General features: G+C 45.8%; 3 protein-coding genes across 5 annotated transcripts; 1 reads left to right on the top strand and 2 right to left on the bottom strand.

Moving 5' to 3' along the window:
* Positions 1-37017: 37017 nt before the first annotated feature.
* Positions 37018-44002, top strand: LOC123071940 (uncharacterized). Of its 3 annotated transcripts, none has more exons than XM_044495520.1 (5): positions 37018-38010; positions 38983-39093; positions 39307-39403; positions 40261-40488; positions 43867-44002. In XM_044495520.1, the coding sequence occupies exons 1-5, from the start codon at positions 37964-37966 to the stop codon at positions 43990-43992; spliced, it is 609 nt and encodes a 202-aa protein (XP_044351455.1). In that variant the 5' UTR covers positions 37018-37963; the 3' UTR covers positions 43993-44002. The 3 variants fall into 3 exon arrangements, with proteins under 3 accessions (XP_044351455.1, XP_044351453.1, XP_044351454.1); XM_044495518.1 differs by having other exon boundaries at positions 37019-38010; positions 38948-39093; XM_044495519.1 differs by lacking the exon at positions 43867-44002 and adding an exon at positions 40862-43265 and having other exon boundaries at positions 37020-38010; positions 38948-39093.
* A 4570-nt stretch (positions 44003-48572) lies between these two features.
* LOC123071938 (serine/threonine-protein kinase CTR1) lies at positions 48573-51880 on the bottom strand. The gene is made up of 10 exons (XM_044495516.1): positions 51644-51880; positions 51485-51553; positions 51052-51152; positions 50596-50674; positions 50005-50103; positions 49876-49944; positions 49726-49775; positions 49557-49638; positions 49084-49178; positions 48573-49006 (listed from the first exon to the last, which is right to left on the bottom strand). Exons 1-10 carry the CDS (start codon positions 51692-51694, stop codon positions 48868-48870), a joined length of 834 nt encoding a protein of 277 aa, XP_044351451.1. The 5' UTR covers positions 51695-51880; the 3' UTR covers positions 48573-48867.
* A 260-nt stretch (positions 51881-52140) lies between these two features.
* On the bottom strand, positions 52141-53421 carry LOC123071939 (uncharacterized). Its single transcript, XM_044495517.1, has 2 exons — positions 52871-53421; positions 52141-52371 (listed from the first exon to the last, which is right to left on the bottom strand). Exons 1-2 carry the CDS (start codon positions 53122-53124, stop codon positions 52206-52208), a joined length of 420 nt encoding a protein of 139 aa, XP_044351452.1. The 5' UTR covers positions 53125-53421; the 3' UTR covers positions 52141-52205.
* Between the last annotated feature and the right edge of the window lie 18668 nt (positions 53422-72089).

Here is a 72089-nt window from a genome sequence, read left to right as displayed (position 1 = left end):
AGCAGTATGAATATTATCACCCACAACTCTTTGTTTTCCACTTGTGCATATCATCTACGCATAGACCTGGCTCGAATGCCACTGTTTGGGAGTGTAGCAGGCAATTTAAAAAAAATCATGCGATCATGCAAGATCTATCTAGGAGATGCATAGAAATGAGAGAGGGAGAGTGTGTCCATGTACCCTCGTAGACCGAAAGCGGAAGCGTTAGCTAACGCGGTTGATGTAGTCGAACGTCTTCACGATCCAACCGATTCAAGTACCGAACGTACGGCACCTCCGTGTTCAGCACACGTTCAGATCGATGACGTCCCTCGAACTCTTGATCCAGTAGAGGGTCGAGGGAGAGTTCCGTCGGCACGACCGCGTGGTGACGGTGTTGATGATGTGATCCGCACAGGGCTTTGCCTAAGCACTACGACGCTATGACAGGAGGAGCAAACTGTTGAGGGGGGCACCGCACACGGCAAAGAGAACAATTGATATGTCTTTGGGGTGCCCCTTGCCCCCGTATATAAAGGAGGGGAGGAGGGGGCGGTCGGCCTAGAGGGGGCGCGCCAAGGGGGAGTCCTACTAGGACTCCCTAGTCCTAGTAGAATTCCCCTTTCCTTTTCTGGAGTGGGAAAGGGGGAAAGAAGTGCAGAGGGAGAAGGAAAAGGGGGGTCGCGCCCCCACCCCTTGTCTAATTCAGACTGGGCTTGGGGGGGGGAGGGGGCGCACGCCGCCTCCTGTCCGCTGCCTCCTCTCTCCACTAAGGCCCATGTAGGCCCATTAACTTTCTCGTGGGGTTCCTGTAACCTCCCGGTACTCCGAAAATGCCCGAACCTCTCCGAAACTTCTCCGGTGTCCGAACATAACCTTCCAATATATCGGTCTTTACTTCTCAACCATTTCGACACTCCTCGTCGTGTCCGTAATCTCATCCGGGACTCACGAACAAACGTCAGTCATCAAAAACAGATAACTCATAATACAAATCGTCATCGAACGTTAAGCGTGCGGACCCTACGGGTTCGAGAACTATGTAGACATGATCAAGACACATCTCCGATCAATCACCATTAGCGGAACCTGGATGCTCATATTGGCTCCTACATATTCTATGAACATCTTTATCGGTCAAACCGCACAACAACATACGTTGTTCCCTTTGTCATCAGTATGTTACTTTCCCGAGATTCGATCATCGGTATCATCATACCTAGTTCAATACTGTTACCTGAAAGTCTCTTTACTCGTTCCGTAATGCATCCCGTAACTAACTCATTAGTCATATTGCTTTCAAGGCTTATAGTGATGAGCATTACCGAGAGGGCCCAGAGATACATCTCCGATACACGGAGTGACGAATCCTATTCTTGATCTATGCCAACCCAACAAACGCCTTCGGAGACACCTGTAGAGAATCTTTATAATCACCCAGTGATACGTCTCTAACGTATATATAATTTTTTATTGTTTCATGCTATTATATTACCTATTTTGAATGTTTATGGGCTTTACTTTACACTTTTATATCATTTTAGGGACTAACCTACTAACCGGAGGCCCAGCCCGAATTGTTGTTTTTTTGCCTATTTCAGTATAATGAAGAAAAGGAATATCAGACAGAGTCCAAACGCGATGAAACCTTCGGGAACGATCTTTCTGGAACAAATGCAAACCAGGAGACTTGGAGTGGACATCAAGAAGCGGACGAGGCGGCCACGAGGGTGGCCGGCATGCCCAGTAAGGGTGGGCGCGCCCCCCAGCCTTGTGGGCCCCTCATGGATCCACCGACCTACTTCTTCCTCCTATATATATCTACGTACCCCGAAACCATCCAGGAGCACCAAGAAAACCTAATTCCACCGCCGCAACCTTCTGTATCCGCGAGATCCCATCTTGGAGCCTTCACCGGCGCTCCGCCAGAGGGGGAATCGACCATGGAGGGCCTCTCCATCACAAGGCCTCTCTGATGAGTTGTGAGTAGTTTACCACAGACCTTCGGGTCCATAGTTATTAGCTAGATGGCTTCTTCTCTCTCTTTGATTCTCCATACAAAGTTCTCCTTCCTCTTCTTGGAGATCTATTTGATGGAACTCTTTTCGCGGTGTGTTTTGTCGAGATCCGATGAATTGTGGGTTTATGATCAAGTTTATCTATGAGAAATATTTGAATCTCCTCTGAATTCTTTTATGTATGATTGGTTATCTTTGCAAGTCTCTTCGAATTATCAGTTTGGTTTGGCCTACTAGATTGATCTTTCTTGCCATGAGAGAAGTGCTTAGCTTTGGGTTCAATCTTGCGGTGCTCGATCCCAGTGACAGTAAGGGAAACGACACGTATTGTATTGTTGCATCGAGGATAAAAAGATGGGGTTTATATCGCATTGCATGAGTTTATCCCTCTACATCATGTCATCTTTCTTAATGTGTTACTCTGTTCTTCATGAACTTAATACTCTAGATGCAGGCAGGAGTCGGTCGATGTGTGGAGTAATAGTAGTAGATGCAGGCAGGAGTCGGTCTACTTGTTGCGGATGTGATGCCTATATACATGATCATGCCTAGATAATCTCATAACTATGCACTTTTCTATCAATTGCTCGACAGTAATTTGTTCACCCACCGTAATAATTATGCTATCTTGAGAGAAGCTACTAGTGAAACCTATGGCCCCGGGTCTATCTTTTATCATATAAGTTTTCCATCTACTTTTATTTGCATCTTTTACTTTCCAATCTATATTATAAAAATACCAAGAATATTTATCTTATCATATTATCTCTATCAGATCTCACTTTTGCAAGTTTCCGTGAAGGGATTGACAACCCCTTTATCGCGTTGGTTGCCAGGTTCTTGTTTGTTTGTGTAGGTGTGTGGGAATTTTGAGGAGCCTCCTACTTGATTGATACATTGGTTCTCAAAAACTAAGGGAAATACTTACGCTACTGTGCTGCATCACCCTTTCCTCTTTAAGGAAAACCAACACAAGCTCAAGACGTAGCAAGAAGGATTTCTGCCGCCGTTGCCGGGGAGGTCTTCGCTCAAGTCAAGACATACCAAGTACCCATCACAAACTCATCTCCGTCGCATTTACATTATTTTTCATTTGCCTCTCGTTTTCCTCTCCCCCACTTCACCCTTGCCATTTTATTCGCCCTCTCTTTGCCGTTCTCCTCTCTCTTTCGCTTGCCTTCTTGTGTGCTCGTGTGTTAGTTGTTTATTTCGTTGCCATGGCTGAGTCAAGAAGATCTAAGGGTGTTCTTCCAAGTTCTAGTACCTTGGATAGTCCCTCTGTCCTCCCTAAACTCCTTAATAACGATGCTTTAGAAAGACCTATCAGGGTTACCAATGAGAATTTAAATAATTTTGATGAAGAGGACTCCAGAATTTTTCATTATTTACTTGATGAGTCTTTAAAAGATGCTTGGGATAGGCTATTAAGGATTCGAGCTAGCTATGTGCCATAATATCAAATTGAGATTTACCTAAAAAGCTTCTATGTTGGGTTACCACCTTCGTTTAAGCAAGTTTTAGATTCTATTTTTGAAGAAGGTTTTCTTGAAGGGGATGCTATGGATACCTATGAAAAAATGAAAACTATATTTTGACACCCCATGAATGATAAGGTTGAATCCACCACTCTCTTATGCTTTTATCAAAACGAAATTATTAGAGATGAAAGCTAGCCTAGATGCAAATTTCCATAACGTGCTTAATCTTTCTTCATCCTTTAATGTCCATGTGTTTTACCAAAATAGAAGGATAAATGCTATAGATAAGAGATTTTATCTTTCCTTTCCGAATGCCAAAGATGGCACTACTTAGATCTATCCTTGTTTTTATGCCTAGCTAGAGGCGTTAAACGATAGCGCTTGTTGGTAGGCAACCCAATTTTATTTTTATTCCTTGCTTTTTGCTCCTGTTTAGTAATAAATAATTTATTTAGTCTCTGGTTAGATGTGTTTTTATGTTTAATTAGTGTTTGTGCCAAGTACAACCTATAGGATAACCTTGGGTAAAAGTTAATTTGATACTGCTAAAAAACAGAAATTTTGCATGCACGTGAAAAAATTCAATAAATCACAGAAACATGCTTTTGCGTTGATTCTTTTTGCTGTAGATCAATAGACAAATTGCCTAGGAATTCCTATTTTGGTAGGATTTTTAAAGTTCCAGAAGTATTCGAAAGTTACAGATTGCTACAGACTGTTCTGTTTTTGACAGATTCTGTTTTTCGTGTGTTGTTTGCTTATTTTGATGCATCTATGGCTAGTATCAGGGGTATGAACCATAGAGAAGTTAGAATACAGTAGGTTTAACACCAATATAAATAAATAATGAGTTCATTACAGTACCTCATGTGGTGGTTTTTCTTTCTTGCACTAACGGAGCTTATGAGATTCCCTGTTGAGTTTTGTGTTGTGAAGTTTTCAAGTTTTGGGTAAAGATTTGAAGGACTATGGAATAAGGAGTGGCAAAAGCCTAAGCTTGGGGATGCCCATGGCACCCCAAGGCAATATCCAAGGACAACCAAAAGTCTAAGCTTGGGGATGCCCCGGAAGGCATCCCCTCTTTCGTCTTTGTTTATCGGTAACTTTACTTGGAGCTATATTTTTATTTACCACATGATATGTGTTTTGCTTGGAGCGTCTTGTATGATATGAGTCTTTGCTTTTTATATTACCACAATCATACTTGCTGTACACACATTTTGGGAAAAACTCACATGATTTGGAATTTATTAGAATACTCTATGTGCTTCACTTATATCTTTTGAGCTAGATAATTTTTGCTCTAGTGCTTCACTTATATCCCTTAGAGCACGGCGGTGGCTTTATTTTGAAGAAATTGTTGATATCTCATGCTTCACTTATATTATTTTGGGAGTCTTTTAGAACAGCATGGTATTTTCTATGGTTATAAAATTGGTCCTAGAATGATGAGCATCCAAGTTGGGTATAATAAAAACTATCATAGAAAGTGAATTGGATGCTATGATCAATTTGATGCTTGATAATTGTTTTGAGATATGAGGATGGTGATATTAGAGTCATGCTAGTTGGGTAATTATGAATTTAAGGACTACTTGTGTTGAAGTTTGTGATTCCCATAGCATGCGCGTATGGTGAACCGCTTTGTGATGAAGTTGGAGCACGATTTATTTATTGATTGTCTTCCTTATGAGTGGCGGTCGGGGACGAGCGATGGTCTTTTCCTACCAATCTATCCCCCTAGGAGCATGCGCGTAGTGCTTGGTTTTTGATTACTTGTAGTTTTTTGCAATAAGTATATGACTTCTTTATGACTAATGTTGAGTCCATGGATTGTACGCACTCTCTCGCTTCAACCATTGCTAGCCTCTCTTGTGCCACGTAATTTTCACCGGTACCATACACCAACCATATATATTCCTCAAAACAGCCACCATACCTACCTATTATGGCATTTCCATAGCCATTTCGAGATATATTGCCATGCAACTTTCCACCGTTCCATTTATTATGACACGCATCATCATTGTCATATTGCTCTTGCATAATCATGTAGTTGACATCGTATTTGTAGCAAGGACACCCTCATGATTTTCATACATGTCACTCTTGGTTCATTGCATATCCCGGTACACCGCCGGAGGCATTCATATAGAGTCATATTTTGTTCTAAGTATCGAGTTGTAATCTTGAGTTGTAAGTAAATAAAAGTGTGATGATCTTCATTATTAGAGCATTGTCCCAAGTGAGGAAAGAATGATAAAGACTATGATTCCCCCACAAGTCGGGATGAGACTTCGGACTTTACAAAAAAAAGAGAAAGGCCATATAAAAAAAGGCCAAATAAAAAAAGGAGAGAAAAAGAGAGAAGGGACAATGCTACTATTCTTTTACCACACGTGTGCTTCAAAGTAGCACCATGATCTTCATAATAGAGAGTCTCCTATGTTGTCATTTTCATATACTAGTGGGAATTTTTCATTATAGAACTTGGCTTGTATATTCCAATGATGGGCTTCCTCAAAATGCCCTAGGTCTTCGTGAGCAAGCAAGTTGGATGCACACCCACTTAGTTTCTTTTGTTGAGCTTTCATACATTTATAGCTCTAGTGCATCCGTTGCATGGCAATCCCTACTCACTCACATTGATATCTATTAATGGGCATCTCCATAGCCCGTTGATACGCCTAGTCGATGTGAGACTATATTCCTCTTTTTTGTCTTCTCCACAACCACCATTCTATTCCACATATACTTCTATGTCCATGGCTCACGCTCATGTATTGCGTGAAAGTTGAAAAAGTTTGAGAATACTAAAGTATGAAACAATTGCTTGGCTTGTCATCGGGGTTGTGCATGATTAAATACTTTGTGTGATGAAGATAGAGCATAGCCAGACTATATGATATTGTAGGGATAACTTTCTTTAGCCATGATATTTTGAGAAGACATAATTACTTTTATTAGTATGCTTGAAGTATTATTGTTTATCATGTCAATATGAACTTTTATTTTGAATCATTGGATCTGAACATTCATGCCACAATAAAGAGAATTACATTGAGAGAATTATGCTACGTAGCATTGCACATCAAAAATTCTGTTTTTATCATTTACCTACTCGAGGACGAGCAGGAATTAAGCTTGGGGATGCTTGATATGTCTCCAACTTATCTATAATTTTTGATTGTTTCATGCTATTATATTACCTATTTTGGATGTTTATGGGCTTTATTTACACTTTTATATCATTTTTGGGACTAACCTACTAACCGGAGGCCCAGCCTGAATTGTTGTTTGTTTTGCCTATTTTAGTATATCGAAGAAAAGGAATATCAAACGGAGTCCAAACGCGATGAAACCTTCGGGAACGATCTTTCTGGAACAAATGCAAACCAGGAGACTTGGAGTGGACTTTAAGAAGCGGACGAGGCGGCCGCGAGGGTGGCCGGCGTGCCTAGTAAGGGTGGGCGCGCCCCCTGCCTTGTGGGCCCCTCGTGGCTCCACCGACCTAATTCTTCCTCCTATATATATCTACGTACCCCGAAACCATCCAGGAGCACCACAAAAAGCTAATTCCACCGCCGCAACCTTCTGTATCCGCGAGATCTCATCTTGGAGCCTTCGCCGGCGCTCCGCTAGAGGGGGAATCGACCATGGAGGGCCTCTCCATCACCACCAAGGCCTCTCTGATGAGTTGTGAGTAGTTTACCACAGACCTTCGGGTCCATCGTTATTAGCTAGATGGCTTCTTCTCTCTCTTTGATTCTCCATACAAAGTTCTCCTTCCTCTTCTTGGAGATCTATTCGATGTAACTCTTTTTGCAGTGTGTTTGTCGAGATCCGATGAATTGTGGGTTTATGATCAAGTTTATCTATGAGAAACATTTGAATCTGCTTTGAATTCTTTTATGTATGATTGGTTATCTTTGCAAGTCTCTTCGAATTACCAGTTTGGTTTGGCCTACTAGATTTATCTTTCTTGCCATGGGAGAAGTGCTTAGCTTTGGGTTCAATCTTGCGGTGCTCGATCCCAGTGAAAGTAAGGGAAACGACACGTATTGTATTGTTGCCATCGAGGATAAAAAGATGGGGTTTATATCATATTGCATGATTTTATCCCTCTACATCATGTCAGCTTTCTTAATGCGTTACTCTGTTCTTCATGAACTTAATACTCTAGATGCAGGCAGGAGTCGGTCGATGTGTGGAGTAGTAGTAGTAGATGCAAGCAGGAATCGGTCTACTTGTTGCAGACGTGATGCCTATATACATGATCATGCCTATATAATCTCATAACTATGCACTTTTCTATCAATTTCTCGACAGTAATTTGTTCACCCACCGTAATAATTATGCTGTCTTGAGAGAAGCCACTAGTGAAACCTATGGCCCTTGAGTCTATCTTTTATTATATAGGTTTTCCATCTACTTTTATTTGCTTCTTTTACTTTCCAATCTATATCATAAAAATACCAAAAATATTTATCTTATCATATTATCTCTATCAGATCTCACTTTCGCAAGTTTCCGTGAAGGGTTTGACAACCCCTTTATCGCGTTGGTTGCGAGGTTCTTGTTTGTTTGTGTAGGTGCGTGGGACTTTTGAGGAGCCTCCTACTGGATTGATACCTTGGTTCTCAAAAACTGAGGGAAATACTTACGCTATTGTGCTGCATCACCCTTTCCTCTTCAAAGAAACCAACGCAAGCTCAAGACGTACCACCCAGTTACGTTGTGACGTTTGATAGCACACAAGGTGTTCCTCCGGTATTCGGGAGTTGCATAATCTCATAGTCAGAGGAACATGTATAAGTCATGAAGAAAGCAATAGCAACAAAACTTAGCAATCATTATGCTAAGCTAATGGATGGGTCTTGTCCATCGCATCATTCTCTAATGATGTGATCCCGTTCATCAAATGACAACACATGTCTATGGTCAGGAAACATAACCATCTTTGATTAACGAGCTAGTCAAGTAGAGGCATACTAGGGACACTTTGTTTTGTCTATGTATTCACACATGTACTAAGTTTCCGGCTAATACAATTCTAGCATGAATAATAAACATTTATCATGATATAAGGAAATATAAATAACAACTTTAATATTGCCTCTAGGGCATATTTCCTTCACATTGGGCAAGACCCCGAGGTCGGCGTCGAACAAAAGGCATCAACCTTTTGGACTCGTGTCCATCATGAGTTCCACGAACACAAGAAGTTTCCGCCGTACCAAATGCAAAGCACACGCGGGTAGGTGTCCATTTCGAAGCGATGGAAGGTGATCCAACAAGAGTGCAACAAGTTTTGTGCCACCTTTGAGAGCATCAAGGCGCGCCCCGTGAGCGGCATGGGCATGCAAGACATGGTATGCATGCATGCACCCCTCTTTGTTTTCATTCAGTTTATGCTTGCAAGTCCATTTCCATATCCATTTGCCAATATGCTTGCATGCATTTCATTTGTAGGCATTCCAAGCTTTGGAGGCATTCAACGTCCAACACGATGGCAAGTCCTTCAACCTCTCCCATTGTTGGAGGGTCACCAAAGACGAGGAGACGTTCAAGGCGCAAATATGCCGCCCTCATGGCGCGTAGGGGGAAGAAAGCAGTGGAGAAGGTTGGGGAGGGCGAGAAGCCACGACCACGGGGGAAGACCAACTTCAAGAAGGAGGATAAGCGGTATGAGGCATCGAACGCCTTGATCACAACCGTGGAGGGCCTGATGACCAAGAAGGACTCAAGGGAGGAGAAGCGCCGGCAAAACAAGGAAGAGCGAATGAACGCCTTCATGGAGATCCAAAGGAGGAGGCTTGAGATGGAGGCGGAGAAGCAAACCAAGATGCTAGAGATTGAGGTTGCAAATGCCAAGACCAAGGCGAAAGAAGTGACACTCGCTAGCATGATGACGGACGTGGAGATAATGAAGGTGAACCTTAACACCGTGTCGCCGAGGAAGAGGTCGTGGTTTGAGAAGATGCAGGCCGACATGCTCAAGTTCGACGATGAGTGATCTATGGCGACGAGCGCCATCCTTTTTTTGTATGCCGGCAAGTGTGTTGACATGACCACGGCTGCGATGACGTGGTCGAACTCCCGCCTTTTTTGTGCGTTGGCATATATGCCGGCCGCTGGCAAGTGTGCCAGCATGAACTGTGTGATATTTTTTTAAGTTGGCATTGTATGCCGACTGCTGTCTATGGTGCCGGCATGAACTTTGGGCGACAACATTGGCATGATCTACGGCCGCGTGTCTTTTCCAAATTTGTACGCGGACATACTGCCGACTCAAATATTAAACACGACAGACGCCGAGCGGACGGCCAATCCAAACGAAAGAAAGACAAAAACACCATCCATTTGGATGGACGCGTTGGAGTTGCTCTTAAATCCATCCAGAAAGTACAGTTTTGGCAGATTTTTGAGTCGTACAGCCGAGACTGCGTGAGGAGAGAGAACCGAGGCTGTGTGACCAAAAGATCTAAGCACAAGCCAACGGTTTGCCCATGCGTGACATAATTAGTGGACGAGATGGATGAGCTGAGGTGCACTGCAGCTTTGCTGTACTCCTCGCTGTTCCGCTTGGCTGCGTACGTAGTTTTCCTCCCATTCTTCTCCTCTTCTCCTCTTCTGGTCGAAGTTTTCCTCCCATTCCCGGCCACGCTTTGTCCTCCTCCCTCTCTAGCCCTCCTTAAAATCAGCTAGCCACTCAGTTGCCGGCCATCTCTTTTTAAAGCGCTGGTTGCGATGTAGACGTGCGCACGTAGACAACACCTACTAAAAAAACCACCTAGTTCTGAAGACTACGCACGTAGACACTCATACCCACCCACCCACGGACCTTTTTACTGTTTTGACCCATTAATAAAAATTTAGCATGATTTGATCCTTTTTTGAAACTTTTTACGAATCTGACCCATTTTGAGACGCCAGCAAATGTGGCGTTTTGGTTACACCCGAGATGCCGCGGTCTCCAGCGTCTAGCCCTGGCCCACCTCATGCTACCAACGTAACAAAGGGTAGACGCCACAAACCTCGGCGTTTTGGTAGCATGCATGAACATATACATATAAGAAGAAGCAATGAAGTCGCCGTGCAGTGTCGCTTAAGCCTTTCTGTAGGTCCCAGCAGTGCCTAGTGCTTGTGCAATCCATGCGTATCACGTGCGTGATTTCCTGCCCCAGCCAACCATGTCTAGCACCATTGTGTACATATACATGCATATGTACATCTTGGTCCGACGGAAATCTTTTGGTAAGGCTCAAAACCAATGTGTAAAAGCATCTACAGTCGGATCTATCTTGTTCGGCCCCTAAACGCACAACTAGGGCTAAAACGTATCAGCCGGTGTCGGGCCCTCGAGATGCATGACCTCGGCCTAACCGAACGGCTGGTTGCGCAACTCCGGGTTGGCGGCGGAACCACTGCAATGGCGCCTCATCCCCACATCACCGGGCTTCGAGTTAAAGGTCAGTGCCAGAATGTGTCATGACCTAGAGGCGGAGGCGTGATGTGCTTGTTGTGCACTGCAGAAGGCACAACAGCCATCGCGGCTGAGGCTGAGGGTCATGGAGGCGGAAGCGCACGCCGGCTTGGATAGCAACGAAGAAGCCCCCCATGCCCTCATCCTCGAGAAGCGCCAGAGGAGAACTGCCCCCCCTCCTCCCCCCCAAAGAAGAGGAGGAGGCGGCCGATGGACCGGGCAGCTTCGACAGTGAGCATATCCGGCTCGATGTGTATTCTGTCTTCGATTGCTACTTTCGCAACAAAGATGACGAGGGAAAGGGCGGACATGGGTGAACTTCTTTCATGCTCTAGTGTTTGCTTCATGAGAGTGAATTGAATAGATTCAATTCACATTATAAGAGTAAAAATTCCGCAGGTCCTTTCCGCTCTATCAGATAATGGGGGGTAAGGACTCGCTAAGCTCCTACCTTTTCATGTTTACAATCTGGTCGTTGCTGACCCATACTACATAGTTCTAGGCTTCTAGCAACTATGAAAGCTACAAAAAATACTTCTAGAAAGTACAATTTCAATATTGCCCATACGTAATCCTTTATATAGACATTGAGGCGGACGGACACTAAGATGGAATAAGCCAGCTAATATACCCAATGTACCCTAGCAATATGATGCCAAGCTATTCCCCCCGGAACAAAAGGATCACACTGGATTTACAACTTGTACTTTTCTAGTTAGTCCATAAGGATCGAATACCCATATCTCAGGACCATAGAAACTAGTTACAGTCACTCACTCCCCGACCCCGACCTCTCTCCCCCGAGGCGGCGGCGCTGTGCCGCCCCGGGGGAGTCCCCATCCACACCGTCCTCAGCCCTCCCCCTCCATCGCCTCCCACTATTGTCGCCGTCGCTGATGACGCCGCGGGGCGAAGCCCCTGCGGTGAGGTGGTGCCTTCTCTTGCGTCGACGACGGCGGGTCTCTGTGGCATGGCGCAGCGGAGTCTCGGCGGTGGGCGTGTGATGATGGACGATCGCAGGATGGCGGCATTGTCTGGCGTCGTGGTGGCGTTCATGGCAGCTAGACCGTGCAAGGTACATGCAGCAGTACCTCACTCAAGATGGATTGGTGGCAGGCGGCTACGGCGGCCTCATACCCGGCAGGCGTCCTAGTTAAGGAGTGCGCCGGACTGGTGGGTGCCCCATACCCGGCAGGCGTCCTGGTTGGGACCTCGGGTCTTAGATGTTAGGTTTGGCTGCAGGGTCTGTTTGGTATTAGGCCCAGACTATCAGCACTCTACATTACCTGGATAGGAGTAGCGACAGATGTTGCCTGGACGGTGGCTTTAGTCTTACTGTTGTATGACTTTGTAAGGTCTTGTGTAAATAATTAATAAAGTGGTTGCATGCATAGTCCAGATGCAGAGGCCGGGGTCCTCCTCCATTTCTAAAAAAATTAATACAAACTAGTTACATGAAATGCCCCAAAGTCAAACCATGAAAAGCAAGATTGCGAATAAGAAAACACTAACATGTCAATTGTTGATAGTTCGATGGCATGTATGATGAACTAACCGTATAGTATGGTCAACATCGAGATGTATTACGTAGTTCAAGTTTATTTTGCATGAGATTGTATGGATTTAAGGATTTGTAAATGAGGCATCTGGTTGTGAACCTTGACATTTGAGGTATGGCCGGTCACTGTGCGCGTACGCGCTCGAATACGTCTGTGAGCGTTTAGGGACTGAATTACTACCTTGGTCCTGGTTTATTGGTCCTTGCGTACTTTGTGCTAAATTTTAACCATGTATTTAACTAACAAAATGTCACAAAAATTTATACCGTTGGATACGTATTTAAACATAGCTTTCAATGATATTAATTTTTGTCACATGCAACAACACTTTATTGGTTAAATTTAAGATCAAAGTTTGGCATAAAATATAAAAAGGACCAATAAATCGGAGGTAGGTCTGACTGTTGATGCTTTTACACATAGGTTTGAAGTCTCTCCGGAAGGTTTTTGTCGGATCAAGATGTAGATACACATGTATATGTATGCATACGAGTACATACACAACATGATGCTAGACGTTGGTTGGCTCGGACAGGAAAACACGGCCATCAAACGCATCGATTGCACTAGCATTAGACATGCTTTTTTTTTGTGGGATAGCACTAGGCGTTGCCGTGGCCTCCAGAAAGGCTCAGGGACACTGCATGGCGACTTCCTTGCTTTGATCTTCTCGTTCGTATGTGTGGCGTACAAGCATAAGCATGCATGCTATTTAAACTTTCGGAGCTAAACGCCAAGGTTTGTGGCATCTACCTATTGCTTTGTTGCAAGGTGGGCCAGGGCCAGACGTCGGAGCCTGCGGCGTCTTCAGTGTAACCAAAACGCCACGGTTGCTGGCGTTTTGAAATGGGTCAGATCTAAAAAAAGTTTTAAAATAGAGTCAAATCGTGCTAAACTTTCGTTAAATGGGTCAAAACAGTAAAAAAAGTCCCCACCCACCCACACACACGCACTGACGCACACAACGCCTACTACTGAAGACTACTTGGTCAAAATTGCATAGCTTTAAAATTGACCAAGTTGCTGCATGTGTCTATCGACGGAAGCATCGTCTTTCACTGAGACAATAAACACGCCGCAAACTCAAATCAACGTAATACATTTTTGCTAGTCGCTGCATTGTAAAGCTTTTAGAGCAATTTCAATGGGGCGACCCAAACGAACGGCGATTTTGTCTTTTTTGTCCGTTTGGATCGATCGTCCGTTCAGCGTCCGCCCTGTTTTAGATATGCGTCGGCAGCGCGTCCAACGTGCGCGATCCATTTGTGTCAGCGTGGCCGGCTGGCCAACTTATTTTCCATTGATGAATTTGCACAGTATGAATCAAATACATAGTTTGCACCGAATAAAATAGCATAGTTTTACAAGCCGAATAAAAATAAAAATGTCTCATATAGTTCTCACATAGTTTTGCAAACGAATAAAAGAAGATACATCAATTGGTTGCCAACATGAGCCCACATATGCTCAACCAAATCATTTTGCAGTTGCACGTGAGTTTCCCAATCACGCATGTCATGATGAAATTGGGTGAACTGTTCAAATGTTGCCGCTCCTCCATGCTCAGGCACAACATTCTTATCCTGAAACTGAAACCCTTGATCGTACAGACGTTTCAGGCGCTCGTCTTCTACGATGATATTGTGCATGATCAGACAAGCAGTCATCACCTCCCACAGTTTCTGCATGCTCCAGATATTAGCAGGATACCGAACGATGTCCCATCGAGATTGCAAAACACCAAAGGCACGCTCGACATCCTTCCTAGCACTTTCTTGCTCTTGGGCAAATCTTTTCCTCTTCTCTGCGACAGGGTTGGATATTGTCTTGACAATAGTGGCCCACTGAGGATAGATACCGTCACCCAGATAGTATCCTTTGTCGTAGTTGTGGCCGTTGGCAGTAAAGTTCACCGGTGGGTTTTTGCCTTCAGCAAGCCTAACAAATACCGGCGAGCGCTGAAGCACGTTGATATCATTGTGTGATCCGGCCATGCCAAAGAAAAAGTGCCAGATCCAGAGATCTTAAGACGACACAGCCTCTAGTATGACAGTGCAAGCCCTGACATGGCCCTTATACTGCCCTTGTCAAGTAGAAGGGCCGTTCTTCCACTCCCAGTACATGCAGTCTATGCTACCAAGCATCCCTGGGAAGCCCCTATTGGCATTCATCGCCAACAAACTGGCTGTAACTTCAGCAGTCGGCTCTCTCAATTACTTAGGGCCAAACACAGCAATAACAGCCTTGCAGAACTTATACAGGGACTCTAGACATGTAGAGTCGCTCATACGGACGTACTCGTCAATAAGATCACTAGGCACTCCGTATGCAAGCATTCGATGGCGGCAGTGCATTTCTGATAGGAGGAGAAACCAATCTTGCCAACGGCATCCTCTTTGCACTCAAAATAGTCATCATAGCTGACTACCCCCTCTCTAATACGGTTGAAAAGATGCCTACTCATACGGAAACGGCGACGGAATTTTTGATGTTTGAGCAACGGGTTTATTGTATCAAAGTAGTCCTTCCAAAGAAGGAAATGCCCGCTCTCTCGGTTGCGATTCAACGCCGGAAGGTGGCCCGGAATGGAGCTACGGAACAATGGCCACTGGCTGTTGAGGTGGTGATGGACCAACACGGCAGCCAATATCTCCTCCTCGTCATCGGACGACGAATCATCGGAGTCGCAAAGGAAATTGTGAAAAAAGAACTCGTCGTCGGAGTCCATTTTTTGTACCTTGGCAAAATGTCGAACAGCTTGCGGGCGTCGACGAAGGAGATGGCCGGTGAAGGGAGTCATGGCGCGCACGGGCCAGCTAGCTGCCATGTCGGCGTCCGACGAGTGGGCCGGCGTCCGACGAGCGTGCCGGTGAGGATCTGGCGGGGCGGCGAGGCGGCTTCTTGGTCGGGGCGACTGTGTGGTGGGGGCGCGGGGGTGGGAAGCAGTCGGCTCCCCGGCGGCAAGACGGCGGTGGCGGGCGACGTGGGAGTGGGCAGCGTTGCTGGGCGGATGTGGAGGCGCCGGCAGCTGGTAGAGTCGCCGGCAAAAATGGGCGGCGGTGGCGGCGATGAAGGAGGCGGGCGAGGGTTCCTGTTGGATGGGGAGGCCAATGTGCCACCGACCAGCAGGCCCGGGGGAGGAGAAGGCGAGTATGCGCACGTCTGTCGCGTGGCCGCGCCAACGCAAATCCGGCTCAAAAATGGGCCGGGAATTCGCCCTGCGGACGAAAAGCGGACGCACATCCGTTTGGGACGGCGCGTTGGGCCGCCTTTTGTGTCTGCACCGACCGAAACGGACGGCGGCGGACGAAATGGGTCGCCCTATTGAAGTTTCTCTTACAGATGAAAACAAGATCGATTTATTGAGATAATCGTGTCACAGACAACACATGAATTGTTAACTCGTCCCGCGGGCGTGGTTCCGCAAGAAAAAGGATACGTCCTTGGAGTTACCAGGTGGCTTCCCCCCTGCTCGGAGTCCGAATTTAGGAAACAAGCGGGGGCAAGGTCTAGTTTTTGCGACCCGTCTTTGTCTTGGATCCACGTCAGGCCTAACTCGTCGCCGAGCTCAGGCATTAGAGCACATAGCCGAGCCTTGATTTGAACAAGGCGACTGAAGACGATGATGGCGGCGGCGACAGGGTTGGCGATGACTAGTGGATGGATGGCGAACTCACCAGCGGATAAGCACAGAGCGCCAACACAAAGCCTTCATTTGACGAGTTCGGGACGGCTTTCTGCCCTACTTGAAGCCACCCGATTCAGAGACGAAAGAAGGAGGCTGACCTCACTGCCGAGCGTACTGTGAGGATCCTGCTGGAATTTATTCTATTTTTCAGGCCAACCCAATAGCCATTTCAGAAATTCCTAATAAATCCTATAGGCCCACTTAGCCCATTTGTACAAGGCAAAAGTGAAGGAAATATGCCCTAGAGGCAATAATAAAGTTATTATTTATTTCCTCATATCATGATAAATGTTTATTATTCATGCTAGAATTGTATTAACCGGAAACATGATACACGTGTGAATACATAGACAAACATAAAGTCACTAGTATGCCTCTACTTGACTAGCTCATTAATCAAAGATGGTTATGTTTCCTAACCATAGACATGTATTGTCATTTGATTAATGGGATCACATCATTAGGAGAATGATGTGATTGACATGACCCATTCCGTTAGCCTAGCACTTGATCGTTTAGTATGTTGCTATTGCTTTCTTCATGACTTATACAAAGTTCCTGCAACTATGAGATTGTGCAACTCACCGTTTACCGAAAGAACACTTTGTGTGCTACCAAACGTCACAACGTAACTGGGTGATTATAAAGGTGCTCTACAGGTGTTTCCGAAGGTACATGTTGGGTTGGCATAATTCGAGATTAGGTTTTGTCACTCCGATTGTCGGAGAGGTATCTCTGGGCCCTCTCGGTAATACTCATCACCTAAGCCTTGCAAGCATTGTAACTAATGAGTTAGTTATAAGATGATGTGTTACAGAACGAGTAAAGAGACTTGCCGGTAACGAGATTGAACTAGGTATTGGATACCGACGATCAAATCTCGGCAAGTAACATACCGATGACAAAGGGAACAACGTATGTTGTTATGCGGTTTGACCGATAAAGATCTTCGTAGAATATGTAGGAACCAATATGGGCATCCAGGTTCCGCTATTGGTTATTGACCGAGAATAGTTCTAGGTCATGTCTACATAGTTCTCGAACCCGTAGGGTCCGCACGCTTAATGTTACGATGACAGTTTAATTATGAGTTTACAAGTTTTGATGTACCGAAGTTTGTTCGGAGTCCCGGATGTGATCACGGACATGACGAGGAGTCTCGAAATGGTCGAGACATAAAGATTGATATATTGGACGACTATATTCGGACACCGGAAGTGTTCGGGTGGTTTCGGAGAAAACCGGAGTGCCGGAGGGGTACCGGAACCCCCCCCCCCCCGGAGAGTTAATGGGCCACATGGGCCTTGGTGGGAAGAGAAAGGGGCGGCCAGGAAGGGCCGCGCGCCCCCTCTCCCTCTGGTCCGAATTGGACTAGGAGGGGGGGCGGCGCCCCCCTCTTTCCTTCCCCTCCTCTCCCCCTTCCTTCCCCTCCTAGTAGGAGTAGGAAAGGAGGAGTCCTACTCCTACTAGGAGGAGGACTCCTCCTCCTGGCGCGCCCAACAAGGGCCGGCCGGCCTCCCCCCTCCCTCCTTTATATACGGGGGCAGGGGGCACCCCATAGACACAAGTTGATCTACGGATCGTTCCTTAGCCGCGTGCGGTGCCCCCATCCACCATATTCCACCTCGGTCATATCGTCGCGGAGTATAGGCGAAGCCCTACGCCGGTAGAGCATCATCATCGTCACCACGCCGTCGTGCTGACGGAACTCATCCCCGAAGCTTTGCTGGATCGGAGCCCGGGGATCGTCATCGAGCTGAACGTGTGCTGAACTCGGAGGTTTCGTACGTTCGGTACTTGGATCGGTCGGATCGTGAAGACGTACGACTACATCAACCGCGTTGTCATAACGCTTCCGCTTACGGTCTACGAGGGTACATGAACAACACTCTCCCCTCTCGTTGCTATATCATCACCATGATCTTGCGTGTGCGTAGGAAATTTTTTGAAATTACTACGTTCCCCAACAGTGGCATCCGAGCCTGGTTTTATGCGTTGATGTTATATGCACGAGTAGAAAACAAGTGAGTTGTGGGCGATACAAGTCATACTGCTTACCAGCATGTCATACTTTGGTTCGGCGGTATTGTGAGATGAAGCGGCCCGGACCGACATTACGCGTACGCTTACGCGAGACTGGTTTCACCGTTGCGAGCATTCGTGCTTAAAGGTGGCTGGCGGGTGTCTGTCTCTCTCACTTTAGCTGAATCGAGTGTGGCTACGCCCGGTCCTTGCGAAGGTTAAAACAGCACCAACTTGACAAACTATCGTTGTGGTTTTGATGCGTAGGTAAGAACGGTTCTTGCTAAGCCCGTAGCAGCCACGTAAAATTTGCAACAACAAAGTAGAGGACGTCTAACTTGTTTTTGCAGGGCATGTTGTGATGTGATATGGTCAAGACGTGATGCTATATTTTATTGTATGAGATGATCATGTTTTGTAACCGAAGTTATCGGCAACTGGCAGGAGCCATATGGTTGTCGCTTTATTGTATGAAATGCAAACGCCCTGTAATTGCTTTACTTTATCACTAAGCGGTAGCGATAGTCGTAGAAGCAATAGTTGGCGTAACGACAACGATGCTACGATGGAGATCAAGGTGTCGCGCCGGTGACGATGGTGATCATGACGGTGCTTCGAAGATGGAGATCACAAGCACAAGATGATGATGGCCATATCATATCACTTATATTGATTGCATGTGATGTTTATCCTTTATGCATCTTATCTTGCTTTGATTGACGGTAGCATTTTAAGATGATCTCTCACTAAAATTATCAAGAAGTGTTCTCCCTGAGTATGCACCGTTGCCAAAGTTCGTCGTGCCCAGACACCACGTGATGATCGGGTGTGATAAGCTCTACGTCCATCTACAACGGGTGCAAGCCAGTTTTGCACACGCAGAATACTCAGGTTAAACTTGACGAGCCTAGCATATGCAGATATGGCCTCGGAACACGGAGACCGAAAGGTCGAGCGTGAATCATATGGTAGATATGATCAACATAGTGATGTTCACCATTGAAAACTACTCCATCTCACGTGATGATCGGTTATGGTTTAGTTGATTTGGATCACGTGATCACTTAGATGACTAGAGAGATGTCTGTCTAAGTGGGAGTTCTTAAGTAATATGATTAATTGAACTTAAATTTATCATGAACTTAGTACCTGATAGTATTTTGCTTGTCTATGTTTGTTTGTAGATAGATGGCTCGTGCTGTTGTTCCGTTGAATTTTAATGCGTTCCTTGAGAAAGCAAAGTTGAAAGATGATGGTAGCAATTACACGGACTGGGTCCGTAACCTGAGGATTATCCTCATTGCTGCACAGAAAAGTTACGTCCTGGAAGCACCGCTGGGTGCCAGGCCTGCTGCTGATGCAACTGACGACGTTAAGAACGTCTGGCAGAGCAAAGCTGATGACTACTCTATAGTTCAGTGTGCCATGCTTTACGGCTTAGAACCGGGTCTTCAACGACGTTTTGAACGTCATGGAGCATATGAGATGTTCCAGGAGTTGAAGTTAATATTTCAAGCAAATGCCCGGATTGAGAGATATGAAGTCTCCAATAAGTTCTACAGCTGCAAGATGGAGGAGAATAGTTCTGTCAGTGAACATATACTCAAAATGTCTGGGTATAATAATCACTTGATTCAACTGGGAGTTAATCTTCCGGATGATAGCGTCATTGACAGAATTCTCCAATCACTGCCACCAAGCTACAAGAGCTTTGTGATGAACTATAATATGCAAGGGATGAACAAGACTATTCCCGAGCTCTTCGCAATGCTAAAAGCTGCGGAGGTAGAAATCAAGAAGGAGCATCAAGTGTTGATGGTCAACAAGACCACTAGTTTCAAGAAAAAGGGCAAAGGGAAGAAGAAGGGGAACTTCAAGAAGAACAGCAAGCAAGTTGCTGCTCAAGAGAAGAAACCCAAGTCTGGACCTAAGCCTGAAACTGAGTGCTTCTACTGCAAGCAGACTGGTCACTGGAAGCGGAACTGCCCCAAGTATTTGGCGGATAAGAAGGATGGCAAAGTGAACAAAGGTATATGTGATATACATGTTATTGATGTGTACCTAACTAGAGCTCGTAGTAGCACCTGGGTATTTGATACTGGTTCTGTTGCTAATATTTGCAACTCGAAACAGGGACTACGGAATAAGCGAGCACTGGCCAAGGACGAGGTGACGATGCGCGTGGGAAACGGTTCCAAAGTCGATGTGATCGCGGTCGGCACGCTACCTCTACATCTACCTTCGGGATTAGTTTTAGACCTGAATAATTGTTATTTGGTGCCAGCGTTGAGCATGAACATTATATCTGGATCTTGTTTGATGCGAGACGGTTATTCATTTAAATCAGAGAATAATGGTTGTTCTATTTATATGAGTAATATCTTTTATGGTCATGCACCCTTGAAGAGTGGTCTATTTTTATTAAATCTCGATAGTAGTGATACACATATTCATAGTGTTGAAACCAAAAGATGCAGAGTTAATAATGATAGTGCAACTTATTTGTGGCACTGCCGTTTGGGTCACATCGGTGTAAAGCGCATGAAGAAACTCCATACTGATGGACTTTTGGAATCACTTGATTATGAATCACTTGGTACTTGCGAACCGTGCCTTATGGGCAAGATGACTAAAACGCCGTTCTCCGGAACTATGAAGCGAGCAACTAATTTGTTGGAAATCATACATATTGATGTTTGTGGCCCAATGAATGTTGAGGCTCGCGGCGGGTATCGTTATTTTCTCACCTTCATAGATGATTTCAGCAGATATGGGTATATCTACTTGATGAAACACAAGTCTGAAACATTTGAAAAGTTCAAAGAATTTCAGAGTGAAGTGGAAAATCATCGGAACAAGAAAATAAAGTTTCTACGATCTGATCGTGGAGGAGAATATTTGAGTTATGAGTTTGGCCTACACTTGAAACAATGTGGAATAGTTTCGCAACTCACGCCACCTGGAACACCACAACGAAATGGTGTGTCTGAACGTCGTAATCGTACTTTACTTGATACGGTGCGATCTATGATGTCTCTTACTGATTTACCGCTATCATTTTGGGGTTATGCTTTAGAGGCGGCCGCATTCACGTTAAATAGGGCACCATCAAAATCCGTTGAAACGACGCCTTATGAACTGTGGTTTGGCAAGAAACCAAAGTTGTCGTTTCTTAAAGTTTGGGGCTGCGATGCTTATGTGAAGAAACTTCAACCAGATAAGCTCGAACCTAAATCGGAGAAATGTGTCTTCATAGGATACCCAAAAGAGACTATTGGGTACACCTTCTATCACAGATCCGAAGGCAAGACATTCGTTGCTAAGAATGGATCCTTTCTAGAGAAGGAGTTTCTCTCGAAAGAAGTGAGTGGGAGGAAAGTAGAACTTGATGAGATAACTGTATCTACTCCCTTATTGGAAAGTAGTTCATCACGAGAACCAGTTCCTGTGACAACTACACCAATTAGTGAGGAAGCTAATGATAATGATCATGAAACTTCAGATCAAGTTTCTACTGAACCTCGTAGGTCTACCAGAGTAAGATCCGCACCAGAGTGGTACGGTAATCCTATTCTGGAAGTCATGTTACTTGACCATGATGAACCTACGAACTATGAGGAAGCGATGATGAGCCCGGATTCCGCAAAATGGCTAGAAGCCATGAAATCTGAGATGGGATCCATGTATGAAAACAAAGTATGGACTTTGGTTGACTTGCCCGATGATCGGCAAGCCATTGAGAATAAATGGATCTTTAAGAAGAAGACTGACGCTGATGGTAATATAACTGTCTATAAAGCTCGACTTGTTGCAAAAGGTTTTCGACAAGTTCAAGGGGTTGACTACGATGAGACTTTCTCACCCGTAGCGATGCTTAAGTCCGTCCGAATCATGTTAGCTATTGCTGCATTTCATGATTATGAAATTTGGCAAATGGATGTCAAGACTGCATTCTTGAATGGATTTCTAGAAGAAGAGTTGTATATGATGCAGCCGGAAGGTTTTGTTGATCCAAAAGGTGCTGACAAAGTGTGCAAGCTCCAGCGTTCCATTTATGGACTGGTGCAAGCATCTCGGAGTTGGAATAAACGCTTTGATAGTGTGATCAAAGCATATGGTTTTATACAGACTTTTGGAGAAGCCTGTATTTACAAGAAAGTGAGTGGGAGCTCTGTAGCATTTCTAATTTTATATGTAGATGACATATTATTAATTGGAAATGATATAGAATTTCTGGATAGCATAAAAGGATACTTGAATAAAAGTTTTTCAATGAAAGACCTCGGTGAAGCTGCTTACATATTGGGCATCAAGATCTATAGAGATAGATCAAGACGCTTAATAGGACTTTCACAAAGCACATACCTTGACAAAATTTTGAAAAAGTTCAAAATGGATCAGGCAAAGAAAGGATTCTTGCCTGTGCTACAAGGTGTGAAGTTGAGTCAAACTCAATGCCCGACCACAGCAGAAGATAGAGAGAAAATGAAAAATGTTCCCTATGCTTCAGCCATAGGCTCTATCATGTATGCAATGCTGTGTACCAGACCTGACGTATGCTTAGCAATAAGCTTGGCAGGAAGGTACCAAAGTAATCCAGGAGTGGATCACTGGACAGCGGTCAAGAACATCCTGAAATACCTGAAAAGGACTAAGGATATGTTTCTCGTATATGGAGGTGACAAAGAGCTAGTCGTAAACGGTTACGTCGATGCAAGCTTTGACACTGATCCGGACGATTCTAAATCGCAAACCGGATACGTGTTTTTATTAAACGGTGGAGCTGTAAGTTGGTGCAGTTCTAAACAAAGCGTCGTAGCGGGATCTACATGTGAAGCGGAGTACATAGCTGCTTCGGAAGCAGCAAATGAAGGAGTCTGGATGAAGGAGTTCATTTCCGATCTAGGTGTCATACCTAGTGCATCGGGACCAATGAAGATCTTCTGTGACAATACTGGTGCAATTGCCTTGGCAAAGGAATCCAGATTTCACAAGAGGACCAAGCACATCAAGAGACGCTTCAATTCCATTCGGGACCAAGTCCAAGTGGGAGACATAGAGATTTGCAAGATACATACGGATCTGAATGTTGCAGACCCGTTGACTAAGCCTCTCTCACGAGCAAAACATGATCAGCACCAAGACTCCATGGGTGTTAGAATCATTACTATGTAATCTAGATTATTGACTCTAGTGCAAGTGGGAGACTGAAGGAAATATGCCCTAGAGGCAATAATAAAGTTATTATTTATTTCCTCATATCATGATAAATGTTTATTATTCATGCTAGAATTGTATTAACCGGAAACATGATACACGTGTGAATACATAGACAAACATAAAGTCACTAGTATGCCTCTACTTGACTAGCTCATTAATCAAAGATGGTTATGTTTCCTAACCATAGACATGTGTTGTCATTTGATTAATGGGATCACATCATTAGGAGAATGATGTGATTGACATGACCCATTCCGTTAGCCTAGCACTTGATCGTTTAGTATGTTGCTATTGCTTTCTTCATGACTTATACAAAGTTCCTGCAACTATGAGATTGTGCAACTCCCGTTTACCGGAAGAACACTTTGTGTGCTACCAAACGTCACAACGTAACTGGGTGATTATAAAGGTGCTCTACAGGTGTTTCCGAAGGTACATGTTGGGTTGGCATAATTCGAGATTAGGTTTTGTCACTCCGATTGTCGGAGAGGTATCTCTGGGCCCTCTCGGTAATACTCATCACCTAAGCCTTGCAAGCATTGTAACTAATGAGTTAGTTATAAGATGATGTGTTACAGAACGAGTAAAGAGACTTGCCGGTAACGAGATTGAACTAGGTATTGGATACCGACGATCAAATCTCGGGCAAGTAACATACCGATGACAAAGGGAACAACGTATGTTGTTATGCGGTTTGACCGATAAAGATCTTCGTAGAATATGTAGGAACCAATATGGGCATCCAGGTTCCGCTATTGGTTATTGACCGAGAATAGTTCTAGGTCATGTCTACATAGTTCTCGAACCCGTAGGGTCCGCACGCTTAACGTTACGATGACAGTTTTATTATGAGTTTACAAGTTTTGATGTACCGAAGTTTGTTCGGAGTCCCGGATGTGATCACGGACATGACGAGGAGTCTCGAAATGGTCGAGACATAAAGATTGATATATTGGACGACTATATTCGGACACCGGAAGTGTTCCGGGTGATTTCGGAGAAAACCGGAGTGCCGGAGGGTTACCGGAACCCCCCCCCCGGAGAGTTAATGGGCCACATGGGCCTTGGTGGGAAGAGAGAGGGGCGGCCAGGAAGGGCCGTGCACCCCCTCTCCCTCTGGTCCGAATTGGACTAGGAGGGGGGGCGGCGCCCCCCTCTTTCCTTCCCCTCCTCTCCCCCTTCCTTCCCCCCCTAGTAGGAGTAGGAAAGGAGGAGTCCTACTCCTACTAGGAGGAGGACTCCTCCTCCTGGCGCGCCCAACAAGGGCCGGCCGGCCTCCCCCTCCCTCCTTTATATACGGGGGCAGGGGGCACCCATAGACACACAAGTTGATCTACGGATCGTTCCTTAGCCGTGTGCGGTGCCCCCCTCCACCATATTCCACCTCGGTCATATCGTCGCGGAGTTTAGGCGAAGCCCTGCGCCGGTAGAGCATCATCATCGTCACCACGCCGTCGTGCTGACGGAACTCATCCCCGAAGCTTTGCTGGATTAGAGCCCGGGGATCGTCATCGAGCTGAACGTGTGCTGAACTCGGAGGTGCCGTACGTTCGGTACTTGGATCAGTCGGATCGTGAAGACGTACGACTACATCAACCGCGTTGTCATAACGCTTCCGCTTACGATCTACGAGGGTACGTGGACAACACTCTCCCCTCTCGTTGCTATATCATCACCATGATCTTGCGTGTGCGTAGGAATTTTTTTGAAATTACTACGTTCCCCAACAAAAAGGTGGAACCAAAGTTTAGTCCCACATAGCTAGTTTGCTGGGAGTTGGACCTCCTTATAAGGGAGGGGTGTTTCCCCACACGTGTAAGCATGAGAACAAGAGGGACATTCAAGCGCGCTCCTCCTCCGCCGCTCGCCTCGTCCCGACGTGTCGTCGGTTGCGGGAACGAGCCGATGTCTAAATTTTTGCCACGCACAACGGGTATACGAACGATCGCACGTGAGCTGAAACATTTTGCTGTAGTGGAGATTGAATCCGAACGGCGCACCTCTTCACGTGCTGCCTGTTCGCTTCGTCTCCCTCTATTGCTTCACCTCCCGTCGCAGCCTGTTCGCCTCTTTCTCCTGTGCCTATATAAGAGAGGTCGCTCCTCTCTAGAGAGACACACGAGAAAGACCATCTCCCTCTCGCCACCAAGTTCTTGAGCACTGCGTTGCTGCTACGTTCTTCCCCATCCCGGCTTGCGGCGTGCACCGCAGGTCGGGATAGTAGGCCTCCAAAACGCACCTGTTTGAGTCATGTACGGGAGAAGGGTGATAAGGTTTTTGGGGAGCGCTCTGCGCGACTACTGACCGGTTCATCACGGACACCGACGACCACTTCCCCAATGACGACTTCTTTCCCAACGTCGACAACCTCTTCGACGACATGGCTGGCGAGCATGTCGACCCCAAGTCTAGTGCTCATGTTGCTCCTGTTGTCCCGTACGTGTTCTTGCTCTTCCTGTTAGAGGTCCTGCCACAGTTCCTTGTTCTAGTGTTTGCCCTAGATATGTTTGGTTACAGTTCATATATGCATATGCTATTTACCTTCTGTCTGTCAGATTGCATGACTTGTTTTATTTCTGCTATATTAACTCATGCTTTATCTAGTATTTCTGGTAATAAAATCATTTGGTAAATTGCTCATATTTCCAACAATCCAAAAACCTTATTATAGGAGATTTACCCCGAGTGGTTTTGCTGCTTCCATGAGATATCTTATGTTTGAGGGTATCCACTATAAGAGGTGGCGCCTGAGAGCTGTCTTATGGTTTCAAATCATGAGTTGCTATGACGCCACTCTCGGCAACCTGAAGGAGAGTATGATGCTCAGCAGGAACAAGCTTTTCAGAAAATGAATACCTTGTTTAAGGCTGCTCTCTTGAGTGTTCTTGGTGAGAACATAGTTGATGCTTATGCATCGATTGATAATGAAAAAGATATGTGGGACGCACTCGAGGCCAAGTTTGGGGTCTCGGATGCTGGTATTGAGCTGTACATCATGGATCAATTCTATGATTACAGGATGACTGAAGAGTGCTTCGTGGTTGAGCAAGCTCATGAGATATAGCCATTTGCTAGAGAACTTGAGCACTTCAATTGTATGCTACCTGACAAGTTTGTTGCCGGCGGTATCATCACTAAGCTCTTCCTCCTTCATGGAGGAACTTTGCTACCTTACTGAAGCATAAGAGGCAGGAGTTTTCCCTTCCGAATCTCATCGGTACTCTTGATGTGCAAGAAAAGGCAAGAGCAAAGGGCACACGTGCTCGAGGCATTGAGGGAGTATCTAGTGCCAATCTGTTACAGAAGAAAAACTTCCAGTCCCACAAGTCACTGGGCTCCTAGTTGCCCTAATCGCTATGACAAGTGTCATCTTGGAAAAGGCGGCAAGACCACTAGTGTTGTCATTGGAGACACTGACATGAAGGATGCTGGGTATGGTATATTTCCCACTATTCTTTCAGTGTGTCATTTTCTTAATTGGTTGATTGACACAGGTGCTAATGTGCATGTATGCGGTGATATTTCCATGTTTTCGTCTTATCAGACCGCAAGGACTTCCACCGTGCTGATGGGCAACGATTCAAGTGCTTCTGTTCGTGGTGTTGCACGGTCAATCTGAAGTTTACTTCGGGGAAGATATTGTGGCTGAAGAACGTGCATTATATCCCCTCCGTCAATAAAAATCTTGTTAGCAGATCTCTTCTGTGTAGAGATGGCTACAAGCTTGTTTTTGAGTCAAATAAATTTGTAATATCCAAGTATGGAACATTTGTTGGCAAAGGCTATGAGTCAGAAGGCATGTTTCGTTTATTCTTGTCAGATGTTTGTAATAAATTTATCAATCACGTTTACAACAATAGTGAATCAAATGTGTGGCATTCATGTCTCTGTCATGTTAACTTTGGATGCATGTCGCGTCTAGCCAAATTGAACTTAATCCCTATTTCACCACTGTCAAGGAATCTAAGTGTCAAGTTTGTGTGCAAGCTAAGCAACCTCGTAAGTCTCACATGACTGCAGAAACGAGAAATCTTGCACCACTAGAGCTCATACATTCAGATCTATGTGAAATGAATGGTGTTTTGACAAAAGGTGGAACGAAATTTTTCATGACGTTAATTGATGACTCCACTAGATACTGCCATGTGTATCTTCTGAAATCTAAGGATGAGGATTTGAACTTTTTCAAGATCTATAAAGCTGAAGTGGAAGACCAACTTGATCGTAAAGTCAAGAGGCTTAGGACTGATCGTGGTTGAGAGTACTTCTCAAATGAATTTGATTCCTTTCGTGTGGAACATGGTATAATCCATGAGAGGACACCTCCGTATTCACCTCAATCAAATGGGTTAGCTGAAAGAAAGAACCGTACTCTAACTGATTTGCTTACGCCATGTTAGACACATCGGGTCTTTCCAAGGCATGGTGGGGGGAGGCGATATTGACTGCATGTCATGTCCTAAACCGAGTTCCCACAAATAACAAAGAGATAACTCCATTCGAGGAATGGAAGAAGAAAAGGTTAAAACTCTCTTATCTACGAACCCGGGGTTGTTTGGCGAAAGTCAATGTGCCAATTCCAAAGAAGCACAAGCTTGGACCAAAGACTGTGGATTGTGTTCTCCTAGGATATGCTTTTCATAGCATTGGTTATAGATTCTTGGTTGTAAAGTATGAGGTACCTGCCATGCATGTCGGTACGATCATGGAGTCGAATGATGCGACTTTCTTTGAAGATATCTTTCCCATGAAGGATATGGCTACTTCATCTAATCAGGAGATGCCTAGTTCATCAAATCAGGAACCATTTACGATTACTGAACCTGCCATTTCGATGGAACACTTTGAAAATCATGTGGAGGAGAACAATGAAGTTCCTACTAGGAGCAAGAGACAGAGGACTGCAAAGTCCTTTAATGATGATTTTCTTGTCTATCTAATAGATGACACCTCGAGTTCTATTTCTGAGGCCTATGCATCTGAAGATGCTGACTATTGGAAGGAAGCGGTCCGTAGTGAGATGGATTCCATCTTGGCAAATGAAACTTGGAAGATAACTGATCGTCCTTATGGGTGCAAACCTATAGGGTGCAAATGGGTATTCAAGAAGAAACTTAGGCCTGATGGTACTATTAAGAAGTACAAGGCACGGCTTGTGGCTAAGGGTTATACCCAAAAGGAAGGTGAAGACTTCTTTGATTACTCACCTGTGGCCCGACTGACCACTATTCGAGTTCTAGTTTCACTAGCTGCCTCACATGGTCTTCTCGTTCATCAAATGGATGTTAAGACTGCTTTCCTAAATGGAGAGTTGGACGAGGAAATTTATATGGAACAACCAGATGGGTTTGTAGTAGATTGTCAGGAAGGGAAAGTGTGCAAGTTGTTGAAGTCTTTGTATGGACTTAAGAAAGCACCCAAGCAGTGGCATGAGAAGTTTGAAAGAACTTTAACAACTACAGGCTTTGTTGTAAACGAAGCTGATAAATGTGTGTATTATCGCCATGGTGGGGGTGAGGGAGTTATCCTTTGCTTGTATGTTGATGACATACCGATTTTCGGAACAAATCTGAATGTTATTAAGGAGGTCAAGGATTTCCTATCTCGTTGTTTTGAGATGAAGGATTTAGGAGTGGCTGATGTCATTGTGAACATCAAGTTGTTGAGAGATGATGATGGTGGGATTACATCGCTTCAATCTCACTATTTGAAAAAGATCTTGAGTCGCTTTGGTTATAGTGACTGCAAGCCCTCTCCAACACCATATGATGTCAGTGTGCTTCTTCGAAAGAATCGAAGAATTGCTAGAGATCAATTGAAATATTCTCAGATTATCGGCTCGCTTCTGTACCTAGCCAGTGCTACAAGACCTGACATCTCTTTTGATTTTAGCAAACTGATTCGGGTTGTCTCAAAATCAGGAGATGTGCATTGGAAAGCTCTAGAGAGAGTATTGCGTTATTTGAAAGGCATTGCAAATTATGGAATTCACTACACTAGGCACCCAAAGGTGCTTGAAGGGTATAGTGACTCAAACTGGATCTCAGATGCTGATGAGATAAAGGCCACGAGCGGATATGTATTCACTCATGGAGGTGGCGCTATTTCTTGGAAGTCTTGCAAGTAGACCATCTTAACGAGGTCAACAATGGAAGAAGAACTCACAGTACTAGGTACAACTACGGTTGAAGCATATTGGCTTCGGCGGCTCTTGAATGACTTGCCGGTTGTTGAGAAACCTGTATCGGGTATCCTTATGAACTGCGACAATCAAACTATGATCACAAAAGTGAGCAGCTCAAAGGATAACATGAAGTCATCAAGACACATTCAGAGAAGGTTAAAGTCTGCCAGAAAAATGAAAAACTCCAGATTTATTGCATTGGATTACATCCAAACATCTAAAAATCTGGCAGATCCTTTAACTAAGGGTCGATCACGTAATGTGATAGGTAATGCATCGAAGGAGATGGGTATGAGACCCACAATATGAGTTGTTCATAGTGGTAACCTAGTCTATGTGATCGGAGATCCTGTGAATTAGATGTGGAAGACAAGCTGTTGGTCAACTGAGAGGAGAGTATCCTTACCATTAACAATATACGACTCCATGAAGATGCAATACTCTCCTAATCTGCATGGCAGGTTGATGTATATCTTAATGTGTTCTAAGTGGATCATTGAAGCAGATATGTTGTCCTGTAGAACATCTTTTGAAGAACGCACCTATATGAGTCTGATTGTTAAACGTCGCAATCTATGAGAGTAGGATGCTCTCTAGTAAACTCATGAAAGGTCTCAGAGTATGACGCATAAGCTCCACCTGCGGGAAGACCCACGGTAGCCAAGTATCGGTCAAGATTTTGTGTGAAGCTAGGTTCGCAGAAAACTTGCAGTTCAAAGCCTAGTCCACTCTTCGCTTACTAGTGTAGCATAGAGTTCTAGGTGGAAGTTCAACTTAACAGTCTTCACTGCAGTACCGGTATATAAAATAGTGTTTTGGAACTAAAGGCAAATTATATGTGCCTCTAGGATCTGATGCGGGATTGCTGGAATTTATTCTATTTCCGGGCCACTCAGCCCATTTGTTCAAGGTAAGAGGTAGAACCAAAGTTTAGTCCCACATTGCTAGTTTGGTGGGAGTTGGACCTCCTTATAAGGGAGGGTGTTTCCCCACATGTATGAGTATGAGAACAAGAGGGACATTCACGCGCACTCCTCCCCCGTCGCCCGCCCCGCCACGACGCGCCGCGGGTTGCAGCCGAGCCGATGTCTAAATTTTTGCCACGCATGACGGGTATACGAACGGTCACACGAGAGCTGAAACATTTTGCTGTAGTGGAGATTGAATCCGAACGGTGCACCTCTTCGCGTGTTGCCTGTTCGCTTCGTCTCCCTCTGTTGATTCACCTCCCGCCACAGCCTGTTCGCCTCTTTCTCCTGTGCCTATATAAGAGAGGTCGCTTCTCTCCAGAGAGACACACCAGAAATATCATCTCCCTCTCGCCACCAAGTTCCTGAGCACTGCACTGCTGCTACGTTCTTCCTCATCCCGGCTTGAGGCGTGCACCGCAGGTCGACACAGTAGGCCTTCGAAACCACACCTTTTTGAGTCCTGTACGGGAGAAGGGTGATAAGGTTTTTGGGGAGCGCTCTGCGCGACTACTGACCGGTTCATCACGGACACCGACGACCACTTCCCCAATGATGACTTCTTTCCCAACGTTGACAACCTCTTCGACGACATGGCTGACGATGATGCCGACCCCAAGTCCAATGCTCCTGTTGCTCCTGTTGTCGCGTACGCGTTCTTGCTCTTCCTGTTAGAGGTCCTGCCACAGTTCCTTGTTCTAGTGTTTGCCCTAGATATGTTTGGTTACAGTTCATATATGCAGATGCTATTTACCTTCTCTCTATCAGATCGCATGACTTGTTTTATTTCTGCTATATTAGTCATGCTTTATCTAGTATTTCTGTTAATAAAATTATTTGGTAAATTGCTCATATTTCCAACAGATCCGACACGGCTTTCTTGCCGACGAGCACGTATGAAAAAGTATCAATGGATTTTGATATGAGTATCTTAGCTCATAACCACTACAAAATTGACTCTAAAATGTTCAAAACTCTGTCGTGCCACACAAATCCGAAATCATGTTTTAAACCCCCAACGCACCATTCTTCTTTTATCCTTTATCTAACTCGCAGAATATTCGCTGCCGTCCTAGAAAATTTATTTTTCTAGTGAAGGTCAAAAGTGTCGCCTAAAATCAGGCCTCAAAGGTTCCGAGGGGGCGCTCTGGGAGGAAATCAGCTAATGACGATTTCTGTGTTCTCTATCTCTATCTCTACTACTAATAAACAATCAAATATAAACTTTTTTAAACACACCCCCACAAACGTACACGAACCCATTACCACCGCAGGATTAGGCCCACTAAACTTAATCCAACCGCTAGCCTTGATCTAATTCGTTTTGTGTGTGCATTTAGCAATTTACATTGACTGACCATACTCCACCAAGAGAAAAATATCAAAATTCACACCCACGTCGTCAACTCCCTACAATCATCTCTACTACTAATAAACAATCAAACATAAACTTCTTTATCTCTACTACTAATAAACAATCAAACATAAACTTCTTTAAACACACCCCCACAAACGTACACGAACCCATTATCACCGCAGGATTAGGCCCACTGAACTTCATCCAACCGCTAGCCTTGATCTAATTCGTTCTGTGTGTGCATTTAGCAATTTACGTTGACTGACCATACTCCACCAAGAGAAAAATATCAAAATTCACACCCACGTCGTCAACTCCCTACAATCACGCACGCAAAAATAGAAACCGCCATCGTTTGCATTTGTCATCTATTCATTTCAACCCCTGGAATCACGCACGCAGAAAAAAAAAACTACAATCACGCGGAAACGCCATTCAACACACCGAAACAACCTAGAGAGGAGTCTTCGATCTCGACCACCGCGGCCATGGATTTGTCCAGCTGGGACTGGGGCGCCGCCGGAGATGTACCACAGCGCACGACAGCTGCTGCTCTCGGCATGCGACGGCGTGGTCCGCATCGAGGCGACGACTGTGTTAGGGTTATCCATAAACGTTCGAGTGGCGACGGCGACTAATGTTCGACGATGATGGCAGGTGACGGTGGCAAGCTCCGGCGGGCCGGGCCGAGCAGCGTGTGCGGCATCGCGGAGAGGCATGCCTGTTATGGTGGTGGTCGAGGCGGCTAACAGTGGAGCTCGCGCTCTGCAGCCATGGCATCAGTGGCGGAGCTTGGGCTGAAATCTAGGGGGGGCAATGGGCTGGGGGGGCAAAACAATATGTATTTTGGGTTGATTTTGCTTGAGATATGGGCCAAATACTAAGGGGTATTTCAGAAAATTTTCATGGGCTGGGGGGGCAACGGCCCAAGTTGGCCCCTGAGAAGCTCCGCCACTGCATGGCATGGCCACGCCGGCAGCAGGGCATGGCCGTTTCTTACGTGACACGGCGGACAGCGGGTGTGACTCTGGGATGACGGCGACCAGGAGGCCGGGGCTCGGCGCATCACCCGCGCAAGCGCATGACCAAGGCGGTTGACACCTTGCGAGACCAGAGACCGGCCCTGGCGTACCAAACACAAGTTTCTGCGTCTCTTAAACCGTGTGTAAGATTCAAGACCCTGTTCATTTATTTGTTGAAATTTGGTGCGTCTGCGTGTTTTCGTTCTTGCCATGTTTCATGCCCCCAGTTCGTAGGGGATATGAATTCTTGGCTTGGCTATCGGATCGGCCGCAGTCGTAGGTTCTTCGAATGTGTTGGTTTGATGCGCGCGGACACTTGTGGCCTACAAATTCTTTCAGTTCATGGGGAGATGGATGGGATTTTCTAATTTGACCCAACAATGTGTTCTGTTAGTTCTTTGTACAATTGGATCAACTTGGTATCCTAAGAACATTCTCTTGTGCAGTACATTCTCAGTACATTACAGAGAACTAATAGAAACTGCCAATGTTCTGGTTATCCTTGCAAAGTATTTTTCTTGTTTCCGTACTCCATTTGTGCTTGAAAGTATGTACCTATTTTACAAGGAATGCTCTACCATTTTCTAGGTGGAGCTGGAAGAAGGGGAGCTAGATGACACAGATTCAGGGGAGAGCTTGGAGGATCACCGCCTGGTAGTGTACCTGCTATGAGTTTTTTACGCTCTTCAATCAACCATGAAGTGAATGCGCACTCTATAATGCAGTACATTCTCTTGTGCTCGGTTCAATTTCAGACGACCTGAGTGTACCCGACCTCCTAAATGGCCTATTACCATAGACTACACAAAATATTATTTTTGTTTTCAATTGACTATCACATGATATTTGGGAGTTAAATTCTCAAAAATTTCCATTGAGCTTGTTTACTGCCCCAGTCGTCCTGTGTTTGTTTATTTCTTCACTATATAGTTTCTTAGATGTTGTATTGAGCATTACATTGGGAAGTACTATATGTCGGCAGATGTTCAATGAATATCATTGTGAGTTGTAATCAATATTTTGCACCTTATGATTTCTGCTCTTTTAAAACATAAGTTCTCTTACCATGAAGACCTCAGTTTTTTCCCATGTGTGGAAACCATATTTTGCTTTATCAACATTACTATTCAAATCCATACTCAAGTTAAATATATGTTACATATCATCCATCATACCTTAATGCTACCTTTTGTGATTCTTATTCTTGTTCTTGAATTGGTTTGTGATTCTTATTCTAATTTCCAATCTTATTTTCTGCTCCAATATCTAACATTTTCCTTCTCACCATGTCCAGTATGAACATATTTGAAAAGAAGCGGTGCTCTGAGTTGTTGATACAGTATTGTTATTACTGCATGATAAAGAATAAGATATGTTCCCATTTACTTGTATTGTTCTTCCGTAATAACATAATCATTGTCGATTAGAATTCTTTGTGTTTTGCAATTTAAAGGTTTGTCTTGGAATATGAGGTTTCAGTATAGTAGCTGCTGAATGGACGTTAATATAGCTATAAATAATGAAGTACTGAATGAATTACCATATCCAAGTGCTCCATGAGTGAATAACAGAATGATACACTGACAAAATGAAAATGTTTAGTTTGGATTCCAAGCAAGAAAATAGCTGGTCCCTGTTATAAATCGTAAGTTCTCTACGGTTTCCATAATTTCGTGCTTATATGTGAATCTTGGGAAGTGTTCATCTTATAGTGTAATGTACGTCCATGTTATAGCATCTGCACTATCTCACTGAATCTGTTTCTTTGGGTAATACACATGACATTCAGGCTTGAGAGTTATAAGGAAGGGGAGTGAGTGATACACACTACTGTCTACTACACCCTTGAGAAGAACCATTTAAATCATTAGTTCCAATTTAGTGAATTGAGCTGCTTCAAAATTTTACATGATAAAGAGTATTCAGAATGTAAATGTGATTAGCATGGTGGTATTAATGTCATGTGGTGTGGATATGAACAACCAAAATAGATGTTCCTATGTACTCTGCAACAATGGTGAATGCAAATATACTAAACTGGTACCTTCACAATGTCACCATAGTACAAGTTACCTACTTATGAACTACTATGTCATAGGTTGATCTCCCATGTTGATTTGCTTTCTTTGATGGTTGTATGCTAGAACTCAATGTTGCAAAAAAAAAAATCTCCTAACAAAATATATATTTGGTTTCTGCAGAAAAATTCCTTGTGTATAGTGAAAGTGGATAAGTGATAAATATTCTTGCCTGAAGGTGCTTTGTCTCAACCTGGGCATCGTAGGCACATTGTTGATTTTTCCTTGAAGAATCTTTGTAAAATATATTATTTTCATTTTTCTTGTATAAGGATCGAGCATGGAGGTTTCAGTTTGACATGCGAGTGTTTATGGCATTCCAACTTTTGACATCACTTTATTTCTAGGACCCTGATAAGTGCCACACATGTGACACGAAGCAATTCCCCCCTGACTTTTTTGATGGCAAGTTTAGTTACCTGAGAATGACAACTTTGGTTGTGAAGCATGGCAACTTTCTGTTTGGATGGCAAGTTTCAGTTTTTTGAAGGTATGTCAATTTTAGTTATAAAAAACGTCAGGGTGGTGTTACTTTGTGCCACACGTGTGGCACTTATCATTTGATTGTGAAGATCTTCTTTTGACAGTTTTTGACATCACTGGCTTTTGACCCTTTTCACAACCAACTTTTGACACCACTATATATTGTTGCACCACTGTATAGCTTCTGCACATTCGTTCATATTTCGTGATATCCAACATGTAACAAATTTTATCCCAAAAAAATGAGTTAAGAGGATGATTATACGGACGATCCACTTAGCAACTATGTTTATTTAAATATAATCATCTATAACTAAGATGTACATAGAAGTTTACTCTTGTGGCCATACATGTGTTGCACGTGCACACTTACTAGTAGAAAATAATCTTAGGCGACGATTTTTGTCACAAATAATTGCAAATTTTATAGTAATCTGACGGTTGCCGTTATAATAGGTGAGCTACTGGGCTGAGCATGTTTCCGTGCTCGTTAGCATTAGTTTTTTCTTTTGAGTGGTAAACCAACTTTATTAATTTGGAGTACGATTTACAGGAATAACAAAAGGGTCATGAGGAGTTGGGGACTCCCCAGCCACAAATGGCGCCCATCTAAAGAAGAGTTGGGTTGGGCTGTAGGTTACGAATAGAATAGGTTTTATGTTTTCTTTTGTGTTTCCTTTCTTTTCATTTTCCCTTTTGAATTTAAATTTGATTCAGAATCAAATTTTCTCCAAAGGGAAAATTCCACAGATGTCCATTTAATAATCAGAGCTTAAGAAGATTGTATTCCAACCCAAATATTCAATAGCAATATTTTCATCTTAATTCTGGGATACTCTATTTATTCTCTAAAATTATTTAGGGTTCAATTAATTCCCAAAATTTTATCTAGAGTTTCAAATGATGTTTGTGTTTTAGGAAAATACTTTTCCAAGACAAAGCATTTAAAGAATGACACACATATTTTGTAGCTCAATTTGGGCTTTATGAGTAATCCCTAAAATAGTTTTAGGGGTATAAATAATTAAAAATATATTTTGAGCCACAGTAGCAACCAAATCAATCAATTGCTAGTCAAAGCTAGGTATTTATAACATGCTCCTTTAATGTATAGATTGTGAGGAGTGTACCGTTTGTAGTTGTGAGGAGTGTAGCTTCAGCACCAACTGCCAAGGCAAGTCGAATATTTAATCATGTCACCCTTATTTTGTTACGCATGAAGTATGCCATGATTAGGGTGTGAGCATAGGACTATGTTGTTAATAGGCTATGTTATGGAACCTAGTAGGATAGCCATATGTCTCAACCATGTCCTTGACGCCGACCATTGTAGTTACATTGCCTAGCCATGCTACAATTCTTTCCCTAATCTTTCCCTAATCTTTCCCTATCCCTATCCCTATATATACTAATAAAGCACGGAGTGCTTCTGCACGTACGTCGTGGCAATTTTACAGAAAGGCCCCTCCGTTTACAGGAAATCAACCCGCGCTCCCTGTTTAAGTGGCAACCAGAGAAAACGTTTCGGTTTTTCAAAAAGGACCCTCCATTTTGGTGTATTCAACCCGCAATCCTGGCTCTGAGAAAACATTGCAAAAAAGACTCGTGCATAACGAGCGACTGGGGGCGGCGGCTGCTCGATGCGGAACGACGCAGGCGTCTGGGGGCGGCGGCTGCTCGATGCGGATCGACGCCGGAGGCTGGAGCTTGCAGGGGCCGGATCCGTGTGCGGCAGAGGCTGGGGAGGCCGATTCGGAGGCGGGCAGCGAGGCAAGGGTCGCCGGTGATGATGAGGGAGGCCGATTCGGAGGCGGGCGGCGAGGTAGAGGTCGCCGGTGATGAGAGGGAGGCCGGAGCGTGGTTTCCCTGGCAGATCTATGGCATCCGCGGCTCCTGGGCAGAAAGAAGAATGGAGATGAGGGAGAGAAGAAGGAAGAAAGGAGGGGAGGTGCGGTGTCTGTTTCCCAGATCCGGCTCGCCCAGGCTCGAGTGCCGCGGCCGCCACCACCACCACCCGACCCCGAGCTCCTTCTCCCGTGCGGTTCCTCCCCGGCCTCCCTGCCGCCGCCCAACCTCCACCAGCCGCGCCTCCCACCACATCCCACCGGCAGCCCAGAAACGTCGCGCCGCCTGCCGCCCCTACCTAGTAGCACGACCCCGACTACTTCCACCACCCGTGTTGTTGCGCTCCTCCCGCGTATGGCCACCAGCGTTAGATCCAACCACCGCAGAGACCTGCATCGCCAACCACCGCCTACAGCGCTGGATCCGGTCGTCCCCGACCATCTACCACCTTCTTCTACCTTGAGCGGTAGGAGAGACCCCCCCCCTCTCTTTGTAGTTCGGCGCTGGAAGCCAGGCTCATGGACCACGCCGCCGTGACCGGATGGGCCGTTCTCCTCCTCCCTTCTTCCTCACATGCGAGCATGCGCAACTCACATGTCGCTCACTTCTCTGTTGAGGAGGTGAGCAGCTGCTCCACCGCCTTCCTCCGGCTATCACCTCCACGACACCCACCCACACGGTGGACCGCAGTGAATACCTCGGCCATCTCACGGTGAAAATCCCAGCTGGCGGGTGAAAATCCCAGCCGGCGCGGACTTGCAATTTGTTCCGTGTGTGTGCAATACTCCAAGTGCAGTGCATCGGCCACACTGCTTAGGCATCACGGGAGTTGCAGTTCGGTGCCCAATCCCATAAGGAGCAGTGGCAAAAGTTTGATTTGTGCAATTTAAGGTTCAGTTTTCAGTTCAGCTCCCTGTTTCACGGGATATGTGTAGTTCATTACTGCGTGCTAGCAGATTCAGTGTTATTGTGTGTGTGCAGTGCAGTTCATCGGTGGGGCAGTCTGGCTGGCGGCCATGTGTTGTTCTTGCTCCTACCTCGGATCCAATTCTCCATGACATCCATGTCTGCGACTGTGGTTTGGGCAGCACATGCAGCTGACAGCACGGTGTTGTTTCAGCTCGTTGGCATGCGACTCTGTACCATGGGCGTGCAGCTCACCAGTGTCAGGCTTGCAGTTCCTTGGCGTTGGCAACCAATAGTTGTTGGCATGCCTCTCTGGGCTCCTACCATAGACCTGGATATGTGGATAGATTTCATTTATTCAATGGTTCGTTGATGCACGAGTAAACTAGCAAAGCGGCATCCTGCTTATGTAGCTTTCCATCCATTGACTAGCCGGCTATCCATGCAACTGGTGATGACTGTGCAGCAGCCAAACTTAAATAAAAATCATACATCCGGCCTCTAATCCCTTGCAATTGATTATATATTTTAACAAACACGAGATGACGGAACATCATTTAATTTTAAGAGAATCAATAAATTATAGAAACTGAAGTGGCATATATATGACAGTCTGATCTGTAGGCTTTTTATGTTTTTTTCCAAAAGCAGAGAAGGAAAAAGAATCTCATCTCCAAAGTGTTCAGTGCAGAGAAGATGAACCATGCAAAAACTCAAGGTGGATCATGGTGGCTTCACTACTGGCGGAACGGCAGAGGGTTTGGCTGCTACCAGGGTGATTCAAAGGGAGTATATAGGTAGAGTTTTTGCGGCCTCTTGCATGAACATGATTAATGGTAGCTTATATTCCATGACATGATTTTACAGCTGTAATGATATGTTTCATGCGAGAGGACATAAATTTGCATCATATTTTTCTGTCCTGTTAGTTCCAAATTACAATGTTGAGTGGTCCAGTGAGTAGTGCTTCTATAAGCAAGGGAATGATAGAATGATGCACGATTCTGCAGGTTAGACGAGCCGCTGACAAAGACAGGCCTCTATTCTAAATTTTTACTTGCAAAGATGGACCATCAGCTACATAATATGTTGGCTAAACTCTCACAGGTCGCTAACAATTTTTATTTATTGTCATCTTGGTAATTGGCATTGGTGGTATTGTCTTTTGGTTCAACAGAATGTTGTTCAAGTGAAAATGCAGAGGAACATGTTGAACAAAAGATGTGGTATAAAAGGGAAAGGATAGCCTAAACAGTACAATGATGCAAGTTCAGATTTCATATGCTGTCTTCCCTGCCTCATGAATATGCTAGCATGGTTGTCTTCTAGATTATGCACATGTCTTTGTTTTCCATATACTATCGACGCATTGTGTAGTATGTACTAATTCTAGGGAGACTGATCTCATACTGTTCACTCTTCAGAATTAGTATTTATAAGTTTTTGTGTGGTTTTAGTACCTCAGTTAAGAAATAAACATTAGCCTTCTCTAAAGAGGTTTGCTGCCTTGCTTTTTATAATTCTATTAATTTATATTAATCTCCTTGCATAGAACTTCTGTTGCATTACTCCCCGATTGCTATTAGTGGCCCTGTCACAAGAGATTGTTGTAAATCCTCAATATGTGTTTGATGTAAAACAATGTCCAATCTACTACATGGTGTCTCAGTCTCAAGTTCATAATTTCTATATCATTTGAATTGTATACAACAAGATACAAAAGCAGTAGGTCTCCAGCTGGCACAAAAATGCAGACTTGATTTGTTTTAGTTCCTTAATACATCTACTACAACCTACAAGAGACCCTATCTAAGAAAACAAAATCAAGGACCAATGTACTTCTGACATTATTTCTCATTAATATCAAATTAGAATAACATTGATGGAACATATTCTTTTTCTCTCCTTGCTTGAGTTAATGGAGTACAGTATTGCATTTTGCTGAGATGTTCTGCTCAATGCAGGTTTGGAGTCGACCAAGGAAGTCACAGTTTAAGAGCTCGAGGAGGAGGGGCGTGTGGAGGTTCCCGCCGCCAGTGGCTGCACTGCTGGTCTTCGTCGCTTGCTCCTGTCAGATCCAGCATGACCTACCCTATCGGTTCTCCGTCGCTTCACTCTGCTTCATGTGCATATGTGCAGAGAAGATGACGACCCCGCCCCTGTTCTTCGCCAGCCACACTCTCCCTTATGCGGTAATAAATCTCAAGAAATGCCCTTTTCGTTTACATGAACATCAAACCTACTTTTTTGTTTGATGTTGGTGCATGTCCAGCCTGATATGTGTGTTTGGCTGCTGCTGTGCGATTGCTGGCTGTGTTGCTACTTGTGGCAATAGTTATTTTGTTTAAGTATGTGGGACGACAATGCTTCTGTCTTTTGGTGGAATCATTTTCCTTTTAATTTAATTACCTGAGAAAAAATTCTATATTTTCTTACTTCCCTTTCTTTGTTGTTTTCATGGCTGACTATTTGAAGTTATCTGTTCACTTAAGCAGTTCTTGCCTGCGGGCAAGTTTTTGTATGTTCATCTAATAATGGAAAAGATTCAAACCTTCAATTTTGTAGGAACGATTTTATTGCTCGAGTAAGATATGTATTTACCAAAGAACATGAGAAGGGCAAGTTTTTATACATTGGAACTTTCATTACCCCCAGTATTTTAGTCCTTTTCCTTGCATCTTGCTCCCAGGAATCCTTGAGTGTATAGGTTCTCTCCATTGAAACCGTTTAGGTAGAATATACTTATGGTGGTATAGTTGTTTTACCAGTATTATAATTCAGCTGTGCAAAATTTAATTGCGGCTGTAAGGATTCAGGTTTGTCTCACGGTAAACCTTATCAGTTAGACCTGGTAAAAGTTGAATACTGCATCCATTTATATTATATTCTGCTGAATAATATATCAAATTATTCGTCTCTTTTACGGCGGTTTGCTAACTTATTTTGCATAGCATTTCTAACAGCATCAAATGTGTTCTTCGATGAATCCTAAACAGATATAGACGTACATCTTTGATTAGGCCGCCTAATTAGTTTACTTTATCTAATAGATTGAAAGTTTTTTGGTTTCTATTTATGGTGAAACAAATGGGTTCCTCACAATTTAGTTGATGGTAAAGAGTTAGTGAAGCCGACATTCCAAATTACTTTACTAGATTAATCGTATTGCACTTACCTTTCATAGAATATGAATATTTACTTTGTTTTTCATATCACATCTTTAAGATATTTAGTTGAATCTGCTTCTATTGGCACCCAAAAGTTTATCAAACTATTTTACTTTTCCTTTATGCAGCATTGATTTACAAAAAATACTCAACCTTATTTCTGACGTTTACAAAATTATATTAAAAAATATTGCATAGTGGCACTGGAGCAGGTTATATTTCATTTTTTGCCCGGTGCAATGCACGGGCATTTGTACTAGTAATAATAAAGCACGGATTGACTCCGTGGGTTCACCGTCACAATACGCTTTCTTCTCGTGTCATAATACGCTTTTATGATTTGTATAGACAAAATTGTAATATAAACGAGGTGGTACTAATTTGGGGGTCGTCATCTACATTCCGTTCCGTCAACTGTCTACATATAGAAATAAAAGGCTGATTGGTCTACGACTATCGATGTTTTCCATCCAAACAGGCCGCCTCTAAATTCTCTACGCGGTAACCGTAGAAGTTGCTCGTGTAGGATATCTGCCGCCTCGCCCAGCTCTTGCTTGCCTCGGCTCGCAGGGACGGATCACAGTACGATGGCCGTTCCCTCGTACAACACCCGCGACGACGGCGCCGTGGACGGCTTGGCGCGCGATGACGGGGAGCCCTCCTATATGGCGACCTGGAGGAGCGCCCTGAGGCTGAGATCCTCCTCCCTGTCGGCGCCTCCGCGGCCGCGTGTCTATCGCGGGCTCGCCCCCTCCATGATCAAATCATGTGCACTCAATTACTATTGTCTCGCGCCGTCCGCGTCCCGGGCAACTCACGCGGCAGCACGATCCACTTCTTTTCGGCCCCTACCCCACCCGCCTTCCCAGGGCGCAGTGGTGGTCTTGCGTGGAGAGGGGAGTGGTGGCTGCAGTCTCGCTCAACAGCCGGAGGCACAGAGCACCAAGGCGTCGAGGAGGTGTGATGGCAGGCAAGGGGCTGGCCGCGTCCATGAGAAGGAGCAGGGAGGAGGTCAGGTGAACGGATCACGCTAGAACTGGTGCGACGGCTGCAACTCGAGATGACTTGGTGGTGCCCCTGCGTTGCGCGTGCAGGAGACGGCTTGAAGGGAGGGCAGAAAATGGGGAGGCAGCTGCCCGGTGATGGAGCAGGAGGAGTGCGGGCGAACTCTGTGCTCGACGCCATGGCTGCGGCTCGGGCGAGCTCGGGACTCGGGAGAAGGCAGGGGGACAAGGTCGGCGTCCATGGCGGACAGAGGAAACCAGCGTAGTCGAGGCTGAGAGTCAGAGTGGTGCGGTGGGTCTGCGAGGAACGCCTGCCAGCGGCGGGTCGCTGGTCAAGGCGTCGGATGGCGTCGGATGGCGTCTCAAGGTTGCTCCACGGTGCAGCCAATGGTGTCCTCCTGTGATGAGAGCGGGTCTGCGTTGCGTTTTTTTGCTTTTGTTGTTGAGAATCGGGTGCGTTGTGTGAGAAGAAGGGAACTTGCCCACATGATCGCCACTAATAGCCGGGTGGGCTTTTGTGTACGCCAAATGTGCCTTTGGCCTGATGGCAAGGTAAGGGACTTGGTTGATCTGTTGCTCACGGAATAAAAGGAAAAAAAAGCTTTTGAAGCCGTGGTAAAATTCTATGATAGTTTTGAGCTGCAATATTAGTTAGGTGAAGCCGTAGTAAAATTCTATGTTATTTTTGTTTGGTTGTTCCTATATATATTGATGATCAGGCCTACTCCACTTATTAATATTGGTTCGATAAATGTAACTGCAGCATATAAATAACAATGGATTGTAGTGCATTGTATAAACTCAGATTTTGTCATATCTGTTTTAGACTACATTGCTCATTTAACCCGATTTAATTTCTAACCATTGAAACAATTCTCAATTGTTTACTTTAAATGGTTCTGAAGCTGAGAAGCAGAAGTAGGTAGGAAGCATGTTCGGAATTTTTGCACCGAGATTCAGACAATAGCACAATTGAGATTGCAACCCATAATATGGATGTGTACTGTTTCCGGAAATATATAGGAGGCTACGAATAAATTAAACTCAAGGACGGGAATACATATCCTCTTCCCAAACTAGCGTCTCGAAGTACCTTTGATCTATATATTTTTTTCACCAGAGACCTTTTTCCCATGTTGATACCAGAAACATACTGGGTTGATTAGATCCGCTCAGTCCTATAATTTTGGCACATACATCCTATAAGTTTAACAGACACATCCTTTTGATTAACGTTTGATCTTGTCTGATGTCACAAAATTTCAGAATTTTATAATCATGTTTGATATTGTTTTTTTGTATTTTTTTAAACTCGGAAGTAGTACACGCAAGAGTAGAAAATCCACTCTACTGTCTCACCAGAAAAATCACAGTATTTCTTCTTTGAAACTGTCAACAGGGGGAAAGATTTCTCATGAGTAGTAACGAAGGCACCCATGCAATACCATGGATGGAAAGACCTAGCAGTTGGATGCTCCATGCTGCCACTAAGGTTAATTGCTTGTTGTTGGAGGGAATAATGTGAGAGTGAGAGAATTACAGTGAAAGATGAAGATATTTACTTAATTTGTCTCCATTGCCACGCATGAACTCTATCGACAGTGCATATACTAAGTGTAGAAGAGACGGGGGTGGCGTTCACCATCATCGCAAGTCCGTTAAATTAAGTCTGTGAAGGAGGAGGCCCACGAAGTGGAATGCTAGAGGGAGATGACTAAGCTCATCACCTTGAGATTGATCATGTTCTCCGTCTCCGTGAATAGGCGGCTCGCTGACCGACGGCGACGAAGAGGGCAAGTGGCAATATGGATGGCTCACTAGCGGCATCGATTTGTTTCTCCCGTTGCAACGCACGGGCCCTTTTGCTAGTAATAGTAAAGCATGGATTGAGTTTGTCAGATTCATCGTCACAATACGCTTTCTTCTCATGTCTAATACGCTTTTACGATTTGTATAGACAAAATCATAATATAAGTGAGATGGTACTAAAACGCAGGGTAATCGAGGTGGTTTTTTCTTTCCGCAAAGTCCAGGAGGTTTGTAGCCTTTTTTTCGCCTCACGGCCCACGCCCATACTGCCTGGAGGCAAAGAGAAAATCATCCTGCTCAGGATCGAAATCTCCAATTGCGAACCAGAGAAGATTCGACTTTATATTAGATAGTACCACCTCGCTATTTTACATCATATTTCATGGATATATATATATATATATATATATATATATATATATATATATATATATATATATATATATATATATATATGTGTGGGCAATCTGAAAGCAACAAGCCGCCTTAAGAATCAAGGAAGAAATTAACGAAAGAGAGAACCGGCTTGAGGGCATCTATCGACTAAATAGAAGGCATCTATCGACTAAATAGAACAGGTTTGGCACATCCAGCGTTGACAGCGGGGGGATCCGGACGAGCTTGCGACTGCCGGAGAGCGGAGAGGAAAAGAAGCCCCGACAACGGGTGGGTCGCCGCCAGCAGAGCGGAGAGCGGAGAGGGCCCTCACCGGAACCCGACGGCGGGGAAACTTGGGCTGCGCTCCTCCCCAGTGGAGGTCAGAGGCGGGGAAGCAAAAGGAAGGAGGAGCGGGGCCGGAGGCCATCGAGCGACGCGCCGCCGAACCTCCCGAGCACCGCGATGAGGGAGATGGGGTGCTGGTGCCGGAACGCCTGTGTTGTAGATAGGGATGAGAGAGGTGGAGCGACAGAATAGAACGAGGTGGAGGTGAAGACGAATGGATAATCGCGAGGCGTACCTGTCGGGGCTGATGTGGTGGCTGAGGCGGAGGTGAATGAACAATGCGAGCCGCAATCCTAACGCAAAGCAAAAAATTAGGCATAATCAGGTTCCACCTCCACGCGTAATGATTCCCGTGAGCGTTCAGCCCGTAATATTGATTTTTATTAGCCGGCAAAAAATTAGGCATAATCAGGTTCCACCTCCACGCGTAATGATTCCCGTGAGCATTCAGCCCGTAATATTGATTTTTATGAGCCGGTTGATTTTTGTAATCCTTTCCTATTAAACAAGAGAGGAAATGCACGATGCATCTTTCTTTTGAGCAAATGCACGATGCATCTTTTTCTTTTTTTTCCGGGGTGAACTGCATGTGAGCTATCACATTCAACTAACACCGGCAACTCCGTCCACTGCAAGGAGAGGGCGATGCCCTCCATCACCCCGGGGAGTTCAGCATGGAGGGGGTCCGGGCAAGACCACAACGTCCGACACGCAAAGATGATAGACCCTTCATGGTCCTGAAGTAACATCCTTGCACCGACAGTGTCGTTCTCCGAAGAAAAGGAGCCGTCGACGTTGAGCTTGGTCCAGCCGGGTGGAGGGCGGCTCCACTTGCCGACGGTCGTGAGGGCGGCCTCACATGCAATAACAGCTGCTCGCCCCCCTCCACCTGGACGGTCATCTTCCCCCTGTCCCAATCTCCTTGCGGGAACTGCTGAATGCCGAGCAAGGAGACAACGTAGTTGTGGAGGAACCGGCGAGAAAACTCCACCGGGGGCGCTGGCTTGTCATGAACTAGCTCGTTGCGCACGAACAAGCACCGCCAAAGCAGCATGAGCATTCGCAGGCGATCCAGTGTTAACAACAGACTCAATACCCGGGATGCGCCACACCTCCGACATAGATCGCCATAAGTGAACCGCCCTCGGGCACCTGCAAAAGACATGGAAAGTGCACGATGCATCTGTCTGTGCTAGAACGGTAGAAAGTATGGGAGAGACCATCAGGAGATGGCATCATTTTTTCTTGCGTTTGGACCAAGCCCAAGTAGTGAAAAAAAATTAGAACTGAAATATAATCTTAGAAATCAAACAATCTTCAGTAATAAAAAACTATATAATCAAAATCATTGAATTCAAATGTTTTGATAATTCTGTAAAATAATCTTTAAATGAATTACACTGTATGTTTCTTGCTAAGAGATTGTTTCATGCATCACTATTCTTCCATCTGATGGCAGTGCAAAGCTTAAATATTTGTCGATAAAGGATGTTGGGGTGGCCTCTTCACATCAACATTTCATGATCCAAAAAAAGGAACCTGTGGCAACACACACTCATATGCATCTTAAAGAGACAAGGGTAACCTTATCTCAACGTTTATCAGAGTTGGATATGAGTAGTGTGCAATGACACGTGATGACATGAAGCATGTTTTGTTATTTTTTCCGCCTGTTGCAATGCATGGGTTTATCATTTGATTTCATGATTCGTGTTCTGCTTATGTAGTGATTTAATTTTCCGCATTCATGTTGAATAGTGACATGTACAAGTTGTACGAGCACTCCTGCTATGGTTATTGGGTTAGGGCCGGATGGTTTTCTCCTACCGTTGAAATGCACGGGCATTTTTACTAGTATATATACATGCTCGGATCACATCAAACAAGAAGTTTTGTAGTTTACTTATGATGATTTAATACCAACTTAGAATGAATTATCTAGGTGGATTGCTACGATTAGTCATCGGAATGCAGATTTTTGTGTGGACCACCACCTAGGTTCATAGAGATTGTACGCATACCATGTCTAATAGCTTCCATGTGTAACCACGTATCATATGGGCTGTGTCTTAGCTAAGTAAGTTGTAGGTACCTGACCCGTACGACTGATGTAGGTGTTCGATAGGTGAATGGGTCATACTAGTGGGTCAAGGTATTACTTCCCAAAGGCTTCGTCTCAATCTTCTCCCGGTTACTATACTTTGAGTTTAATTGCAAATAGGACTGACTGGGTCATGCAGGGTAAAGTATACAAACCTCTCGAGAGTGTTTATGATTAGCCATGTCCACAGTTGTGGACAACCTTGAGAATCTTGGTCGGGACTGTCTAAAAGATCTCATCATCTAATTTTCTTAACTGAAACTTGATGGGTTGAACATGGAAATAGGACCTCTATTGGAAGCAACCAATGTGTTTAGGGATCTCCACTATGTGTGACACTGCTTCTAGGACCTCCGTTGGTTTTGAAGTAGTATGTCCAGAGTCTCTACCGGGGTGCACCAGTACGTTCTATGTATGCTATTAGAGTAGTCCACCCAATACAAAGTCGGGATAAAACCTTAATTGCTTTTCTACAAAGTGTACCAAACCTCCCCTTACCCTCAAATGCATGTAGGTGAGATAGGGTTGTTATATATTCATGTAACACTTGCCAATACATTCAATATGTTGACCTTTATGGCTGCAACATATCATGTTGCGGGTGGATCCGATGATGAGTAAGTGTAACGTCGGGTTGTAAGTCTCCACTCGACATCGTTCGCATATGGCGGAAACTCCTTGGTGTTTTAATTGTTTTAGGTTGTATCGCTACTTTAGTTGAGTTGTCTTGGGCTAGTAGTATGTACTAAATTATGTGTTCTAGATGTTGGGCTGTAATGATTTAATACATATTTGTGTTTGATATTTTATAAGTACCGAGTATGTTGGCAAATCGATCTAGGGGCTGGCATGGTAAGCACAGAGACTTAGGCCTTATTGGGTTGGTCCCTACATCGGGCTTCCAATAATCCGTGGCATCCTGAACCACGTTCCACATAAATTATGCCACAATGCCTGCAACAAGACATGGTCACAATCTTCGTCGTGGCCGCGCCACACACATTTCCCATCTCCCGGTCTATGACACTTGCAAACTTGATCCCCACTAGGGATACTGTCCCAGGCTACTTACCAAAAGAAGATTCTTATTTTCGCTAGAATTCTAGCCTTCCAAATTAGTAACTTGATTTTTTTGAAGATTTCTTTACAGAGAGATCCGGTCGAGAATTAGTCGAGCAGCTGTAGCTTCCAACAAGCGATGTCCGGTAATGTATAAATTCCTAGGCTTCAAGGGTGCCCAAGGATCTTCGAAACAACGAGGCCCATCTGCCCCCAATCCAGTTCCCAACAACTTTTGCCTCTGAATAATCCACGCTGGCAAAGAGCCCACACATCCTACCAAAAGGTCGTGGTGTATCCATTGTGAACCTCAAATCTCGTTTCTAGAAGAAGCAAATTTTGCACTTTCCCGACGGCCTTGGCAAACTGGGATCAATGCAAGCTATACCTTCTTTCAAAATTTAAACCATGCATGAATAAAATGCTAATACTATGGATGACACGCATTCCACATGTATAATGAGCTGTTGGACCAATCATATCTGTTCTGAACATTCGGGCTAGCCCTGAAACTACCGGAAGTCTATGTCATGTCGCCAGCGTCCTCTAGCCTCCTTTCAATGTTGCAATTTGAGAAGATATGCACCAACCTCTCTGGCATTCCCTCTTGGAAGCAACATGGAAAACATCCTCGAACCTTCCCGAGCTCACCTCGGATAAATCATCCCCAGGGCTGCAGGCATAATCCATCACTATTAAAACACGAAGCTAGCTTTCTTTGACGCTCATATTTCCAGCAACTTTCCCAGCCTCTTTCCGCTTGGTTTGCGCCTGAACGTTGTACTGCTTTTGCAGCTCCCGGAGCCTCTCAAGGAGTTCTTGGAACGAAGGGCGGTGTTGTGGATCACTGCTTACAAAAAGGGATACTCATTTCATTGGATCGGGAATAGGTTGTTTAGTACTAACGTGCAGACTGGTATGTACCTGTCCCAACAGCTCTGGATCATCGATGCCCACTGAGGATCCACATCCCTTGGAATTTCCAGTCTGTGATCCATAAAGCCTACGGCTCCGATGACCTGCAACATAGGGGCTTGTGTTATTACGTTAAAGAAAAGCTAAAAAGAAACTGAGTTTTCTTAAACTGCAACGTTTGTGTAATTTCGCTTCTTGGAAAAGATTCACCATTCACCAGTAAGCTAGCAATTTTCAAGAATTCTTTTTGGCTCTAAGACGCCATAAAAAGGGGTCAACAGAAAAATCATCTCCATATCTATCACGGGCCACACTGAAAGGAGAATGGATGAACTATGAAGCAAAGAAACATTAAAGTTTGTTACTATGACTTGCTGTATCTAAGTAGATTAAGTTGCGGAATTTGGCTGCCAATTTGCCACCAAATGTTGATAAAAATAAATCAGATTAACAGCTAATCAATATGCATAGCAAAAATGTACCTGCATTGTATTGTGAGTATCCCAGGGAATCTTCTGAGTAACAAGCTCCCACAGGACAACTCCATAACTGAATACATCAGACCTATACTTAATAAAGAGGAAGAAATGGTTAATAATCCGTAGGTAACAGAAACATTGGTTGTTCAAGAATTTCCAACGTTGAGCTTACTTTTCATTTGAAGGTTCACTTCGTAGCACCTCTGGAGCCATCCACTGCGGCTGGATTTGGAAACCAAGTTATCATGTACTAGGTTAAAGTTTATGACAATTTTGTCAGTCTGGAGAATCCATGTCAAAAGTTAAGTTTGTTTATACTTACTGTTCCCTTTCCAGTTTTTGTTGTCAGAAATGTTTCGAGTTTCAGACGTGAAAGACCAAAGTCTGCAACCTAATAGAACCAAGTGAGATGAGACAACATGAAGTATGCGGACCAAAGTCTCGTGCTTACCTTTACAGTCCAATTCTTATCAACCAGCAGGTTTGGCGATTTCAAATCACGGTGCACAACAGTGGGAATGGAATTGTGAAGATAGTTCATGCCCCTTGCCTGCAACAATATTAATTTTTCTTCTAAGAATCCACATGGAAAAATGTGTACTCGACAAAGAAAATATCAAGTAACTTCCATCTCAATGGTTTAAGAGAGTTAAGGTAACAATATTGCACATCATAATCACATGAATCATGATTGAATTTTTCTGATATAATCTTCAGTTATGATCGTACTAACATAACATGTGATACAGCACAAGATACTATATTAGATGGCAGGTACATGATATCACCTATTTTCTGTATCATTCTTCCATACACTGAAGCTACAAATATGGCTTAGCTTACATGCAGTTCAACTTCTCTTTTAGCCAATTGCAAAAAAGTAATCTGTATCTATTCAAAACATCTATTGAGATCTTTAAGTGAAGAATGTTTATCCAGTTCTTCTGCTACAACATGTTCATTTCTCAAAAAGTTCCATGTAGTATATTTGGCTGGATATCTCCTGATTCCTTAACCAGCTGTTAAAAGAAAATGCACTCACAATGTCTATAGCCATGTTAACTCTCCGTCTTGGATCCAGCTTGCCAATGTTAGTTCGGAGCAACCGGAACAAACTCCCGCTGCATTATGGGACTCGGGAGTGTTATACATTATAGGTAAAACAAAACGACCTCTAGTGAGATTCTAAATTCTACACAACTACAAAAGAATGCCAAAACTATATTTCCAATAGCAAAAATGGTTGAAAACCTACAGAAAATAAAAACAATTTCACCTAAAACAAAATCAATGCATGGTATGTCAGAAGTGCTTTTAGTACCAACCGAAAAGAACAGGGGGGTATTAGCACTCCCAACTTTTTCAACAAGAGGGAAGTATAAAAGACGGGTGGTTGCTTACAGAACCATGTGTGCCAGCCGTTGAGCTACCCATCAATCCTTAGAAATGTTCTTACTAGTATCGATGAGAAACACATGTAGGAAAATATACAGCATACCGTGGGAGAAATTCAGTAACAATACAAAGTCGTTGCTGCGACAGAACTGCACCCATGAAAAGTATGATATTGGGATGTCGTAGTTTCTTCATCAATGATACCTACACATTTGAAGGATGCAAATATAGTCATGGCCACAAAATATGGAAAAAGGATCACGGGATTTAGAAAGTTGTCGCTGTAGTGCTAATTGACCCACAAAAAAATCAACAAAAGTGAAGATCTGTCAACACCAGATCTTTTCTTCATATTTATCCACATGGTTATATTAACATAGGATAGCGAAAATGGTAACTGTAGGTTCCGTCATTCGTAATCTTGCACTTAGTTTCTGTAGTGGGGTGTCTATCTCAATAATACAATAGATATCATGTAGTTGCATTGCAATTATACCCAAATTCTAGAACAATTGTATGTAGATATAGATGTCCACCTCTTGTCTGAAGGTATTTATCATTTCTTCTGAATATTCCTGCTTGGAGAATACTTTAGCTGCCACGTCCTACAGGAACATGAATAGATACTGAAAAATTATGGTTAAGATGTAAAACTCCATTCATAATCATGGAACAGAAATGATATACCAACTTACCGAGCCATGCCACAGAGCATGATACACTGTTCCACAACAACCTGTATGCATCGAACATAAAAATAGCACAAACGAGTCCGTTTGTTACAAAAAAAGGACAATACCAGCATATAACAGTCTAAGAATAGGGATATCATTGCTAATTCTGTGTGATTATCTACATGGACTTTCAGGAGTAAACAAGTACATGCATAACAATACGAACAAAAATGCCATCAGTGTAGTGGAAGTGTATCACTTGCAACTTAGAATATCAGAATAGACATTCATGCCACCAGGACTACTGTAAAATCATGAAACTCACTGAACTATTATGATTATTGAAAATTAGAAGAAAAATAACTGATCTGGATTATGCCAACGGTAAGAGGAGAATTAGAAGAATACAGAAGCTTTTATTAAGAAGCATGAAGAGTGAGGAATTTTACTGACAAATAACTGATTTGGACTATGCCTACGAGCTATTAAGATGCATGCATAGTGTGAATTACTGACAAAGAACAAACAGCTCAAGTAGTTCTTAAATATTTTCTGGATGACAATTTTTGCTGCATCGTGTGAATTACTGACAAAGAACAAACTTCCCTCTCCAACACTTCCCCTTAAATATTTTCTGGATGACAATTTTTGCTGCATCGTAGTCAGCGGGATGAACGATTAATTCAACGGCATTCTGGCCAATTGCTTCTGATGCAGAATAGCCAAACATATGCTCAGAATACCGGCTCCTAGATTACAGAACAAAAAGGAAGAATTTGGTAAAACATGCATACGAAGAAACGAGCAGAGTCAATTGTGAATAGGAATGCCTACTACATAAGAATTGGATCTATAGTAATTACATGCATCAGATATGCTATGTATTTTAATTAAAAAAAAGGTGAAATGCACTTTGCACTAGGTGAAAGCACGTATGCACGATGAGTTGATCACAAGAAGCAACCAAATAAAAAAACATCAGCTTACTTCCAAAGCCATGTATCAATGCAAAAAACATCGCAGTGTGATCACTGGAACAAGCTAGAGACACGCCAGGACCAGTTCAATACAAGGGGGAACGGGCGTACTCAGTAGCCAAGATTGCATATCTGAACTCGAATCTATGCACAACACGCGCCAACTAAAGAGTAGAAGAAAACCTATGAACAGCGCTAGTCCAGCATTTCGTCGAGCACCTGGTGAGCAATGAGCACACACAGCCGAAACAAGATAGGCAGGGGACCTCACCAGTACAGGAACCTCCCGTCGGGGGCAATGACGTGCACGGCCTGCCCCAGAGACTGCAGTATCCAGTGGCAGTGCCTGTCGGGCAACCTGCCGCGGGCGGCGACCTGCCACGACGATGACAGCCGCGCGCGGCGACGGGCCGTGGACTGTGCGCCGCGGGGACGGTCCGGCATGAGCCTGCCTACCTCCCGCTTGAGCTCGGCCTGCCCCTCCTCCAGCACCCTTAGCTTCTTCAGCAGCTCGTCCGCTTCCATGGCCGGCGCCGATGCCACTGTCGGATGGAACGGCAGTGGCCCGCCATTTTACTCCGAGATGTCGGCATGTCGCCGATTAAACAAGTCGATCGGGAGGGAAGATCTGGCCAAACGGCTTTGCTATGCCTGACATAATCAGTGGGCAAAGCGCAGCTCTGCTGTACACCTCTCCTCACTGTTCCGCTTTGCTGAGATTCTCCTCTTCTGTTCCAAGTTTTCCTCCCATTCCCGGCCATGCTTTCGCGCGCTTTCTCCTCCTCCTCTCTCTCTCTCTACGCGTCCTTCAAATCAGCTAGCTTCCGGCCGGCGCCAGGACTCATTTCTGTTGCCACTTGCCAGCCATCTCTTTTTTAAAACACTGATTACGATGTAGACGTACGCGCGTACACTCACACCACCACAAACACGACGTCCATGAAAGACCCACTCAAAATTACAAAGCTTGAAGATTAACGAAGTGACCCCATATATATCGCTATCACTAAAATATCGCCGTCCAATGAAATAATGATCCCATTACTGAGACAGCAAAAAAAAATTGATCGGGTTGGCTGGCATACCACCATCCTCTAACCATCAAATAACTGAATTTTTTTGCTCTCGCTCGAACCTATTTGGCTTGATGGAAAAAAAATGAATCAACAATCTAAATGGAAACAATTTACATTTGTCGTCCAATCTTATTGCAAGAATTCTAATGATAGAAACAATTATGAGTATGCAATTGTCCATCATCATTCGGTGGACATGTCCAAACCACAACGAAGATTTTACAGCTTTTCGGTGAGGCGACTCCGCGTGAATTGCACTAAAGGCAAGATTGAGCTAATTCTATGTGAGCACAGATCTTCGAAAACTTGCAATCACGCCTTCCTTGCCAATTGCAGAGCTTCCCCTTCTGTTGGCTTTGATATGGGAGGAACGACAACGGTGCAGTGGCAGCTCGTTCTAGCAGCGGTCGTGGCCGTTCGATGGTTCAGAGAGCTTGATGTAACATAAATTATGTTTTGGATGTTTTGTATTTTTGGTGAACCTTTACAAAAGATTTTAGTTCTATTCACACAAAAATAGAACTTATGCTAAGCAGACATTGTGAGAGGAGGAGAGAAGCGGAAAAGAGAATAGACATTGTTTGTTATATGAATGAACACGCATGTAGCAGTGGGGAGGGCGTTTTGGCTTCCTGGTGCATTTGCTCCCGCATGAGTAGTAAAATTAGAAAAATAGTAATAAGAAATACAAAATTCTTAAGAAAAAAATTAGATGTTCTTGTTAGTGTCGTAAGCATGCTTCACAAATTTCATCTGAAACTAGTAGCAGCGTTTCGTTGATGAAAAAACAAATTTGGTTGTAACATTTGGGGGTGACATTTGGTGTTCGTTTTTTTTTTGTGTGTGTAGGCCAAATGCTTACTCTTTTTACCTAAAAATCTACAAGTAGCATTTGGATGTGACTATGAACGCATCAAATTTTTGTTGGGACTTTTTTGACATTTCAAAAATCATTTCGCGCAAGAGCACATGCACGCGGGAGCCGAATTGGATTTCCGCATGTAGTATATCTATTGTAAGGAATATTAATTATAGTATTTTTAGTTTGCAAATAAATATATTTTTACAGATAGTATTCTAAAAAATATTATGTAAAAATGAAAGGATGGTAAGAAATTTCCAAAAAAAAAGGAGAACTTAATTAAAAATGTTTGTTTAGGTTTCCCATCCTCATGGCCTTTCCATCTTTCTAGTGTAATTTAGAATTGGATTCAAAAGAATGTTGTCATCTTCGACTTCTAGTTCCTCGAACTTATAACATTTTTTATTAGTGTATATGTATATGCCACAGACATGATCGGCCAAGCCAACCAAGGATTTCTCCAAAACCCAACTCTCACCACCAAGCCCAGCCACCATCAGCCCGGTGAAACAAGGTCATCGACACTACACCCAGCGGGATGTGAACCAAAAATGGAAAGAGGAGCGGACCTTCAGATCTAACGTTGCGCTAGACCAACGGCTGATCCAGACCCCATGTAGCATGGGCGTGGAATATCCTATTTGACGCTCTTTGCGTCAAATTGTCGGCGCTTCGCACAGGCGAGCAACCGAGCAGTGACGCAAAGAGCCGGCCCAGTTTTTGCGCGTCCAACCGTCACTAGCCAGCCGGTTTTGGAAACCTTCTAGAAGGTTCCCTGAACCAGTTTTTTTCTTTTACTAGTTTTTCTGTTTTTTTTCTGTTTCTTTTTTTTCATTTTCTGTTTCTTTTTTCTTTTTAAGGTTATTTTATCCTTTTTAAACTAAGTTCATGTTCGAAAATTGTTCATAAATTTAGAAAAATGTTCTCGCCTTTAAAAAATGTTCAAATTTAAAAAAAATGTTTTTTGAAAAAATGCCGCCACCTCTTCCTCTCCTTCTCTTGGAGCGTGTGGACCTCGACGGAGTTACCACCATCGCGTCATCGATCTGGCTGCTGCCTCACTTGTGGCACGATCTGATCTGGGAGAGATGGTGAGGGGTGGGGGCGGTGGAGGTAGGGGAGAGGGAAAGGATGATCCGGTGCAGGACTACCATGCTGTAGACTCGAGGCGCCCAACCCCGACTACCTCGACGCCCCCGCCTCCTTAAGGACGACCTACACCACCTTCCTGCTGCCTAGAAGCGAGGAGACCGCCACCTCTCAGTGACTTCCCATGCTCCCGCAAAAATTCCTCTTCAGATAGTGGAGCGGCATCTCTCCCATAGTCTTCAACATCCGGTTGGTGCCTGCTCCTTTGGTAATCTGACGTTCCCTCTTGCATTATATTGATCTCAAAAGCTCATGTGTTGTAACATAATTATTGGATTAGTGATGCATACCATTATGATTATTTCAGTGTCCTTACAGATCCGTTCTCTTTTTCATGAAGTGCCTGGAGGCTTTGGCCACATGACAACTTTCATTTGAAATATAGAAGATATAAATCAGTGATGTTGATGGCATACCACTCATCTCTCGGCACTGTACGGACAAACTTTGAGATCTTTATTGCCATCCCAACAGATGAAGACCTAGATTACATATTAAAAGTTCATCAGTGTTCTGTCGTTTAAGATCATGTGTGGGTATATCATTGACAACCAATGATTTCTTTATGCTTGAAAAATACTTCATCGCTGCACTATGATGGTAAGATATGTTTTGTTTTCCTCTAAGGAAACTTCATAGTTCCAACACTGTTTTATTTTTGCAGCATTGTAGAGTTCTTTTGAATGTATAGGATTCCAAATCATATTCAGATTTTTCATTCACAATGCTTTCTTAATTCCCATTATCTTGGCCTTCATGGTAATCATTGCCACCTAAATCTAGCAAATAATCACCGGTTATGTATGGTTCAATATTTACGCATCACCAGTTGTAAAGGGTTCAGTATATCAGTTCATAGAACTTTGTTGCTATATTCATATGTACATTTCTATCAAATGTACATGATTTAATTTTTGTTGGTGGTGTATACTCATTGGATTATTCCATTTTTTTTGTCAATTTGATTGTGGGAATGACCCAAATTTGCCAAAGGAGTAGTGAAGTGGGTGCTGAAATCTTCATCTTTCGGTTGCTTTAAAAATGATTTGGCACCTCCAAGTAATGTTCCCTTATTGTGAGTAACATGGGGAAAGTCTTCATACTGTAGAGAACCACGACATTGAGGGTGTACTCCTTTGCGATTAGGCCATCCCAAATCTAGGTGCCATCAGCTTTGTGACCATATTTATTACTCTCACTTACAATTTTGTTGCCTTTCACTTGTGGTCTGGCAAGGGATCTTTTATGTACCGTCTCAAGGCAGTATTTTTTTTCTAATTGTATAATTTATATATGCTGAGCATAAATGCAAAAAATAAAAAGTGGCTATGTTCTTGCCCTGTTATGCTACTTGATGCATCTGTCTGTTTTCCTCCCATGTCATGATGTCATGTCACCGATCTTTTTGTTTCGAATAGTAATATATCTATTGCTATTTTGTATAACTACTAGCTTCCTTATTGACATCTATTGTTACTAATCCAGTACGGCTCCTGATTCCATGCCGTGCCTATTAAAAGTTCAGGGATCTTTAATTCCATTTCAATTTTCTTTGGAAATCTTCTGCCAGCTCAAGTGCTCATGTCAAGGAATATAGCTGTATTTTACTTGGATTTTTCATTTACCTTGCAATGCTAATGGAGAAAAGGCAACCAAATTATTGGAGGGATAGCGATTGTTAAAGAATAGATAAACAAACTATTTGCCATGGAAATTACTATTCGGAGACCTTGTGCATTTGGAAAGTATGTAAGGATCAAGTCTTTGATAATGTACTTCCAAACTTTGCTTGGTGCTCAATTCCTGTTGTTAGCACCTACACATAGAACTATACTGGACAGTGTAAAGAAAATTGCTCTTTCCCCTTGAACTCATAACATTATTCCATGTGACTGAAGGAGTAATCTGATCATCAAAATCATCAATGTTTATTTATGACCATACATTCCCGCAGCAACGTGCGGGGAATCATCTAGTTGAATATGTGTAAGAGAGACAGTATTGATTGGCAGCAAGTTGCTGGTGATTTTCTTAATCAGAAGGGGTTCGACAATACTCTTCATATTAAGGTGCGTGCATGCCATCACATTTATATTTTGTGTATTCTGGTCTGCCTGTTATGTTTGGGTACCTCTAGAAATTTGCAAATAGTGCAAGTGACTAACTGTATTTAGTGACAACATGCTTGGATATGTTTTCACAACTGCCATACTTTTTGCAAGTTGCAATATTGAGTTAACTGCCGATTTATAGGAATCCAACATTTATTATTGATCAATGCTCATTGTTCTTCTATCTTAAACTCTTGCCTCTTACACTTTGTGATTATTGATAGTAGCATTATGTTTATTATCTAGGAAAACAGGCCATATATTATGATATTATTGTGTAGTACAATTGTACATAGGCGAATCATTTTATGGCACACTGCAGAAATGTAACTCTATAATCATTACGAATTGCATAAACTGCCACATCTTATAGCCCAACCATTGGCAACTGGTAATAATTGTAGTTCCACCACCTTATTGATCTTTGTATGCTGTATCATCCAGAAATTACTTGAATCAGAAAGTCAAACTGTTTTTCCGTCATTAACACAAGTACACCATGGTAATGAGTTTTTGGAGCTATCTTTTATTGAAATTAATCACTAGACATTACCCCCCAAATCGGAATAGAATGTTGGGGCATCTTAGCAAGGGGAAGTCCTGTCCGTTTACTTCTGTACCCGGTATACACTTATGGTTATAACCCCTGTTGATCTTTGAACAATACAGGTTTTCATGGAGCATGAAACCGAGAATCTTTTGGAGGTGCTGGATGCTTGTTAACACTAGGTCAGGGTATTCTACAAGCTTAACAAACTGAACTATCAATTCTTCAAGAGCTCTTTTACAGTACCCTTAAATCAACACGGACCGTCCATTTTCTTTAATCCAACGGATGTTGCTTATTGGTACTCTAGCGCGAGTGTTAGGGAGTACTAGTACAAAGTGTTAAGGAGTAACTCCAGTTCAAGGGTAAAAACGTAACACCAGATACATAAAAAAGAAAACGTAACAGAAGATGACAAATAACGTGCGCCTAATATTCTTTTTTTTAGGGTAAGTGCACCTAATATTCAGATCGAACAATTACCTTAAAGGATCTGATTTCTGTGAGGAATACACCGGGTTTTTTTTGCGAATAGGAATAAAAGATTTGACTGGATATTGTTTCTACGTGCTCGAATGGCTGCTCGTATGCATTCAATGCACAAGAACTACATGCATCTGCCGGCGTTGTATTCTTTTTTGCAAGTTCGTCGTCTTCAATCTACGAAGGTCTTATTTACACTCAAGTATCTATACCGGAATTTTGTTCTAATTAAGGCCCAATCTCAGTGATCGAAGATATGCACACATGGAGAAAGGGATCGAGACCGATGATGAGATATCAAATGCACATGTTCGACGTTACACAGGTGGAATTGCCTGATAAATCAGCAGCGCTACGAGCGAAGTGGAAAAACCATCGGCGGTGTGGCGGCCGAGCATTAGGAAGATAGTTAGCCCTGCGGAGAGGATGATTGTTGCGTTGAAGGGAGGGCAGATCAGGAGTTGAGACGGATACGCGGAAGATCCCTTGACGGCGTTCCAAGGGGAGAGCCGCGTGATTGCGACGCCGGCGGCGTTAATAGATTGGATCAAAGGATTTTTTTTTCATCCTCAACGAAATAGACTGGAAGATTTATTAGTAAGAAGATCTTTTTGGGGGAAATTTTATAGCAACACAGAAGGTCCATAATACCCCTTAGAATCGATGGTTGGATTTAATTGGTACTCCCTGTTCTATTTTGGAGTACGAGGGTACTGTAAAAAAGCTCTTCAATGAAGGCATTTCCTCCAGCATCGCTCCATGCAGTGGCGACTGTCCTGCAAGGTATAAGCCGTGACAACTGTTCCCTCCTGAACGTATAGGCTATAGATTCCATTTAGTAGAACAGATGGATTTTTTTCCAACTTGCTTGTGTCAATGGCAGGACGCTGCCAGAGCGTTGTATCTGTGTGAATTAACACACAGAGATCAGGTTTTGGCGCAACTGGGTGTATATTATCTGCTTCACTGTAATGTAAGCCCGTAGGCCGGGAGATCGCTGTTATCGTTTTCCCCACTGAAAATTCATGTACATCTCAGGGAAGAACAGAGTGGTAACCCTCTTGGCCGCAGGTGTCTCTGCTGTTCTTAACTTTTAACCTTGAACGCGCCTATTTGCTATCCTGCTCATGTCGTATTAGCAGTGTACTTCTGACTGGTCATAGTCATACTTGCTATACAAAGTTTCTAAGAATTTTTTTGTCTTTGTAAAATTGATGCAGCCATATTCCAAGGAACACTTGCACAACAATTGGGTGCTGATCCTTTCAATTCCATTCAGTTCCCCCCCCCCCCCCCCCCCCCCCCCCCAATTTGACAATTTGTTAGCAACAGACATGGCCTGAATTTGTTTGTACTTTTCAGAAGTCTTTCTTCCATGTGGTAAAATGGGATAGTGTGGAGATGGCAATAAAATTGGAAAAGCAAAGCAAGCCCTGGTTCTGGAACTTGTTTTTTTTTTTCAATTTTAGCAACATAGTTCTTGTAAATTAAAGAAAGATCAGGCTCTTAAGACCCTTGTCCTAGACTAGGCGGGCGCTAGGTTTCCCCCCCTCCCCTCCCGCCGCCACCGGCCGGCGGCCTCGCGCCCCGCCTCCGCCCCTCTTCCGCCCTCCCCTTCCTCCGTCCAGGCCGCCTCGCGCCACCTCCCCGGGAGGTGGCCGGGGCGGAGCTCGCGCTCCCCCCGCAGGTCCCCTCCTCCCCCGTTTCCTCCCGCCGCCGTCGGCGGGCGCCCCCGGCGCTGGCCCGGGTGGTGCCGGCGGCGGCGGGCCTTCCCGTCCCCCCGCGCGCGTGCTCCCTTCCCGGGGCAGGGAGGCGGCGGCGGTGCAGCCCGGCTTGGCTGCGGTCCGGCGGCCCTGCGGCGGCGGCCGGCGGCAGGCGTGGTGGCGGCATCGCTCCTTGGCGGCGGGGCGGCGTGGTGGTGCTGGGTGGCCGTCGGCGCGCCCTCGGCCCAGATCTGAGCCCGACAGGACCATCTGGGCCCTAGCGGGTCGGCCGCCCGGCGTGGTCTCGCTGTCTGCGGCGCGGTGAGGAGGAGGAGCGGCTCCGTCATGGGGCGTCGGCACCGACGGCGTGCCGGCAGCAGCGCGAAGGCGGGAGCTTTACGGGCCCACGAGGGCTCGGCCGGGCCTGTGGGCCTACAGGCCTGGTGTGCTCCTGCTATTGCGTCTGGACGGCTACCGTCGCTGACGGTGGAGGTGGGGCCCTCCCGCGTGCCGATGGTGCTGATGCCCTAGTCCTGGCTCTGATTCTTCGCCGCGTTGTCCTCACGTCGAGGTGCCGTGGTGAGACGGCATGGAGGCCTCATGACCGCGTTGGCGCAGGGTGGTGGTTGGTTTCATGGCTGGTTCCGGAGCGCCCGAGGTGCGGATTGGGATCGAGGGAAACCCCTGTCGGCGTAACGACTCCGGCGCGGTGGCGCCCGTGGGTGCCACCTGACCTTCCGGGAAGGCGTCGGGGGCTACCCTTCCTCTCGCCTCGTCGTGTACCGGGGGAAACCCTTGGCAGCAACGTCTTCATCGTCGCGATCCTTCTTGGAGGTGTTGATTGGTGCCGGCACTTCGGAGTCTTGGAGCCTAGTGGAAGAGCCCGGTGGGCGCAACGATCGCGAGGCTTCTTCGTTTTTGTTGATCCGCTGTTGTCGGCATTTGTTTCTTTTGCTCTTTCTCTGTCGTTTCTTTTGGGCGTGACTGTGCTGCTTTCGCCCCAGCACCTATCCCTGTACGGTTTGGTTGGTTGCTTTGTATACAAAGCGGAGGGAAACCCTTTTTTGGTAAATTAAAGAAAATCAAAACCAGTTTTGTGGTGCCATGCAATTCCAAGAAACTAAAATTACTTCAACCATCGAAGAATACCAAAGGAAGGATTACATTAATTTTGGTAAATCAAAACAAAGCATATTAATTAAACACCACATGAAACACAAAACGTCATTACTAGTAGAACATACTATAGAAAACATTAACCAACCATAGTAGATCACTACCACCCCGAGAGATGTCAATTCTGAGGATGCCTTTCAATGGTCTTGCGAACCGTCGGGCTCTTACACGGCCAGGTCCACTTACGAGAGGCTATGCCAGGGGCTGGTGAGATCGAGCACAGCCACATGCATCTGGCGAAGCTGGGCGACCCTCAAGTGCAAAATCTTTGCATGGTTGGCTGTGCAATATCGTATTTGGGCATCGGACCGAAGAGCTCGACATGGGCTACAGGATGCACCTTCGGCATGCTATACGTGTATGCAGGAAGAAGATAATGTGGATCATATCTTGGCACAATGTGTCTATGCGAGGGAAGTCTGGCACCAATGCTTCCTTACCATGCAGGTCAATGTGGAGATCCCACAGGTCCTTGACACCTTTCAAGAGTGGTGGTTGAGGACAAGAAGCAACTTCCGACAACCATACAAACGAGGGTTCGCCACTTTTGTCATTGCCGCTGCCTGGTTGCTTTGGAAACAATGAAATGCAAGAGCTTTCAACCGGGCTGAGCAAGTGAGTTCCCCCATGAGGGTAGCTCAGCAAATACTAGAAGAGATCAGATCATGGAAGCTCGCGGGATTAGGAGTGGTAGGCTTGAGTATTTTTGTGAGAGAGTAATTGTTTGTGTTAAAGGAGTCGGAGTCGGTGTATCCACGGTGATGCTCGCATCGTCGTAGAATCTTGTAAAATATTCTGCTTTCTTTTATAAAAATATGGTACGCTATTGGCGTACTCTCGAAAAAAAACCATAGTAGATCAAATTAAAGCAGTGCAAAAGTCGTGAAGGAAATTAGATCAAGGTAGTGGTACACCGGCCGTGAAGGACATAAATTTCTGCATCCATTGCATGGTTGTTGTATCGAAATTTATCCAGTTAAAGACGGTGCCTTTTCTCTTTCTTTAAAAGGAGGAGCAGCCAGAAGGAAATATACCTGCTTCAGTAAGAAAGAGAAACCTCACCAGGAACTTGGCAATGGATGCAAAATGGGGCAACCACTGCGTAGTGTGGCGCTTCCAAGGAGGTGACACGACGTTCGCGACGCCGACGCCGTTGGCCGGTAGAAACCCGGCAAGCTTTCGTGCGAAGCACCGCCCAACACCACACCCTCACGCACTGCACCTCCGCTGACCCGCACACCTCCCACGAAGCCATTGCGCCATGGCCAAGCAGAAGCCACCACCACACCATGCATCCACCACTAGTCTCTCCGACCGGAGACACGAGCAGGGCAGACAGCACACCTAGACGACGTCTTCAAGAAGAGCGCGACACTCGAGGGCGTTGCCGTCACCGGCCCTGGCCAGAAGCCCGAGGCAGAGCTTTCGCCCGGCGCTGCCACACTGTTTGCCGAGCCCAAGACCTGCCGGACCACCAAATAGCCTCTCGCCGTAACGAAGCAGCCAGATCCAGAGAACCCAGGGCCGTCCAGAGCCAGCCACGCACGCCCGGGTCTGCCGCCCCCCGCCATCCGCTGGATCAACAGCCAGGAGCTACCGGAGCACCACCAAGACGCTGCCGGGTCGAGCACCACCATCCCGTGCGGACCGCGGCACCGCTCATGCCGCGCTTGGCCGCGACATCCCATAGACCGCCGGAGCCACACCAGCCCGCTCCGGAGCCGCGCCCGTGCGCCCGTCCTAGCTCGCCGCGCCCACGCACCAGATGCGCCCTCGCGCCTTGCAGAGAGATGCCCCGCCGCCACCCTCCCTGGAGCCAGACTGGGCTTCGCCGTCGGTCTCCTCAGGCGGCGGCGTGGTGGGGGGGTGGAGGGGGGTGGAGGGAGGAGGGGAGGTGGCGGCGCTCTGGCTTCTTTAACTTCAAAGGTTGCCCGTTGGGCACTCCACTCGCGAGCCTCTTCCGCTCGGAATTGGATCCTCTAACATCCTCAAGGAATGTCACGAACCTACAGTGAAATGTGTGTGTAAAACGAAGAAGGAATGTGAGGGTTACTGCAGCAACTAATGTGCGGATTTACTGTAGCATGTAAAAAATATATCGAAAAATAATTTTATTGCACCATAATTTTGTTTGTATGTAATTTTTGTAAATGTATACAGTAGATTTATAATTTGTAAATTAATTATAATCATTTTAGACTTAACCATATGGATGTGAAGAGGGATGTCACGGTTACTGTAGCTTACGTGACATCCCTTGAGGATGTTAGAGGATCCGGTTCCCTTCCGCTCATGCTTCGAGTACTGCCTGCTCTTTGATGATGCGCTTGTGCTTTTTGGCGAGGAGGTAACAGTAAGAGCATGGTTAATAGTATATAGCTAGCTGCTGGCTATAAGCTAGTGCCATGTCATCTACAACTCATCTTATAGTCAGCATGTATAATAGTAGATTAAAAGAGTGTACTATTTTTTATTATGTGGCCCACCTTTCATTATCACAAAGTGCCTAGGAGCACGTGCTAGAGTTGGCTCTTCACGAAGAGCCCGCTTACCTTCTCTCTCCTCTTCTCTTTCCTCCAACTAAGCAGAAATATACTAGTTTATTCCTTATAGCCCGCTGACTCAACTCTATTGTACTTGCTCTAAGCCGCAAGCTCGTCACGACCCGCGTTGCGAGGTAACGAACGGCATGCTGCGATAGCTCTCTGTGCTGCAAGCATTACAGCCGGGGAAAGACGGGCCCGCTGCCTATGACGCCGAGGTGGTGGCTGCTCCTCGCCTCCACCGCCTTCAACAGGTTGTTCGACCCTGTTGTTCTGTTCGTATCCATCTAACTGTTCATCTCCATCTTGCTCGGCTCCTTCGGTTCCACCATTATTCACGACTCCTCCATCCTCTTCTTCCTCTTCTGAGGACTCCTCCGGAGGCGGAAAGGGTGCCCTTCTGCATGCCATGTAAACTTGAGCAGGACCGCACTTTGGTTCAGAGCTCTCGCTGCTACTGTAATCCTTGTAATCGGCCGGGGACGTGCTCGGCCACCCCCATACGGCGCTTCCCGTCCGGACACACCCCAAAGTTTTCAACTTTTCATCCGGACGGAGGTGCTACTCGCGTGTTTCATCAGGACGGGAAGACGGCGCAGCGTCGAAGGTGTGGTCATGAACTCTGCACGCACAGTGGGACGGTGCGTTGGGACGCATGTGTTCTAAGAGCATCTCCACTAGGCCCCCCAACAGCCCCCCAGGAGGCCTTTTTCACCGCCGGCGTGTGTTTTTTCTCCCAGTCATGCCCCCAGAAGCTCAAAAAGCGCCGAATTTCGTCAAAGTTATGGTTGGCAGTCCCGACCCAAACCCACAAAGCTGAGGTGCAGCTGAGGGCGCCGACACTCTATTTCGCATGCATCGGCCCACTTGCCAGCCCCTCTCTCTCTCCTCTCTCCTCCTTTCTCTCTTTTCTTTCTTCTCTCTCCTCGCATGCATCGACCCACCACCTACCACACACAGCCGGAGCGGGGAGGGGCTCGCGCGTCCGTCTGTGGCGGGCCTCGCGCTCGCGCAGCCGTGGCGGAGCACGACCGTCGCGGAGCATGACCGGAGGAGGGGGAGCGGGATGATGGCTTCCTGAAGGTGCTGCGGGCGCTGTGCGACGCCGCACGGACTGTCGAGGCCGGGCACTCCTCGCGCTCAAGGCCGCCGCGGGCACTCCTCGCGGCCTGGCACTCCTCGCGCTCGAGGCCGGCGCGCTCCTCGCGCTCAAGGCCGCCGCCCACGACCTGCTTGCCGGCTACCCCGAGCTGCACCCGCTCTGCCGCCTGCTCGCCACGGCCAGGGCCCTCTCCTGGTGTGCCTCCGAGGAGGCGGCCGGAGGCGGGGTGGTTGGGGGACTGCGGGCGCTGCGATGCAAGGCGAGGCGGGGGATCGCGCGCGCAGCCGGGGCCGTCGCGGCGGATATTCAGGCGTGGGCGGACCACGAGCTCGCCGCACGCCTCGTGGCCGCGCTGAGGGAGAAGGACGACGCCCGGGCGTGCGTGCTGCTGGCTGAGCTGGAGGCGTGGCTGCTGGGCGCGGGGGCGGGGGCGCCGTGCGTGCGCCGTGATGCAGCCGTGCAGCGTGGCCCATGAAGAGCACGCAGTCTGCGCGACGCAGGGAGGACGTCGGAGGCGGCAGCGGAGGGCGCGCCGAGCTCGAGCAGCGCGTCGCCGGCGGCGGAAGACAAAGACGCGGCCGAGGAAGTCGCCCGGTCAGCTGGGGTCATCGCCGACAAGCTCGAGCTCGCGTGGCTCGGCAGTGCCCACAACATGTTTATTGTAATGACAAAGCAAAAATAAATAAATAAAACACAACCTGGAGGCACAATGGTTGAAATTTTTTTGCACCCAAACACAAAGTTAGCGCCGGGGCCTCTCCAGGAGGTCGAAAAACGCCTCCTGGAGGCACAACGGCTGGAGATGCTGTGAGACCAGCCGCACTGTGGTCTGAAAGCGGTTCAACGGTTCCACACATTTCTTGGAATAGCTTAAAAAAAGCATTCAATTGAGTGGTTCGCTTCTTTTGCATAGAGAATGATTTTGTGCCCAGCGTCTAGGTTGTCCAGCCAATCGGGCTTGTTTATTTCCCTTTGGGCTGGCTTGAGTTGGTCTCCACTAAAAAGGTTGGTGCGGTTCACACACTGTAGGGAAAGGGCTATCGATGACAATATTTTTCAATGAAATCAGCGTGTAAGACAATAGGCTTTGGGGGGAATCGGCACAACCCTCTAGGGGTGGCCTATCACATATATATATAATGAGGTGGTATACAACGTTACAATATACACATGTAAATACAGTCTAACACCCTCCCTTAATCTTAGCCACTTTCTAATGAATCTAGAAGGATAAGATTGCGCCTGCAAGTCTCAAACTGTGGCAAAGGCAATGGCTTGGTGAAGATGTCAGCAAGTTGATCCTTGGAAGAAATAAACTTGATCTGTAGTTGCTTCTGAGAGACACGTTCACACACAAAGTGATAGTCAACTTCAATGTGTTTCGTTCGGGCATGGAATACCGGATTTGCAGAAAGGTATGTAGCACCGATATTATCACACCAAAGAACAGGAGGCTGTGATTGGGGTATACTTAACTCCTGAAGCAAGGACTGTACCCAGATAATCTCTGATGTGGCATTGGCCACAGCCTTATACTCAGCCTCAGTACTGCTACGCGAGACAGTAGCCTGTTTCCGAGCACTCCAGGCAATCAGGTTAGAGCCAAAAAAGACAGCATAACCCCCCGTGGATCGCCTGTCATCCGGATTGCCAGCCCAGTCTGCATCAGAATATGCTGAAAGACAACCAGAGTCAGACGGGCGAATATGCAAACCATGAGCCACCGTGAAACGAATATAGCGCAAAATCCGCTTAACAGCAGACCAATGAGTGTCACGGGGTGACTGCAGATACTGGCGGACTCGGTTAACAGCATAGGAAATGTCTGGTCGCGTAATCGTCAAGTACTGGAGCCCACCAAAAATACTCCGATACTCGGTCGCATCAGAAGAAGAAAGAAGCACACCATCAATAGCATTGAGCTTATCAGTGGTAGACATGGGTGTAGTCGTCGGTTTGCACTTAAGCATCCCAGCTCGCTGCAACAAATCCAGAGAGTACTTCTTCTGCGTCATAACAAGGCCAGCAGCACGAGAAGTAACCTCCACACCAAGAAAGTAATGAAGCTTCCCAAGGTCCTTGACCGCAAAATCAGCACCAAGTGAGCGAACAAGCGTAGTAGCAGCCGACTGAGAGGAGCTGACCAAAATGATATCATCTACATAGACCAACAAGTACATAGTAACCTCAGGCCTTTGAAGAAGAAACAATGAGGAGTCAGCAGTTGATGATGCAAAACCATGAGCACGAAGAGCCATTGCAAGACGAGTATGCCAAGCACGAGGAGCCTGCTTCAGACCATAAATTGCCTTGGACAGACGACAGAGATGATCAGGGCGATCTGGATCAGAGAAACCCGGAGGCTGGCGCATGTAAACATCCTCCACCAAGACACCATGAAGAAAAGCATTTTGAACATCAAGCTGACGAAGAAACCAACCTCGAGTAACAGCCAGAGAGAGAAGAAGTCTGATGGTAGTAGGCTTGACCACTGGACTGAAGGTGTCTTCATAGTCAAGTCCAAAACGCTGTCGAAAACCACGAGCAACCAGACGAGCCTTATAGCGCTCAATGGACCCATCAGAATGCCTCTTCACTTTGAAAACCCATTCGGAATCAATGACATTTACCCGTGATTGTGGAGGAACAAGAGTCCATGTCTGATTGCGAAGAAGCGCTTGATACTCCTGCTCCATGGCCTCTCTCCAATGAGGAATGCGCATAGCAGCTTGATACGTGTGTGGCTCAGAGGATGGATCTGCGAGAGCAGCAGACATGCATGCCGCTAACCAAGCAACTGTGCCATCGTGACGTTGCTTAGGCTGAAAAATGCCACTCCGACTGCGCGTATGTGGACGTAGAGCAGCAGCAGGAGCCGGCGGAAGCGAAGGTGACGGAGACGTGACGGTCGCCGGAGATGCAGGAATCACCTCAGGCGAGCTCGGGACAGATGACTCCGGGCTGCATGGCGAAGACTGGCCCGACGACAGGGGCTCAGAGGCCATGGGCGAACTGAGGGTGGGCGAGGCCAGCTCCGGTGACACCGGCCCAGACGGCCTTGGCGAGGCGAGAGCAGGCGAGGCCGGCCCTGGTGAGAAGGGCCCAGACACCCTGGGCGAGGCAGGGGCGGGCGAGGCCAGGCCTGGTGATGACTGCCCCGACGCCCTGGGCGAGACGGGGACCGAGGAGGCCGGCCCAGTCGGTGGGGTTGCAGGGCGCGACGATGGCGAAGGCAGCCCAGAAGCCAGAGGCGACCTGGCCAGGACGTCGATCGGCCGTGCATGAGCACGAAAACCGAGGCCATGCAGGGGCGCCATGTGCTCCTCATGCACAACAGAAGGTGCCGAGGATGAAGGCGATGGCGACGAAGAGGAAGATGGCGCTTCCAGAATCTCCAAACGAGCCCCACGACCAATGCCTGCACCATGGTTAGGCAACAATAGAGGAGAATATGCAACATCATCAAATTGGTCAGAAGCAACAGAGGATGAATGCATGACAGGTGGCTCAGTAGTGGACACAGGGAGATTGGCAAAGGGAAAAACATGCTCATCAAACACAACATCCCGAGAGATGTAGACACGATTAGTGGGAACATGAAGACATTTGTATCCTTTATGAAGAGAGCTATAACCAAGGAAAACACACTTCTTGGAACGAAACTCGAGCTTACGCTTGTTATATGGACGGAGATGGGGCCAACAAGCACACCCAAACACCTTGAGAAAGGTGTAGTCCGGTTGTTCATTAAGAAGAACTTCAATGGGAGTCTTCATATTCAAAACACGAGTGGGAGTACGGTTGATGAGAAAACATGCAGTGGTGAAAGCATCACTCCAAAAACGAAACGGAACAGATGCATGGGCCAAAAGAGTCAGACCAGCTTCAACAATGTGACGATGCTTACGTTCTACTGAACCATTCTGCTGATGTGTATGTGGACATGCTAAACGGTGAGTGATCCCAAGCGACTGAAAGAAGGAGTTGAGGTTGCGATACTCGCCACCCCAGTCCGACTGAACATGAACAATTTTGTGCTTGAGAAGGCGTTCAACATGTTTTTGGAACTGAACAAAAATGTCAAACACACCAGATTTACGTTTGATAAGATAAAGCCAGGTAAAGCGGCTGTAAGCATCAACAAAACTGATATAATAATTATGACCACTAACAGAAGTCTGAGCAGGACCCCATACATCTGAAAACACAAGTTCTAAAGGATGTTTCACTTCACGACTGGACTCCGAAAAAGGAAGTTGATGACTCTTCCCCTGCTGACAAGCATCATACACTGCTACATCTTTATTACTAGACACACTAGGAAGCTCATGACGACGCAAAACATGCCGGACAATAGGTGTGGCCGGGTGACCAAGACGAGCATGCCACTGTGACGGAGATATCCGAACTCCACTGAAGACGCGAGCTACGCCAGGATGCTCCAGACGATAGAGACCTTGGCAGAGCCGCCCACTAAGAAGAATGTCCCTCGTGCCCCGATCCTTAATAAAAAGATCAAAAGGATGAAATTCACAAAGCACATTATTATCACGAGTGAGTTTAGGAACTGAAAGAAGATTACGTGTCACAGATGGAACTCGAAGAACATTGCGAAGTTAAAGACTCCTATTGGCATGTCTAGTGAGAAGTGATGCTTGACCAATATGAGAGATGTGCATACCTGCTGCATTGGCGGTGTGGATCTTGTCGGAGCCATGGTAGGGTTCACGAGTGTGAAGCTTCCCCATCTCACTGGTCAGGTGCTCTGTCGCCCCAGAGTCCATGTACCAGTGGGGATCAATGGAGTAGGACTGAGTGTGTCCCTGTGGCTTCTGCGGCGGCGGACGATCAGCCATGGCGACCTGACGAGCAAAGTTGCGTGTATCCTTCCCGTCATTGCCAAGACCAAGAAAACCCCGCTGGAAGCGCTTATGACACTTCGAGGCCCAGTGCCCATCGCGACCACAAAGCTGGCACACACGTGGACCGCCAGCCCCTGGTAGCGTCGCAGTAGGAGGAGGGGCCGAGGCGGGTGGTGGTGACTGCCCCGAAGGAGCCCTGGATGAAGCAGAGGAGCGACCACCCTTGGTGGCGGCGTTTGCCGAGAGGGCGCCGTTGCCCCTGGATCGGCGCATCTCGACTCGTTGCTCAGTAAGCAGGAGGCGTGAAAAGACCTCGTGTGCTGACATGGGCGTGGAGTTGCCCCTCTCATTGATGATCTCAATTAGGGCGTCATACTCCTCATCAAGACCATTGACGATAAACGAGTTGAACTCGGAGTTGGTGAGGGGCTGTCCAATGGAGGCCAGCGTGTCGGCGAGACTCTTGACTTTGTTGTAGAACTCAGTGGCGGTGGAGTCAAGCTTCTGACACTCCCCAAGTTGGCGACGGAGCCCAGATACACGAGCCTGCGACTGTGCTGCAAACGAGCGCTCAAGAATAGTCCATGCCTCGTGGGACGTCTTGGCGAAGACAACAAGCCCAGCAACGGCCGGAGAGAGCGACCCCTGGATGGAGGAGAGGTTCACCTGATCCTGCCCTGTCCAGACACGGTGAGCCGGATTATAGACCGGACCATGCACGCTGTCAACCAGCGCAGGAGGGCAAGGGAGAGAGCCGTCGACATAGCCAAGCAGGTAGTGACTCCCAAGAAGCGGAAGAACCTGCGCGCGCCAGAAGATGTAATTGTCCGACGACAACTTGATGGTGATGAGATGGCCGAAGTGAAACGGCGGCGACGGCTGCGATCCCATCGATGAGACTGGCTGAGGTGAGAACACCATGGAGACAGTCGGAGGGGCAGCCGGCGCGGTGACAGAGGGCGCGATGGCCGCGGTTGACGCCGCGAAGCCTGCCAGCGCGACGTCCTCCGCCACCAACGGCGCAGTGGCCGAGGGCGCGACAGCCGCGGTTGACGGGGCGGCGGTGGTGTGGGCCACAAGCGCCTGCCCGGGCGAAGTAGCAGCCGGCGGGAGCGCGAAGAGGGAGCCGACGCTCCGTGTCCCGATCGGCGCCTGAAGGGAGGCGGCATCCAGCGGCCTCGAGAGAAGTGCCGCGAGGGAGGCCGGCAGAAAACCGGTGGCGGTGGAGCCGGACGCAGCGGCGGACGTCATAGCAGTCGGGCGACGGCGGCGGTGGGCGCGGCGGCGGCGGCGGTGGCGGCGGCGGCGACGGCGGCGGTTTAGGGTTTTTAGGCGGAAGCAGACGTAACCTAGCGTGATACCATGTAAGACAATAGGCTTTGGGGGGAACCGGCACAACCCTCTAAAGATGGCCTATCACATATATATATATATATAATGAGGTGGTATATAACGTTACAATATACACATGTAAATACAGTCTAACACAGCGCGAGGCTGTTGCGGGTCTTAGATCGATCATTACCAACCATGCCTCTCCACGCCCCATGCATGGCCAAATATACTAGTAGTACAATGGAAGGTCCATCGACCAATCTTTAGATGATCCGTCGTGCAGCACTACTACTATTGTATTAGCCATGCGAGCCATGCATCATTTTCCTTTCATTAATCGCCATGTCCGGCTCACCCGCAGCTATAAGTAGCCTCAATCCCCGTTTGGCAGAATCAACCACCACCACCTAAACACAAGCAACACACAAACACATACACACAGAGAGAGTATGGCGCCGAGGCAGGTAGGGATAGTGAAGTCGTTCAACGATGAAAAGGGCTTCGGTCTCATCACCCCCGCTGGCGGCGGCGCGGATCTGTT

The sequence above is a fragment of the Triticum aestivum genome, chromosome 3B, assembly GCF_018294505.1.
Source record: "Triticum aestivum cultivar Chinese Spring chromosome 3B, IWGSC CS RefSeq v2.1, whole genome shotgun sequence".
In the NCBI taxonomy this organism is placed as follows: Eukaryota; Viridiplantae; Streptophyta; class Magnoliopsida; order Poales; family Poaceae; genus Triticum; species Triticum aestivum.
The sequence above is the reverse complement of the archived record's forward strand: the minus strand, read 5'-3'. Positions and strand labels throughout refer to the sequence as shown.

Coding starts and splice junctions, on each gene's coding strand:
- LOC123071939 (XM_044495517.1), bottom strand. CDS start 53,124: ATGGAAGCGGACGAGCTGCTGAAGAAGCTAAGGGTGCTGGAGGAGGGG. Junction 52,372..52,870: donor GACGGGAGGTTCCTGTACTG/GTGAGGTCCCCT, acceptor TCTGTAATCTAG/GAGCCGGTATTCTGAGCATA.
- LOC123071940 (XM_044495518.1), top strand. CDS start 37,909: ATGGACCACGCCGCCGTGACCGGATGGGCCGTTCTCCTCCTCCCTTCT. Junction 39,404..40,260: donor TGTTGGCTAAACTCTCACAG/GTCGCTAACAAT, acceptor TGCTCAATGCAG/GTTTGGAGTCGACCAAGGAA. Junction 40,489..43,866: donor GCCACACTCTCCCTTATGCG/GTAATAAATCTC, acceptor AACTGTCAACAG/GGGGAAAGATTTCTCATGAG.
- LOC123071938 (XM_044495516.1), bottom strand. CDS start 51,694: ATGCATACAGGTTGTTGTGGAACAGTGTATCATGCTCTGTGGCATGGC. Junction 51,153..51,484: donor TAAATACCTTCAGACAAGAG/GTGGACATCTAT, acceptor TCAAATGTGTAG/GTATCATTGATGAAGAAACT. Junction 49,776..49,875: donor CAAAAACTGGAAAGGGAACA/GTAAGTATAAAC, acceptor TTCCAAATCCAG/CCGCAGTGGATGGCTCCAGA.